At 41.4% G+C, this 72,089-nt stretch overlaps 1 protein-coding gene across 2 annotated transcripts; it reads left to right on the plus strand.

Moving 5' to 3' along the window:
- Positions 1 to 3,716: 3,716 nt before the first annotated feature.
- On the plus strand, positions 3,717 to 44,091 carry LOC110185980 (uncharacterized). 2 transcript variants are annotated; one of them, XM_020955003.2, is made up of 7 exons: positions 3,717 to 4,291; positions 26,959 to 27,230; positions 34,228 to 34,372; positions 38,579 to 38,689; positions 38,810 to 42,086; positions 42,164 to 42,190; positions 42,309 to 44,091. In XM_020955003.2, exons 2-7 carry the CDS (start codon positions 26,960 to 26,962, stop codon positions 42,489 to 42,491), a joined length of 4,014 nt encoding a protein of 1,337 aa, XP_020810662.2. In that variant the 5' UTR covers positions 3,717 to 4,291; position 26,959; the 3' UTR covers positions 42,492 to 44,091. The 2 variants fall into 2 exon arrangements, with proteins under 2 accessions (XP_020810662.2, XP_020810663.2); XM_020955004.2 differs by lacking the exon at positions 42,164 to 42,190.
- Positions 44,092 to 72,089: the final 27,998 nt, after the last annotated feature.

Below are 72,089 nucleotides of genomic sequence, written 5' to 3' on the forward strand. Positions count from 1 at the left end.
CTCTATAAAATTTTGAGACAAAGGAATACATGCTATAAAAACCCAGTTTTCTAATCCATTAAAAATATGTTTTTTCAATGTTTGCAACAAAATGTTAAACGTACAAAATGCGAAGTTAACGATATCCAAACTTGTAGCATACCTTTCAGCGCAATGTATACTCTCTTTGTAACCTCGTATACAATTGCGAACAAAATGATGTTCTTATTTTAATTAGTGTTCTGCTACCTAACCATAGCCCTGTGATTGGTATATAAAACAAAATTCTTAACAATTTTTTTTTTAAATCACAATTTTAAGCCAAAAATAGTTTAGTTCATACAACCCTCGCTTTTCTAGCGACTTGTTTTGAGTTGTTCGTATCCTGGTTTCTTTTTTTCTAAGGTCTGGTTAGAGGGTCCTGCTTATGTTTGGTTTATGTTTTTGCGGGCCCATTCTCAGTCTCGGACTTGGGCTTGCCCTCGAAAGATTTATGTGCGTAAATTTCATGCTGACGGCATCAGGTGATTTAACACTTTAGATAGCTTGGAACAGTTTATAGGCGGAGACGAGGAGCGAGGACAGGGACAGCAGTGGAGCGGATGGGTGGATGGGTTAGAAAGTTGTATTTTTATTATTTTATTTTATTGCATCTTACATCTTTAAACAAGTTTGCTTTGGCCGCCTCCGTATTGGGTGTGTATTGGGGTCCTTTTGTTCGGAGATCTGCCCTTTGGAATTGATGCGTCTTTTGGGGTCATAAAAATTACAAAAAAATTTCTTTTGCCTTTTTGGGCTGATTGCTGTGTGCGATTGAGCCTCGTTGGTCCTGGTCCCAGGTCCCCTAACGCTTCCTTTCGTCCCTTTTTAGCTTTGTTCCTTTCTACCAACTCCCTCTCTCTCTTTCTCTCTCTCCATGTTTGTTTGTTGTCCTGATAGGATATAAATTATATTGAGCGCTTTGAATTAGTTTTTTATGTGCCACACATGTAGTGAAAATGAAATTAGATACGTGTTGGGTACGAGTTAATTTGAAGGCAGAGATTCGCCCCCATTCCCGACAGGAGAAACTTTTTCTGATTTCTCTTCGATTGATAACTGCGCAGGGTCTCCCGTCCCGGGGATAGTTAAAGAGTTTACTTTAGTTGCACAATGCTCAACAATTGCGAGTTCCATGGGGAAAAGTTTCCCTGCAATCGCTGCTGAAGCACCAACAATGGCAAGCAATTACCAAAATACAAAAAATACTACAAGAGTGCAGACCAAAAAAGCAAAAAAGAAAACAATTGTAATACAAAAAATGAAAAGGAGATTGCGAAAATTTAACTCCAACACGAAAAGGGCAAGCGCGAAGAAGGAAACGTAAAAAAGCGAAAATAACATCGAATTGGTAAGGAACTGCAAACTGCAAATCCATTAAACCACAACAGGAACAAGATGGCGAAGGACGAGCAGGACCAAATCGAACTCTGAACTGCATCAACAGCTATTGAATCGAAGGAAGGGGGCAACCTTCACACAATTGACTGAAAATTGTTAGTTAAATGTACGGCACACTGTAGCGGACTTAACTCTAAACGTCAAGAAAGACATTTGCAGATGTATTTTTGTTTCCTGGATTAGCTGAGTCTTTGAATTGTGTTTATAAAAGAGACTAACTCCAATGACATTCATTAAAAAATAACATTTAACGAGGCTTCTGGAACTATTTATATCTCTTATTGATTTTATATCAATCTATACATTTGTAAAAGGCCATCAAAAAGATGGCCGAACACCAAATTGTTCAGTTCAAATATGTGGATTCAATACTAATTGTTAAAACTCAGGCAAACTAGCCACATCAGTCTGTCTATCTCTCAGTTAGTCGGGTTCTAGTATAGTTTACTATGTATGGCTTCTATTTCGACAAAACTTTAAAGTAAAACTCCTTATTTACTCTTTTATATGGCTGCTATGGGAGAAACAATATATTAGAAAATCAAGCATTACTTTTTTGTTATTATACCCTTGCAAAGTATAATAATGTTAGTCAGAAGCTTGTAACGCAATAAAGGAGTCATTTCCGACCCTATAAATCAAATATATTCGTGATCGGCATTAAAATCTGAATCGATCAAGCCTTTTTGGCGCAAAAATAAAATTTCACATTTTTTTTAATTTTTTCAAAATATGATAAGAGGTTACATCGTTAAAATGTTTAAAAAATTGGCAACATTTTTTATTTTCTTATATGTTAAATTGAGTATACAGATTATTAACCTAATAAAAAATAACATAAGAAAGCTTTCCGAATTTAAATTTATGCATTTTTTTATTAAGTTATGAGTTTTTTAAATTTTGATTATTCGACAAAAATTTTCAAATAAATATATCGATTTAAAGAACGCGAATTTTTCAAGCTTATTTTTTATAGATTTCCGATTCGGTTATATTCATAAAATGTACTTAATTAGTCTGAAAGAATACAAAGAGCTTGAGTATTAGCGATACCTCACTTCTGGTAAATCAAAGATTTCTACATGTGCCACATATATAGTACATACCACTTATTCGATTGACCCACAAGTTTCCATGGTCCTAAGTTCAGGATGGGACATCTGACACTGTGACATTATTGCATAATAAAATATTCCGTTCCAAGTTCTAATGTTTTTGTTTTTGTGTGCAACTGACTTAAAGTCAAACTGCAGACAAAGCCATCTTAACAATATCCAATTCCGGCAACAAAACTGCATCTATATTTCACTACGACACCCAAGGCCTTCCTACCTTTCTGCTTAATGTCTAATGTTCCTGGGTTTGACCAATGCCGACCACAAGGAGGCGAATAAGGAAACCCCAAGCCCCAGAAGTCAATCCCGAGCCAACGCAACCCAACCGAACAGAGCCACCCAGCTATGAAAAATTTAAACTTTGCATCCAAGCCATTTATTCATCCGCCTGGCATTCGCCATCATATCTTAGCATGCGGTTCTGCCTTCCTCCGCCACCTCCTTGCAATCTTCACAATCTCTAGTCTGTATCTTCAAGCATCTCTATCTGACACCGACGAGAGTTTTCCGGGGGGGTGGCAGTGGGGTGCACCTTAAAAATTAATTGAAACATCACTACCGGCTAATATTGTATATTAAAAACAGAGTGGACCTTGGTTCGGGATCGGGGGCCAGGGGACCGAAATGGGCCACAACAAGATGGGGGGCATATAAAACTTTTGGGGTTAGTTGAAAGCCGGTTTGCCGCTAGGATGTTGCAAATTGCCAGTGTGCGTTGCCATTTATCAGTCTTAGTTTGGGTTAGAGGCCGTACCTTCCCCAAGCCGAGATGGCGAGAAGAATGTTGAACAATAAATTCGAAGAACATTTTTGGTTGCTGCCGGAGTTTATTAGCTGGCAGCCGGAATGCTGCGGTCAAAGGGCAACCTGAACTTGAATCGAGCCGCCCATGATGCCACCCTGTCTCCACCGCCGCCCTCGTTCATCCATCTTCGTCCGTGGAGACATCAAATCAGTGTCCAGTCTCGGTCTCGAATTTCTTTGAACACTCCGCCTGATGGGGTTGGCATTGCCAGCTCAAAGTTAAATCCCATGGCCACCGCGCCTGCTCAGATGCTCCCAGATTTTTGGGGGACTCTGAGTGCTCGGGCACTCCAGCTCTCTGGTTACTCTGACTCCCATTATTGCTACGACACGAGCTTCCGTCCGGCTTCGTGAGGCGTCTGTTGCGCCTAGGACAACAATTTCCGTATTGCATGCCAATCGGGCGACATCGGCCTGCGGCTCTTCGCGTGATCTAAAAACGAAGCAAACTCTCGAGGTCGACCACCGTGCCATAAAATGCGCATAATGTGGCACGGATGTGCCAGTGCACGTTTGTTATTCGGCGCGTGAAGAGCGTCTTGCGAAGCGGAGGTCAGTGGATTATTGTGCTGATGTCGCCGGAGGTGCGCGGCCGGATAGCGGCGATATCTCGTACTTAGCCGGCCAGCGGAAAGCGTGAAATGGTGACAACAAACCAAACGAAGGCCCTAAGTGCCCAAAAAATAGCATAGCAAATAGTAAAAATCGTGGAAATCGTGGAAATCACAGAATTCGCTGAGTAGGAGCAGGAATTTCAGTGCTGCCTGGTGCCTGGGTAGCGTGGCAATCGCGCGGTGTGTTTGCCCAAGTGAAGCCCATAGTGAAGTGCTAATCAAACTTGAGTAGCTGCTAAAGTAAGCAAAAGTAACCGAAGCACATGCAACAACTGGATACGGATACGCTTTTTGAGCCTTGAACAGCCTCCGCCGACTCTCGAGCCACCCACAAGTCAAGTACGTAACAGATTGATGAGACTGCCGTCTTTGACCCCAGCCGCATTCCATCTCAGAGTGCCCGTCATCATCATCCACCATCCAGGGCACCCACTGGCCAGCCAGCCCACTTCACTAAAAGTTCAATTTCCTGCAAGATGCTTTAATTGAAGCGCACAGTAAACAAGACGAGCAGAAAACAGAGCGAGCAACTGAAGCGGCAAACGGCAGGCGGCAGGCGGCAAGCGACAAGAGGGCATGGGTCAGTCAGCGTCGCTTCGGGTACCTCGCTCTGGTCAGTCATTAGTCATTTGCTCATTTCCGGAAAACGCAGCCCGGATGTGCAGCACTTGTCAGCCAATAAACAACCTCGGTGGAGCGGTGGCTGCCCGGTGGGTTGGATGGGGTTTGGCGGCACGACTCGTGCTTCATACACACTTACAATTAAATATGGCAAACACATCAATGTCAATCAACGATGATGGTGATGGAGAGTTGGATACTCCTGCTTTTGTAGAGTCTTTTGCATCAGATAAACTCAATCCTTAAGTGCAAACGTAGCTTTGCATTATAGCAAGTACCTGAAGGCACTTTAAATGGGCCTTTAACTATTTGCGAACATCTGGAGAATGTTGTAATTACTGCGTGATTTTATCGCAATATATACACATTGCAAGAAGGTGTGTTAAAGATTAATATTTAATTTTCTGGGGCTTAAATTTAGAGTGAAGTTGCATAACAACAAAAAGTCCAAGTACTGGGAATGCAGTTGCTTGTAGGTTTTTATCTAAGTGAAGATTCTTGCTTAAATTTACCGAAACCCGAGTGTGCTTTTTCAGCAGAAAAAATTATACATATACGAAGGATGTTTTATTTTGTTCTGGTTTTTAAATTAAACATATCCCTCAAAGCATGTTTGTTTACTATATCCAATCAATTCTTTTGCATTTATTTTGGAGAATATATGGAAAATTGGGAAAAAATATTTGGCGTCTGCAAAGACTTTATATATATTTTATTATCTTTGTCATTATTATTATTTTTTTTGGCAAGCAAATATTTTTCTGTTCCATTTTCTAACAAAGACAGAGGGTAAAGTTAGGATATAGTCATATTTTTAAAATTATTATAATATTTGGATTTAATAAGTTGAGACTTGATTCATAAAGATCCCTTATTTGAAGGTCCCATATTATTCCGATCCTAAGTTAATTGAAAACTTTACTTTTCGTGATCCGATTTCAAAGGTTGCTAATTCTAAGAAACATCACCTACCGTGCCTTCAATATTTTCCATATGGCCTGACATTACAATTCCCAGATTTAAAGATGACATCAAGAAAAAGTGGAACGAGGCGTAACAATCGTGGGAGAATGGGCACAGCTGGGGTATGTGGAATAAGGGCTGGCCACTGTGTTTGTATATGTGTCACATATTCAGCTTCTTGGACAACAATAACCAAGGCGGACGAGAGCAGGACGCATCGCTCAGAAAGAGCAAAAACAGCGCATAGGTGCTAGAAAAAAAAGAAGGACGAAAAACAACAATGATATGGAGGCGTAGGAGGCAGGATCCTGGGAGAACAAGGGGGAAGTACCCAAGCTAACCCAGTTTTTTCGACTGCTGCTGCTGCTGGTGCTGCTTCTTCACGGCTCAGTTTTGTTTCTGGCCGCTTTTTCTGACGCTGCAGCGGTGGCACGAATATATTTCTTTTTATGGCTTTTACTGGCTGCCCGCAAAACGACGACAACGAACCTCAGTGACAGCAGGCGAAACAAAAATATTTCGCCCAAAAAACCGGCAGGCCCGGCCCTTACACCCACCCATTCTTTGATGAAACCTGTTTTGTAATTGTCGTTTTTTATTCTGTGTATGCGTGCTGTTGGGGAATTCTTTGGGCTTCCCTGGTCTCTCGGCACCGACTTCTTGCCCGGGCCATTGTCACGTAAATCTGTGACAGAAATTAGCCTCGTTGACAAAAATATGCCTGCTTACACATTATTTGTACAAACAAATAGACGGGCAACAGTTAATGGCGTGAAGAGTGTCGTCCTCCAAGGAGGGAATTGAGGCTCCTGTGGAAATTTGCATGGGAACTGCGCCAGTTGCTGCTGTTGTTTCTTGGTCGGCTTTGGTTTGTTTGAATCTCCTTCATAGTTCTGGCCCCATTCATAGCTCCTTTGCCTTGTTTTATTGATCTGTTTATGCTTTGCCAGCCCCAGCGCCCATCTCCCATTTGCAACCTCTGTCCAACCCTCATCATGGATAGACAAACAACAAAAAGTTTTATTTGTGGACTAATAAAAATGCAAAAAGAGGGAGACTGAACCGCAAATGTTGTTGCTGTTTTTTTTAGGCAAAGTTATTCTGAGGTTAATGACCAGACAGGCGTGAAAGTAATCATAAATAAGGTCCACTCTTTTCACCCACACTTCACACTCGGAGTTAATTTACCTTGACCCAGGGTCAGTCTAGGCTGTTTGTTTATTTCCCTGCTTCCCTGAAGGTCGATAGTCGAAATGTCCATTATAATACAGATTCTATAGAGTTGAAGTATTTTTGATTACAATCTGAAATCGTGACAGGATTAATTTCATATTTTGTGTTAGCTATACCCTTGGCTTAGATATTCTTGTTGTTCAATAAGTATTAAAAGTTTTCATGATAGTTTTAATATAATATAGTCAATATAAAAGTAATTTGCAATCAATCGGAGCTACTCAGTACATCCGGAATGTCAAAAAGGAAAAAGGAGTAGGAAAATAATGAAAAAGTTCAAGTTGAAAGTCAACTCCTGAGCAGTTCCTGATGTCTAACATTTTCAATCAACTCAGTCCCCTTAATTACTGAGACCAAATTTCAACCATGAAAGAATCCAGAGTCAATCTATCATGTTATGGGTGTTTTCCAGATTAACACGAAACTTTGGCCAGGCCGTGCAGTAAAATGATTGATGTCCACTACAAAATTTTTTAATGTATCGCCTTCACTGCCACACCCCCTTTGTTCGGCATATTCCCTGCCCTTACACGCCACAATCCCGTTTTGACGAGGGCCAAAAACCTTGACTAGACCAGCACGAGGCTTTTCTGTTTATCGAACCATTCAGTTTTATGTCACTGCGACTGATTGATTTTTAATTAAACGCCCAGCATTTCACTGATTGACGCTAATCATACGCTTGATGGGCTAAAGCCTGGCCACGCCCACACTTATGGTGAGGAGTAAAAGTGAACAATTTCCACATTAATTCGAGCCCAATTCGAATAAATTGACGAGGGAAATTAGATCTTTATTTTATGAGGCGTTGCCCCACCCAAGCCAATTCGAACCCGTGAAAATCGAATATCATATAGATAGCGACCAGATCCATTTACGCGACTTTGCTAAAAGGAAAAAGGGTGGAAAATCCGCTTCTAGTTCTTTTTATTGAATTGTCAGAGAGGGAGAGGAAAAACGGGTGGAGAAGACCTGGAACAGACCGACATAAATAAACCTCAACTAAGTCGTGTGTTTTGACATAGATTTAAATTGACATGGTTGTGTAAACAAGCCGGGGAGGAGCATACGAAGCCAGTAGACACAAACGCAGAAAACAGACGGAGCCTCGCTCACACACATTCCTCATTGAAAGCCGCACAAAAATTCCCAGCGTTCAAGGCATTCCCTGGAAATCCCAACCTCGCTTCCCTTACCAATACGGAGGAGGTCGAGAAAAAAATAAAATAAAAATGCAAAATAGTTTGTTATTTAACATATTTGACGGCTGCCCTGGCTGCCTGTCGCTGCCGGCTCGTAAATGTAAATTGGCCGGCAGATATGGAGATGATGACAAACAGGCCCAAAGCCCATAGCCCAATGCCCAAGGCCTCGCCGAGCCATGGCCAAAACCAGGACGCACAACCTGCCATAGATCCATAGAAAATTCTATTTTGCCATTTGAAACCCTTTGACAATTTTGTTGCTGGCCGCGCTTCGATGGCACTCGTTTGGTTTTCTCCGGGCCCCGGCAAAAATATTTTCCACGCAAATAGCTGGAAAAGTATTGCCCGATTATGTTTCTCTAACTGGGCACACACGCAGCAGTCAGCAAATTGAAAGGCAAACACGCACGCACCACAGTCGCAAAAAGATGAACAGGCCAAAACGATTTGAGAAGGGATCCACAAAAAAAGAGAAAAAATTGAATACATGGGGAAGAGTGGCAGGAAGAGTCGAGAACCGAGAACTGAGAACCTAGAAAGGAAGGCAGTCTCGTTGCTTTCTATGAATGTCAATTGGTTGGCCGGATGCTCGACGGGATGGGTCTGAGTGGGAATCTGGGGGCGAGGGGCCAATTTAAAAGGGCTTACTTTTTAATGAAGCGAGCTAAGGAGGATGATACCCAACCCGGATAGGAAGCTGAGAACGAACAAAGGACTCCAGCGACGACTATGACAAATGGATGGAGCATATGTGTGGGCAGGAGATAAGTGGGTGCTGGCCATCGACAAAACTGGCAGCTTATTGACGTAGAATAGTAGCGGGAATTGAAATGCTAGATGAGATGCAATTAGATAGCATAAGTGGGAGGAATGATACTCCAAAATGTTGGGGCTTCTATTGGGAAAGTGTGAAGTAATGCAGATGGGTGTGTGTAAGTACAGAGGAGTTGTACTAGCAATCTTTAGGTGTAAGTATCATCATGACAGATACATTTTGAAATGAGACTCGGAAGAGGTTTCTCCAGTTTTTGGTTGTGCCTTAAAGGAAAGAAGTCTCCATTGCTATTTGATACTTGGTAATTAACAAATTTACAGTTGAAATAGTTATTTATAACTATATGTAGAGTAAACATAAAGAGTAAAAGCATCTTGTAACCAAGTTTATTTGTCGAGTAGCTCTTTGGCGTTTAATAAATATGTCATGTAGTACCGCCTTAAGATAACTTTTAACTTTTTACAAACTAGTTTGCATTCCTTAAAGTACTACTTTTATAAGGACTCAAATGAAAGCTTCGTATGTGTAATTTATCGTTTGTTTTGATGCTGATATTAGCCCTCTCGATGCGCACTCTTTCATTGGGTTTGCCGCAGTTTGCCAGTAACCGCATTCTGACATATTGGAATGTCAGACTAATGAGGTTTCCAAACCAAAGCGTACTTACCCCATTTCCCCAGCTCTCCTCCACTGGGCCACAGAGGCAGAGGCCTGGCCTGGGGTAGAGGCATGGAAAGAGTAAGCGAAACCAAATCAAATCACATAACATGTCAGCCATGTTGGCCACCGCCCACCAGCCAGCCCAGCAAACGAACTGAAACCAGCTAAAACAATTCCCTCAGCTATGCTAATGACGCGCAGTTTCCTTTATTGTAAACTACCTTTTGCACTATTTCGACCTCCATCACTTCTCGTTTCCCATTTCCCCGACCAAAGCTGTCAGTTGTCCCTGCCCTCCGTCTCTGCCTCGTCGTCGAAAATGGAGGTTAAATGTATGTTCTGTTGTGGAGACTATGCTAATGTGGCCCGACAAGTGGGGGACCTGGGAAAGGTGAATATTTAAGATCTGCTTATGGTTTAATATCGGATGCAGTCAATATTTGTCCACGAACTCGGCTCGACTTGGTGCGGTATATTTATGAAGGCCTGTGGGTCGAGTTAAACAGGAAAACAAAGCAGTGATCGTGTTTTATGAGCTTACGAGCTTAGGAGTGTACCGTCTTACACAAAGATAATAAAATCAAAATGAGAATATATTTTAGGACTATATATTATCAAAGAAAAACTATTTTTATTTAATTTTTAACAAAAAGGAAAGCTATCTTCGGGAACCCGAAATGTATATTCCCTTGCAAAGAAAATCGTTCATAACTAAACCAAAAATGCATTAATTTCCAACTGAAAAGTTTTTCTATGCTTGTTTTTATTACGTTAAAACTAAGTCAACTAAGTGAATTTAAAATTTAAAAAATTTAACATTTTGTTAAAAATTTTGAAAATTTGAATGAACCCCTTACAAAATATTCAAAAAAATTATTAATTAATTTTTTTCTTCCGGACAATGCTAGTTCAACTCAGCAGTTAATGCTGATCAAGAGTATATATGATTTATAGGGTCGGAAATGACTCCTTCACGGCATTACAAGTTTCTGTTTAAATTATATTAGCCTGCAAGGATATGAAAATCAACTGGAATTAAGAATTTATCGCATTTTTGAGAATCCTGACAGTAAAAGATAGTTAATACCGTACTTTATTCAAAGGCGAAATGTAGAGCCAGTTCATGACTAGAAAAGTTCTTAAATTGAGTGCATAAAATGCTTCTCAATAAAATTGTTACGATTCCGAGTCGAACTTAGATTCATACTCTAATGAGTCTTAAAATAACTTGGGGTCTTAAATGTCACTCAAAGTTTGGTAAAAATAAAGAAAAAGAGCAATGCAGTTTTAATTGTAATCAATTTAATACTTAAACATTTTGGTTTGAGGATACGATCATAAGAATAATAGGAAAATGTTCTTTAATTTTTAATGCACAGTGTTTGACTCTCATTGTTAAATAAGCTATACTCAAAAGAGAAAAACAAATTAATCGAAGAATTCCAAGTAAATCCAAACTCAAAATATGATTCGTTTCTAAGAACGCAATCTCTGCATTTGGAAATGATTTATTTATTTTAATAATTTTTCTCTAAAAAGAAGCATTCTCAATAAGAAAAACAAAATATATACAAGTTCTTAAGAATTTTCAGGAGCAGTATTAAATGTTTTTCGATACTTCAATCTTATTACACAGATATTTTTAGGAAAAGATTTTTCATAAGAAATATGTATGTAAATGCTATTCGGAGAGTGGTTTCACCGTTTGTGAGTTGTTGTCGACAACGTCATTCGGTTTGTTGCGAAGGATTCGGCCGTCTTCCGTACTGTCGTCCCTGGCATGGCTGTCCTCGTCCAATATGTGTCAAATGCAAATTTAAATCTTATTGAAAAAGGGGATTATGTGACAGCAGCAGACGCTGCTCGAAGGGTAGAGCACAAAGGACGAAGGTAGTGCTGGAGGTTTGCCCCGCTCTCTCATCTTCGCTTTTCATTCATTTTGCGGGTTTTCCTGCTTTCGGTGCAACTAAAAGTGTCACTCCTTGCCTGTAATCGAAGCTGGAGTGATTGACTGACTCTGCACGGGAGTGTGTCCCTGGGAGAGTCGTGGTTGGGCAGGAGGACGGTTAACTTTTGAATGCGGAATGTGTAGGAGGAGGAGCAGCTGCACCAAGCGGGCCAGAACTTCTCGCTCCTCATTTGCATCTCATGCTGTCTGCCCGTTTTAAATGGTTTTCTTTTCTCTGAAATTCTCTGAATTTGAATGCTTTTCCCATCTTTTAGTTTTCAATTTCAATTCCGTTACTCTGCGGTTCTTCTGTCACTGCACTCATATCCCGTCACATGTCCCCCGCAAATATCATCGTGCCCAGGAGTAGAGGATATAATAGAAGCTCATCCTCCGCCCGGAGCCTAATCCCACGCCAACAAACCCGATGCATACATTTATAACCAATACAATGACATGACCATACAATATCGCTCCTTTCTGTTGGCCCAAAATGCTTGCTCGCTCTGTCATCTCCTTTGTGTGTGTGGCAGGGGATATTCAATATTTTGCAGCCATTGAAATCGAGGGGCAGGGACAGGATGGGACAGGAAGGAGTCGAGGTGGTGGCGCTTGTATATATTTCAAAGCTTTTGTTATCAATATGTCGCCTGCTTATTGAAAATAATACAATATTCGTGCGGGATAAGTGAGGATGCCTGGGCGTACGTAATATATCTTCCTTCGTTGTCTTCCTCATTGTGCAAAGTATCTTGTAGATACCCTCGTAAGTCTGCCTGTGTGAGCTTGTCACCTGTCGGGGCTTCGGCACTTTTGGGACATTGATTGCGAAATCATCATCGCTCGAATTGCAATCATCGGTGATTCATTCGAAAATATTAAATGAAATTGTTTTGATTAAACCACCGTCGTAAAATCCGTATGTCAATGCCCCCCAGGCTGTACACAAATGTTTGATTAAAATTATGTTTTTGCGACCATTCATTCTGTTTAACTATGTGCATTGTGTAGAAAGCAAAATGTTTTGTTAGGTTCTTTGCATGTTTACTGTTTGCTAGTTAGTTTTATTTACTTTCGCCCTTTGTTACGGCCAACCAATTCTCATAATGGTATGGGACGAGGCCGACTCGGATTCCGATTCCGATTCCTTTCGGTGCCATTAAATATGCATACTACAAATGCCATCGTACAGTTGGCATTTCTTCTAGAACGCCCGTTTAGGAGCAGGGCGGAGAGACACCTCTCCTCGACTGGCAAATGCCCTGCACGTAGCCACATAAATTTCAGGACTCGAGCTTGAAGCTCTTTCTTTATACATACATATATGTACATTAAACATTCCCTCCCAAAGCCGTGCCATTCATTCAATTCAATTCGATTCGATTCGAGTCGGCTCTGTTGGAGAATTTATGTAGCTGGAAGTCATCGTCCTTGGCGGCGGGGCGGCCTAATTGAAACATGCCCTCTAAATGTACTAAATCCCTGAATAGTACCAAAATAACGAAGCTGATTAATTCAATCAGTAGTAATGCGGCACGCCCCTTCTGTTCCGTTCAATGCCTGTACTTACTCCCCCACTGCAGTGCTCAGGTTTGTCTTTCACCATGTTAAGTAGTTTAACACGTTAATGTGATTAAGGCCTAATGCCGGAGGTCTTACCTCCGGAACATCCGGTGATAGATCAATGAGTTTAACGAACCAAGTGGCCCAAGTGTGGCCTATAAATGGATCAAATAAAGCTCTAACTGATATCATAATGCTTAATAATTCAATGAGAGATAGGTCACTACTTAGATAATGTATCTAACTTAGGTTATGGGCAATCTATTATCTATAATTTGTATTAATTATTAGACATCAAACCAGTTTTACAATCCACTGAAATAGTAGTTTAAAAACAGGAATTGAAATGTTTAAAGTACCAAGTTCCCTGTAAATGATCACGTTTGTTAAGGATTTCAAACCCATAGTAATTCATTTAGCAAACCGAACTCTGGTTTAAATTTCCCTTAGCAAAGCAATTAGTAAACAACCATTAAATATCAATAAATCATTGATAAAGTTATAGTAATTTAAAGAACAAGTTATTAAAACAAATGTTGTCATTCATTTGTGATTTAGTAATTTTGTTCTCAGATAGCTTAGAGTTAGATAAGTTTTCTTAACTTAAAGTGAAACTCATACAAAAGTGTTCTTGAATTGCAATGTTCACTATTTGAAACTATATACTTTTATAGCATATATAGTTTATGCAATACTTATTATTATATCGAGGTTGCTACATGTGACAAAGTTTTGTTGTACAAATTAATGACTTTCCCTTTGCTACTTTGTATTTATGTTCGACCTTGACTGTTTGGGAAATCCACTTCATATCTATCATGAAATCGCGTCGTTGATTCTCAGTCGCTGTCAAAAAAGTCAAAAGTTCAGTCTGCAATTTGAACATGACATTTGTCAGGAGACAAACAGAAAAAGACAGAAGGATGTGGGAATCAGGAGGGAAGCCGACATGGCGACATATCCACTGAACCTTAAATCAAGTTGTAAAGAGGCTGGGCCAAAGTGTTTGGAGATTCTCTCTGCTAGTAACACACAGGAAAAAATTATAAATATTAATTTTAAAACATTCAGTTTTCATAATTCAAATATTCAATTTCCAATAAATTCATTTACTGTCAATTTGTTTGGCATTCTTTATAGGATAATAATACATTCGCATTCACCAATTTATTATCAAAAGTAGGAGCTAAAAGTTTCACAAAAACTGAGGCATATTTCATAATAAACATTAAATTCCAAAAAATCAAATGGCGAAGCATCAAATAGGAGCTTCAAATTATACTTAATAACTGATGTTTCAGTTCTTTATTGGGTAGATTAACCCAAAGACCAAAAACAAACCCATAAACTATTAAGTGGAAAATAGCACATTCATAAATTAATAAAGGAATTTAACAGTATTCAAAATAAAATATATAAATTGAAATGAACATTTTCTCTCACTGTACTGTAGCAGCTGCTGATGAAACGACTGGCAGCAATATAAACACCAGCAGCAGCAACAACTAGAGCAGCACAACAGCATAAAAAAGTAAGCGGAGGGAAAATGGAAAACATACCGAAATGAAGATGGGCAGCTGCGAGGCATTTTCACGCACACACACACTTACCCATGCCCGCAGTCGCACTCTCACTTATTCACACACTCACACACACATGCGGCTATAAAAGTGACAAATGTTAAACGAAATGTAAAGAAAAACTGACAACAGGAAGACGCCACGTAATGATGCATAAAAAGGACATTTTTCAAGACGACTGCAAAAATATCCAGCAAGGACAGTAATAGATCAGAACGTTAAATATTATACGCGAAATAAAGTTATAGGAAAATGTATGTCAACTGGAAATTAATAAGAATTATACAAGTCTGGCAATTAAAATAATAATAAAATAGTCTGCCAATTATGATTTTGCTGCAATTCTATTCATAGCTGCAAGGAATTCTTTTCATGTCGCACTTATTGATAAATATTATCAAAGAGAGATATATTCAATGCACAAATAAATGTCAAGCTGTGAACGATTTATACAGACAGACCTGTTACGTGTGTCAAAGGAAAAAATAGCTTTCGTTTCAACAAACATAGTTGAGCTTCAGTATGCAAAAATTGGCTCAAAGGAAAAAGGCTGTCCAATGCATATTGTTATCTCCACATCATTAAAACTATTGTTATCTTTGTTAGGATAAAATATCGATTGGCTTCCCTTCTCTTTGTTTGTTTTCATTGAATTTAAAGACATCTCGGAAATTTTCATCTCTTTTAAATATATGTATATAAAATATGCAAAAGGCTTGCGGGTAATCGGATATGCATTTGTCGCCTTGCGTGGGCTCAGAATATTTATCGATGGAAAATGATATGCGCTAGATTTGAGCATTCATTCGCTCTGATTACATTTCCGTATGCATTGCGTGAATTACATATGTACATACATATGGCCTGGCCAGCCAAGCGGACGCAACCTCATCATCGTCAGACCAATCGGTGCGCTGAAATCATAGCATACCTTGCGGCGCCCGGCGGCGACTGACAATGAGTCCCGGCGAAAGGCAACGAAAACATTGTCAACGGCACCAACCCCGCCGAGTCCTTTGCCACCGAGCTCGACCTCGTCCTTGCGCCCTCCTCCTCGCATAATCGAAATTCATTTTCACGCTTGTAATCAATGCGACAACGCCCCAGCAAATGCCACGCCCAACTTATGCAAATCGGTGACTTCGTGCAGCCTTCACCGACTGACTACGAATCCGCACCAGACCCTCCTCCTCCTCCTCCTAGGAACGTAATTGCTAAAAAAAATTTCTGCGCTGCAGAGGGAAAACTTGGAGTGGGAACAAAATGAGAACGACAAACCGAATTTAATTTGTTTTTCGCTCGTTTTGTGCCAGCAACTTTTCCGTTTTCTTGTTGAATTCGTTTTCAATACCCACCAGACATATACATACATATATATAAGCTTTTTCCTTTTCTGTTGTTGTCTAGCTCTCGTAATATTTATTATCGAATTGTAACACTGGGTGCCCAAGGAGCAAGGAGCAAGAGTCCGGGCCGAAAGGGGAGAAGGCATGGCAACGCAGTGCGAGCGATTTTAAGACTTTTCCAAGTTGAACTCAGGGACCCGCCTCCGGCAGGAGTTGCAGTCGCGAGTTTAGTTTTCCTTTTACTTCTTCATACCCATGGCACAGGGTATTAGGGTCTGTCCCAAATGTGAGAAATCACTGAGCATGAAATTTTCATATTCGAATTTATAACTATATAAAGCAATCGAATTTGGAGATTTTCCAGAACAAAGCTATGTATGTTAGCTCCTTGCGATATACATTCATTGAATGCTATAATAGTGTTCCGCTTAGTTGAATCTTAACCTCAGCCAATTAGTTTTCATCAAGCTTAATTTTCACATGTTTAATCTAGCTTTTCAAAGAAAAACCCAAGGTATTGGGAACCTCCAGGGGGTCTCCTTTGCCCGAAGCAGCTCCTTCCGTTTTTTAGTTGTTGCCATGTTTGCTTCTGGTCTTGCTGGGTTCCCGTTCTGCTTCCTCGGGCTTAAAATGTTTGCAACGATTGCCCGGATTGCATTGCCCTGCCCCCGGTGCTGGTCCGCACCGGCCTTGCCTTGGGTTTTTTGGGTCGGGACATTGGTATGCACACGCGTGGACCTCGCATAGTTGTCCTCGACAGGAAGTCTAACCTAACCCGGGAGTATGCCCTGCACGTATTGCCCTTATAAATTGTTGCCAAATATATATATGTATATGTATGTATGCGAACGGACACATATTTATATGTGCCGAGGACTCTCCACCTCAATTCCTGTTAGCCATCCTCCGCAGTGGCCGTGTCCTGGAATTCGTGCGTATGACAGTTGCAATTCTCCACCGTCTGGGGTCCTTCGGCATGCACGGAGGACAATTGCAGAAGTCATTGCAACTTTTGCCAAGCCATGTTAACTGCCAGTCAATACACGAATTGCGAATGATATGGCTTATGTGTGTCCCATGGATGTTTTCGGTCTACCATCATCGTTTCCTGCCTCCTGCCCCATTGTAAACCCGAAGTCTTATGACTTATTCAACTGATGCTCGGTTTGAGGACTGCTCCTGCCCCACTGCTCCTCCTTATCCCCGGCTGAGCTCGGCGTCTCTCTGACTCACGTCATTAATTACACGCCACGTGTCGCAGTCGAGGCAATTAAATTTACGCATTTAATGAGAAAAGCGCCTTGCCACGTGACACGCTAACTTGCATATGGGAATGATTACAAGGGGAGAGGAGTTGCTCCTCAACTAACTAACTAACTGCATGGTCAATTTGCTTAAAGTTGCAACACAAGCTCACTGTCTGAGATTCATACTTTCGGGAAGAACTTTGTTAGAAATAATGAACTCAATTTAGTATCCATAGCATGGTCTTAGTTAATTAGTGGAATTTTGAATTAAGCTCCAATCCACTTTTAAATCCGCTGAGAAAAGTCCAGCGTTTGATAGATACTTACCACATCCTATATTTCATTCCTGTATTTATCATACTCTACTGTTTTTAATTATAATTATTCCTTTATAATATTTAATCGCAGTTTGCATAAAATTATATTTATAAGGCAAACTTTCCATCTCAACTTATTCTTCTTAAAATTGTACAACAAAATTTGTTTTTGTTCGAATTCAAAGTCTCCAGTGAGCTCTATAAACATCGAGGTTGTGACAATATTCGCCTCATCACACGTACCAAAGACAGTAAAAAGCTCGTAAAAACAGTAGTAGTAGAAGTTTGAGTGTTTATTCCATTTTTTGTATAACATTGCCAAGAATATAATGATATCTGTGAAATGTGTGCAACGCAGTAAAGCTAAAATTTGAAATCAACATCAGCAACAGTTAAGGCTTTCTTTTCTTTCTTCCTAATATAAATTCCTATATTTTATAAATGGCTGGATGAAAAAGGAAGCGAAACTTAACTTATATCATACAGCTGCCATAGGTAATATCGAACATCTTTTTATCCATAAACTATATCAATATCTTATAAATAGTTAACAACTATCGTATTATTACAATTTCCTCAAATTAGAACCTAATTTGCAAGCCGGAAAGAAACTATTGCTACTTAAGCTCCTTCTCCCCTCGTTTTGCATGAAATTCAGGTTGCAAACTCTTGCTGATGTGATCACATTCACGGGGCGTTCTGCAAATTTAATGCTTTCATTAGGCCTGTATAACGGCCCACTCGTACCGCATATCATCTGGGGCAATTCCTGGGCGACCCCTGAACCCGCGGGAGTCATTGACACACATTTCCATGGGATGACGGTGGCTGGCCGTCGAAGTGCCAGGAACAAATGAACGATGGGACTGCGGCCATTGGCGTCGTCCTTTGGGAATTAATTGGTGCCATGTATGGCTGGCCTGGCAGCCTGATGAGCTAAGCCCGGCCAGCCCCTCGTCCCATCGGTAGTCTCGTACAGTGGTGATTCCGGAGAAAGTTTGATACTTTGACCTTTTACCGGGCCCCTAAGTGGCGGTCAAGTGGCCAGCATAATCAGGCGACGATGGGCCCAGTCATTTAAATATTCCAAATCCCAAGTATTTGGCCTGTGCGTGTGCTCACAATTTCCAATTTAATTATACACCTGACCGAATTTGAATATGCCGCCACATACACACATATTTGGGCACATAACGTGTGCCATTCCCCCGGCCGGGACTCGTAAATTTAACGCATTAAGATATTTAAATAACGTTCCTTTCTTCTTTGGCGCTCGCAAGTGTGTATATGTAAAATAATTTTGGGTAATGGCATCAACGTGATTAGCTTGAATCATGCCAAAAATTCATAAATTTCAACTGGGACACGATTACAGCTCGCTTCGCTACATTGCCATGTCCTTGTCGCCTTGCTTTCTATATGAAGCCATTATATTTTAGCTGGATAATTGCATATATCTAGGTATAACGTTTAGAGAAGGGTTGGTTAAGAGAGCTCAGGTGGGAATTGATAACATAAATCTGATATTGATTGAAAATGAGTTTCATTTGGTTTGCCTTTATTTAATATTCATGCAATTACTAACCAGTTTTGTTGCCATTACTGCTTAATTTCCATTAATCCTCAGCTCTTGATTTCAGTTATTGCCGAAACACAGTCAGAGCCTTTCGTCCTTTCGAAATGAAAAGCTAAAATCTACCGAAAAAAGTAGTTTGCCTTCGCCTAACCATAGATATTACAAAAGACCACATTTCCCCTTTCAAATTGTTACTCAAAAAGTATCAATTTACGGCCAGGCCATAAGCCAAGCCTTGTCGTTTTATTTGAGTCCGTTTCTAGTTCTATTTCTGGTTTTCTGGTGAAATTCGGATTGCCAAAGATTCGGCAAAAGACCGGATAAATCTGCGTCGAGCTTTTATCGAGCTGAGAGCCCTTTCAGGCACAGATTTCAAACGCAACGCCACACAAACACACACACAAATCATACGTCAAAATCAAAATTAATCCGTTTTGTGTTATGTACAGCAATTGAAATTATGTGCTTAAAGGCTTAAACGCAGCCTAACAAACAGGCATATAAAAAAGGCAAACCAAAACACAAAAAAAAGCACATAAACCAAACAACAAACACACAACAACGAGTCGAAACCAGAAAATGTAACAATCCAGCAGCAATCCCCAAACGCAGCACAAATTGCGTATGTTTCCCCCGCCCAACTTCCAGTACACATTTCTCTTTTTATCCAACTGCCGCCATTATTTGTGTTTTTATTGCGCCATACATGAAACCAAAATAAAAAGCTGGAATGGGGACGGGAACGGGAACGGGGACAACAATCCGAGGGATGCGGATATTGGGCAAGGTAGCACAAATCGAGAGCAAAGAATGGCGGGTACCCGCCATTTGCAGCAACTGTGTCGGGCACTTGAGAGAATGGCATAAAACGTGGCTGACACAGCCAGCAGTGAAACTAAGTTGACCCAGAATGATCGATCTTAACATACCCCTTGAAAACATCTTGAATTGGAGTACAAAAACATATCTTGGTCACAGAAGTAGGTTACTTTGATCTATCAAAAAATCTATTAAAGATAGGAAAATGAAATTATCAAGCTTGTACTTGTTCGATCCTTCTTGAAGACTAAGCATATAGGAAATCAATTTCTGAGAAAAATAATTTGTAGTATAATAGATTGCATCTTCGATCGATCTAAGTATCCCTGCGCATACCCTGCGTATCGGTCATAACAGCAAACAATAACAGATTTATTGCATATCTCGCACTGGTAATTGAGATTAAACAGTTGGAAAAACAAGAATGAAAACAGCCGCTTGGCATTTCATAAACCCCGAGGTCGACATTCGCCACACACACACACATATTCAGCCATAAAAGCAACGCATAAATTTAAGAGTTCGTATATCGCAGGGGCTTCCCCCTTAGTCAATCCTTCGCCTCCCCAAATCGATCCTGGGGCCAATCATTTGCGCTGCCGATTGCCCCCTCTCGCATGTAATTCATTTTAATAATTGTCAAGTGCTCGACTTTATTTATGACAAACTTTTAATAATTTAATTGCTGGCCCAGCAAAGTCCTCATTGCTGCTGCCATTTTGCCATTTGTTGCTGTTGCTGTTTGCTGCTGCAGCTATTATTGTTGCAATTGCTGGATTTTGCTGCTGCGTTCGCATTTAATTGATAAATGTGCACCAGGCTCTGGGCCAGAGGGCGGCGGTGGCCCTGGGAATGGGACTCGGCAGGCAATCGAGCGAGTTGCCAGCTGTAATTATAGATGATTTGAATAATTCAATGCCCATGCCTGCCCAAACGTCGCGTTTTGTTTGCGCAATTAATTGTGCGGCTATGTTTCCCGGAGAACAACAGCAACAGCGTGTTACTGTGGCCTGAAAGTTTCATGAAATTGCAGCAGAAAGTTATAGAGTTTAAGATTACTCCAGAAGGAAAATATGTTTAAATGTCGTTATAGCTCATTATAGGGAAGAGCTCTGAAAACCACTCAAAACTTATATGATCAGTCCCAAGAATAAAAAAGCCATTTCTTGTTGCATTGAGTCCTGTGGCAATCTTTGGAGCTCTGTGTTATAAACGAAGATTTCCCTGTTTAAATTTATATCAATTTCACATTTCTTTAATTAATTTTGTATTTGTAATTTTATTTACATGTATAGATTTTTCTTTTACTATTTTCCGCAACTTTTTGCCACTGTGCCTATGCGATCGGGTTGCTTGGTCATCACTCGTTTGTCGTCCTCAACTTTCTGGAACTGGCGCTGGTTGTGCACTGTCATTTGCTTGATACGCATAGAATAGCTACAATACCTGCCAGAGACGAACACGCATCGGAACACCGACCACGCCCACCACACAACATGACACGCCCGAGGCCTTGGGCAACGCCCCAATGTCCCCACTCTTCCATGGCCTGGCATAGTTTGGCGCTTGTCGTTCATAAGCAATTCATGTGTTTTCCGTAAACACTTCAATTTAATTTTAGTGCCGCGGGCGCGAAATTGCTGTTGAATTATTAAGCCAAAGAAATATTAGAGCAACCGTTTTGAGAGTGTTCCCCCATGGGGGCGACAGCCAGGCAGGCAGTCAGGAGAGCATCGAGTCCCAAGTTCAGGTGCGACACTGACTGGAATTAAAGGAGGTGTCAGCATACGGTGCAGAATTGTCTACGTTTTTTTTCCGCGCTCCCTCGCCGGCTCCGTTTGGCACATAATTGCGGCGAGTCGAAGATAAATTACCCAAACTCAAAACTTTGACCTAAGCGCCGTTTCCGTGAGTAAGATTAATGATGCGGCAATTGCCAACAGCTCCAACAACCAACATAAAACGGCCAGTCGTAGTAGCACTATCACGGCAGCAACAACTCGACAACTTTATGGGATTGGAATCAAGGGTTGTACTCCACGGCGGACCTTCACCGGGAAAGTGGATAAGAGGATGGGTTTGGGGAGCAGCAACATAATAATTTCAACAGCAGGCTACTACTACTCAGTGGGGGAGGGAGGTGGGCGCCACATGTGGCACCCCTGCAGCGCCGCACTTAGGTGCGAATGGATGCATATTTATGGATACATATACACTGAGATACTCAGCAGAAAAGATACATTTATAGCTATGCCATAAACTTTGAGTAATAAATTTTATTTTTATTGTTCTGACTGACTCCGGTTGACTGAATGATTGGCTGGCTGGCTGGGAAGTCGAGTTTTTGGGGATTTCAGTTCGAGTACCGGGAATACATACCAAACCACCTTGCCGGGACAGATAGTGGGCGATGGGGCTCTGGGTTCGGGGGACGCTTTGCCAAATTGGCTTATTTATGGCCAAAAGCAGTTACACGGAAGGCGCTGCCAAAATAGCAAAAGCGATAAACGACACTTGAATGAACTGACTAAACTGTGCGAGTGTTGGTGAGAGTGTGTATGCGGACGGGTGTGATTTATATATGACCAGGCCGAAGAGCCGAACCCCATTTGAGGCAAGTCTCCTTTTTAAAATGCCTCGCAAGATGAATGTATCTTAAAGTTGGTGCCGTTCTGCTAATGGTTTCATAAAACCCAATCCGCTGCATATGTGCACGTCCAATTCGGAAGACGGATGGTCCTGCATCTGTCAAGGTGTGAGATATGGCCAAGAAGTAGTCTAAAATGGTTTCCCAGCAAATCTAAGCCAGTTGAATGGATGGCTGCCTGAGTGGAAAATGGGCATGAAAAGTTTTGCAAGTACCTATGTTACACCGAATGGGAAATCATGAACATTTGCATTGTTATTGTGACTAATTAATTGTTTAATAAGCACTTTACACAGCCACTGAACTCTGTTGAAATTAAACAAAACTTTATAATTATTTGAAACACTCACATGAACCTGTGTTCAAATCAAAAGGTCACAAACCGACCGACGTCTGTCACCCATTAAATATTTAAGTAACCATAACGGACCCACTTAATTAGGCCACTCTGTCTGACAAATAAAACAAAAAAAAATTACAAGTTAAACTTTGCCGTGCCCTTAATTGGCTTGACTCCGATTAACTGAAATGTATCTTGAGGATACAGTTTGCCGCTTGCAACGGCAGGATGAAAGAAGCGCACACCTTCTACACACACACACACCCAAGACCTTTTTCATGTTTGGCTGCGTTAAATACGCACTCACACTTGGTTAAGTTCACTTAAAGTTCTGATCCCCGTCTGAGCGTCGGCTTTAAAACATTTTCTTTTTCATTTTGTTGTTGTATATTTTGTACTTTTTTTGCGGAAAAGCTCCTGCAGTAGCATAAACCGGAGCAGCTTATAAGGCTAAATTTAAAACCGACATGCTTATATATGCAGCACAGCCAAAAAGCCCACACTCACACACACACTCGCACACACACACACAGATGCGCGGAGGGAAGCAACTTACATATGTTATTATCGCACAAACTCGCAAATTTTCGACAGAGATAGAGCGAGCGAGCGAGCGAACGAGGCGGCTGAGCTGTGGGCCAACGACTCCCAAATGTATGCTACGTTTTTCAGCATTTTTCCTGCTGCGCTGCCCGCCGCCAGCAGCGCAGTCAGCGTTTGCGCCAACTAGCAGGACAACATCCCCAACGGACGCTCTTCATATACATATATCCTGGTCCTCGACCAGAACCTTCTTGCCAGTGCTCCTGCTGCCAGTGCTGCTACTTTTGCTTCTGTTTGTTTTGCAGCTCGTTGACATTTCATGTCACTGTGTCACCGGCATAAAAAATTAAAAGTATAAAAATGATGCAGACCTCTGTGATCCGCCCTTAGTCAGTCGCCGCAGCAGCAGGACCCGCACTCCTTTGGGCAAATCGCTGGCATTATATGCGTAATAAAAACTTGCGGTCTGCCTGCCAGGCCCGGCAATCCAGTCAACCTGCCTCTTGTTGACCTTTTCGTGGCATTCGTCCTTCCCTTCAACGGAAGATGATGGTGGCAAAGGCAAATGGAGTGGGTGGCTTGCACATTGACACTTTAATATGTAGTTTGATCTTAACTATACTCTAAGATAATTTTTGAATATTTCCTGAAAGAGAAATAAGTTGATAAAATGTATGCATATATGCATAATTTTCTACAGTTGAATTGAAATCTAGATGATATTTAGATTGGAATAGTAATGGGAAATGTGCCACTTTTAATATTTTCATAGAGTATCTATGCTTCTGCTCACTGAACTCACATTTTTTTATACAACAATGTTGTTTGCTTGTTTTAAAAAGTTTTTTTTCAACTAAGTAGGGGTCAGATGGCAACCCGCATCTGCAAGGACCTTGGACAGAGGGGATGTTGTGCGTGACAGACGTTTGCTGTTGACTGTCTTTACCCTGGCCTGTCCTGTCTCCCCCATCTCAGAAGTGTCCCTAGCTGTGGCCCGCCCTGGGACCCCCCCTGTGTTCTTGGCCCAAGGCGTTGCCTGTTTGCCGCTTGTCTGTCAGCCAACAAGTTAGTCATTTTCTGAATCAAAAAATAAAACGCAAATAAAAAACTTTTACGACATATTTATCTTTTTCGTTTTGTCGTTTTGTCGTCTGCCGTCCAACATCCTGCCATCTTCGACTTTTGTCCCTGCTGAGATACCCCGTGTGTGTCTCTCTGTGTGTGTGTGTGTGCAAAGGAAGGTGCAAAAGGTTGATACTACTTATATATACGCACTCAACTGTGTGATGTATCATTTGTTTTACATCGTCCAGGCGAACGAAAATGACTTCGATTTGTCACCATCAGCATAATGAAAAACAATCAGCAAGAGTGCCGGGCGGCAAGCTGAAGCTTTCCTGATTGCTTTTCCTTCTCTCTCACGGTCTCTGGCCAGAATTTTATGTTAAGTGCATATGGCGAATGACAGTTGGGAGATTAAGTAAATATTTGACGATTTGACCAAAACAGATTTATTATTGAACTAAATTTATAACTTGGGGTTCTAGAACCTATGGAATAATTCAACTATCTTGAAATCAAAAGTACCAGTAAAATTCAATAAACTATTGAAATTGAAATCAATAAGTAAGAATACATGGTATAATGCTGGCTTAAACCAGAACCTATCAGTTGCCTTCTCTTTGCTTCTATAATATTATTTCAGATGTTATTCAAACTGGCTGCTGACATAAGTTTGTTTGCTTGAAAAATACATTCATTGTTTTCATATGACCAACTGCTAAGTTAATTTGTTTGCCTTCAAATATGATAACTATATAAAATTCACCAAATTTTAGTTTTCATTTTCCACCAATTATACGAATTATTCCATTTCCTTTATCATAACATCACATGCTTCGGGTTGCTTTTATGAACTTGCTTTTATATAGTATGTGTAAAATATATATTTTACTTAGCCGAAGCCTTGGGCTGACTCGGGATATAACTTACCGACTTAGACTTGGACTTGGTTGGGGCGGCATTGAATGCCAACCGGCTGGTTGACTCTCCGAGCTCTCCGGTCTCTCCGGCTCCACTTTTTGTCCCTAGTTTTATGGCTGGTCGTAATGTGCGCAGGTACCACATACTCGCACACTCAAGGCAAACCGTCGGGAGTCTTAAAGCTCAACAATCGTGCTAATGGCCCGTACTCGTCCTGGTTCTCGTCCTAGTCCGCGCCCTCGTCCTCGTCCTCGCCCTCGCCCTTGTCCCAGTGCCAGTGCTAGTCGTCTGGTATGGCAAGGTGATCCAAGGTAAAGCCGAAAGTTTTTATTTGTTATTATATACTTTGGCGTGTCAAATAAACATCACACATCTAGCGTACATGAAGCATGTTTTATATGCGACTTCTCTGTGGCTGTTGAGGCCTCTACGTGTTGTGGTTGCGCACTTTTCTCTGGCTTTCATCCACTCTGAGAAAACAAGGTATGGTAATTAAGGAATCTTTGATTGTATAATGTGATTATTTGTTCTGAAGAACTTCTAAAGATTGGGTTTAAATCGGAGAAATATTTCATCATGTTTTATAGATTTAAAAGTGGATAAAATATATTCAAGTCTTTAATGATTATGACGATATGATATTCACTTCTTCATTGTTCAATTTGTATTAAATTATTATCTTTATACGTTTGCAGGGTATTATAAATTAAAGCAGCAACTTGTTACGCTGTGAAGGAGTCGTTTCCGACCCTGTAAAGTATATTTATTCTTGATCAGCATATGAAAATATAGCTTGCAACTATTTCTAGCTCACTAATAACTAAATTCTTACTTCATCCTATATATCAATTCCAACTGCAAGGCTATATAAATTTCGGTGGCCCGAAGTTAGTTTCTCTTTTGATTTTTTAAATATATTTTTTCCCCAGTACATTTCCCTTTATAAGGCTAGGCGTTTTCATGTGTTTGAAAGATTGCATGGCCGTGGATGTAGGGTTTGGAGGGAGAATGTCACACGACTGCGGCTCATTTGCATGAGTTGTCGCAGGCTTTTAGTCGAAAACTTCCTCCGTTGTCGCGTGGGGAGGCAGAGGTTGCTTTAGCCAAAATATCAACATTGGTTCAAAAGTATCAAGAAAACAATTAACTTATTTAAATGAGATTTTTTTAGGATCACAAAATGTTGTCTTAAGTAATTTAATCAAAAATTGGTGTTTAATTTGCAGATTGCAACAATAAATCATGATATTCATTCTCTTAATGATACTTTATTTCTCCTTGAAAAGAATTTTTCCTAGAAAACCTTTTGGGTTATTTATCAACATGGTTTATTTTTAAAGTTTTTATTTTAATAATATTTTTAATTATAATTGTGTCAGTGTGCTTATTCTGCGCGTGTAGAGTAACGTTAATTTTATGCCATTTCATTTGCCTTCTCTTTCCAAACGTGTGATTTATGCAAAGCAACTCCGAATAAACAAATGCCGCGCGGGCAAGGTGTCTCCACACGGTGGATTTATGTGGGCCAACGTGACGGAATAAAAGCCGGCGAGTGAAGGCCACTGGATTTTAAGATTCCATCTATGCATTTGCAGTTTTCTCACCAGCATCCGCTTCTCCTTTCTTTTTCTTCGTTGCAGAATGCACCTGTATATGGTCCTGATCTCGTGCCTGGTGAGCTCCTCGCACTGCTGGCAGTTCGACGGCGGAGGCCAGCGAAGGACGAGGAACGCGGCTCGAGGACCTCCGCCCACGGGCGGCAGGGGATCCGCGGCCCTACTGGGCTCCCAGCAACAGGACATCCTCTACGCCTGTCCGCTCAACTCGATGTGCCAGTGTGCCGGCCTGCCCAACGAGACAAGCACCTTGATTGAGATTAATTGCAACGAGGTGGCCCTTTACAAGTTTCCAGGTAAGTGACACCGCCCCACCCCACCCCCATGTATCGCCCGTCAATATGTCCCCCACCCACCGTTGTCACGCCTTATTTATGTGGCAAATATTTTCATTGCCAGTGGGTCATAAATCGCCTTGACCACAGAGCAGGACACTGGCTCTCTGGCCTCACCCATTCTCTTGTGTTTGGATCCTTGTGCTCGTGTCACTGCCCCAGCTAAAGAAAAAGTTAATTTTTTAATGAAGTTTCAAACAGCTTTGTCAAGGCTCCACAAATAAAATGAAATTTTACATTTAAGTTTGCCAATTAGTTGTAAAAATAAAGTTGCATTTTGTTATATCTTGTTTCGTCCTTTTTCGGTGCCTCCTTTTCGGTTCCTTTATGCAAAAGTTTCGTAACGATTGCTGTGGCGAATTCGCAGCAACATTTTTTTGTAGTTTTCATCGAGTTATACTCAGAGGAGAGTAGGTTGTTTTGTGGCATTTAATAAGGTTATTATACCTAACCCATAAAGAAGGGTTGATTGGGATATATGTTTATTTATTAATTAGTTCTTTTAAGACACACTTTTTGAGTAAGAACTTTTTGAAAATTATAAAAGACTTTTATAGTAATCAGTGAAGAAAGAACCTCTTTAGGTTTCTTTATAAAATGCTTCTTTATGACAATTATTTTAGTTGGTATATTATAGTCGGGAGAAGCAACTAAAAGCATTCGTGGCTGTGCCTCCGCTTTTAAGTAATGAATGAATGGCAAGTTTCCATAGCTCCATTGTCATTTTCCACTTCCAATGTTGCCCATTGCTGTGGCTTTTCTCCCACCTCCCTCGCTCTTTGTGTGTGCGAGTCCTGTGCTGGAAATATTACCATTCCGGCACCCGCGCGCGCTCTCTTCTTCGTCGCTAACAACTGTGACACGCCCACAGAGTCGCCTTTTTTGGGCAAAAGTTGCCCCGCATAAAGTTCCAAAAAATGAAAATAAAAGAAACAAAATAATAAACAAAGTTGTTGACTGGCAAAACACACAAAAATTGGGCAGACATTGGCAGCAAACGGGAATAGAGATGGCTGAGAGGGTGGAGGAGGAGGAGGACTACTAGTACTATTGAAAAGTTTGTCTCTGGCTCGGTGGTTTCCCCCAAGGAGGAAGGGCCAAGAACCGGCAGAAGTGGCCACTCCGCATTGGCAATTTATCCTTCGTTTCTTATGCAAAACTTTCCAATTGCATCTGCAGTGGCTTTTGCTTTAATGAAAAACTTTAAGATATTACGACAAATCGAATTAAAGCGAATAACACGTCGGGAATCCGAATTTGTGTCCCAGACAAAGGACTCTCAAAAAAGATATTCCACAAATTCTTAAAGTCAAGAAGACACTTTACTTTATGTGTATATGTTTTTTAATTTAAATCAAGTTTATATAGATATGTGTGTTCATTTATATTGGACGACGATGTTGATGGTGATGTCAACGACAACGAATGCATTCGAGCAGCAGAAGAAATGTTGCAGTTGGGAAACTTTTGGCAATTAGCAATTCTAATGCAAACGGACGCAGAGGGAGCCAGGAACCAGGAGCAAGGAGGAGGAGGAGCTGAAAACACTTTGGGTGACAGCCTGGCTAATTGCGTGCCACGCCCCCGCTCCTTTTTCTATTTTCCAACGAATCGACTTCCTGGCTGGCATGTCACCATGTGGTCTAGGAATCCAACAAAAAAGTATATATTAGAACCAAAACTATGCACCTAGAAAAGCAGAGGCATGCCAGGAGGATGTGACAACTGCAACCGGGGACCCAGAGAGTAGTTGAGAATTCATTTAATCTGTTAAAATTTTCGGTGCGTCGTCTCTGGCGTGGACAATATGCCGCAGTGGAATATTTGGTCCTTTAGTGCTCCGAATATGACCGTAATTTAATGTTGAAATTCTATTGTGTGCTTCTGCTCCGTACACGAAATTGGGGCCACAAAAAATGCTGAGCTACAATTTGGATTTATTTTTAATGTCTCACTATCGGCCTGCCCTCTCTCGGTCGGAGGCATTTTTCGAGCAGCATTGGATGGCAGCATCCTTGCTTCGATTCGGCCGCAATTTTCATGCCCCAACTATTTAGGAGTAGCCGAAAAACGAAAATGAAGGACGACAGTTTGCCCACATGCCGCACGCTTCCTGGGCCCTGTTTCTGTTCTACTTATTTTTTGGCTATTGCCCAGTGCACGACACCAAGCCCAAACTATATGGATATAAATGGCAGCTTCCTGCCCTCACTCCCACTCGGAGGCTGGGAGTCTTTGGTTGCCTCTCCGAATGCCTGGACAAAACAATAACTTTTCAGCTGACGTAATCTTCATCAACACACGGACGCACACAGCAGCCACTACTGCCTGGAAGTTTCAGGGAGCCTTAGTTATAGGACAGAAATTGCTGAAATGGTTGACTTAAAGCCCAAAAATACAGAAACCCTTTTGTAATATTTCGTATCATTTTAAGTGACTTGGCACTTTGCATGTGTTTTTAGAAACTGTTTTGAATTTTCTATTTCATGTAAGGAAAACAAAAGCTATGCATAACATTTTAAAATAAGAAAGAGAGTTGACTTTTAAAAAGTCACAGTCTTGAAAAAAATAAGGGTGAGCTGGTAACAAAAATATATGTGTTCATCACAAAAAACCGACTTGAAGAAGCTTAGTTCATTAATTTTATAAAATAAAATACAAAACTATGGAGTCTTTGCAGACATTTGATGAATTTCCAACAAGTCCAAGACGATCTGGTGGTCTTGGTCGTATTAATTTTGCATCTGTGTGTGCTCCCCCCTGGCTTGTGCTTCCCCCAACTGACGCTTTGTTGTTGCCGTTATATTGTTTTTTCATATCAACGCTGGGGCAAGTTGAATAAACACTTGGAAAGTGACGCAAAACGAGACGAGAACGTTGAACGCTGAATGTTGAACGTGGACGAGCATATAAGCAGGGGAAGCAGGAGCAGACTTCGCTGGTCTGCCTCGCAGCAAAAGTAAATAAATAAATATGCTTGGCATTTTGTCAGAGAATTGACTTGAGGCCATAAAGTACAAGCCAAACGTATATGGGACGGAACTCCATCCAGGGTCCGCTGTGTCCGCTCCCCGAGTTCATTTCAGTTGTTGGCCCCTCAGGCACGGGTCTAGAAGTTTATTAACGCCATATGTGTTGTTGTCGTTCTTGGGTTGCTTGGTTTGTCCACTCATAACAAAACACTGGCAATAGCAGCTTAGATATGCACACGCCCCCTCTTACCCTCCTACGTACGTATATTTACGTACACACACTCTGTACGGTTAGTGGATATATACTATATAAGCCGGTCTGTCCTGCATGAGGAATGCGCTGGACTTGGACTTTGGCCATGTGCCTGCTGCTGCTCGGCCATGGGGAGGCACATTCGTGTCAACAGGGCGTATGATTAATATTGTATTAATATGCGATATGTAATTAAGATGTAAGCTGTTCCGTGCTTATATTACTGTTTGTAGGTGGGCGTACTACGCACGTGGCCATGTGACGGTGTCTATGGGTGAGCGCAATTCAAAGTATGTGTGCACACATTGACATTGGAATAAACAACCATCTAAACGTGTCAGCGATATGATCTTGATCAAACTCAATGTAACTTTATGCGTCTAAACTAACAATTTAATATGCGCAACAATGAGAATCAAACATGTACTGTACGTTATCGGTTGGATATGATAATAATTAAGTGCTCCGATTTCAATAAGCTATTTACTTGACTTTAAATGGTATCATAATGTATGGGAAATAAGTTTTCATCATCAAAGTTCCTTGAAGAAGTCCTTATTTTAAGTTTAAACTTAACTTAATAATTTCCCTTCGACTAAGATAGTAAAATTTTACCCTCGAACTGAATATTTTAAATTATTTTCTATCAAAATTAGCCTTCAATCGAAATTACCTATGTAACAATGCATTAGTTTGAGGATATTTTTATATTTTACCAACATTACTTTGACAACTATAAACCATTAATATCTATAAATAATATAGTTAAGTCCGATAAACAGTAACTTCATATCTTATAATATATCTTTTTAAATTAGTATTTTATTTGAGCAAAAATTTAATTGTTTGAAAAAATTGAATACATACTAGTTAATGTAAAAATTTGTCAATTTATTTAGCGGAAAATTAGAATTTTGAATCCGTTGAAGTGTTAGTTAGTTTCTTTGTAGCTAATTATACACGCTTTAAAATACTTTAATTACATATCCTCATTTATATACTAAGACAACAATTTTTGCTGCTCAACAATATTGGCTTCTTTTTCCAAAGAACTTATAATTTTGTTTACAAAAATTAAAAAAAAAAACCTTTACAGAATGTTTAAAAATGATGCACTGAAGCCCTTGTCAATCTATGTACATAGAGAACTTTAACTCAAACAGATTCTAGAACTACTTACTTTTAAAGTTAAGGCTAATTGAAGGTATAATTTTAATATTTGTTTAAAATAACAATTTCTTACCCGATATAAACATTAAACTGACAAATGTAAGAGAATATTATATATATTTTATCCAGCTGCGGTAGAATCGAAAAGCCTTGCGAATTTCAAGGCCGGACTCAAGTTTCTACATATAACCAATGATCATTGTTCTTCCCCTCCTTTTTGCAATGTCTCAACATTTTTGTGTGACTCAGAAGAGCCTTGGGGAGACATCAAAGCCGCAATTAAATTACGATTCGTTGAGCATGTGTTAATTAAACAGGAGCAACGTTTGGGGCCGGAGTCCTTGGAGTGCCCGGTGCGAGGGGACGCAGCTCTCAAAGGAATTGGTCACCCAAGGCGACTCCTCGCATGGAACTCGGTCTCATGGCATACACACACACGGGCGAGGGGGAAGCATTTGTTTTAGCCTGATTATGGTAACGGCTGCTGATGTTTCTGCAGACGACCAAAGGGAATTTCCATGTCATGCTTGTCAACTTAAATTATGGCCTGACCTTACCTTAAGCATTCAGCGAGCGAGTGTGTCGGAATGCCGCCTGCCACCGCCCACCACCCACCTCCCATCGACTGCCCCTCCTACTCAGCCCCTCCCACATCCTATACCCCGATCCATCTCATGTCAGGGAAAATATTTTTTGGTCGAGTGGCGGGTCTCTGCGAGTAACGCCGCAAAAGTGGAAGAGGAACTGACGTGCAACATGGAAATGCACTTTCCGCTTTTAATTGAAAAATTTCCTCCTTTTCGGTTCGGTTCGGTTCGCTGTTTTGTGTATTGTCATTTTGGGCTTTTTTAGACAGAAAGCGCAAAGTGAAGAAAGGAAACTATTTTTGTTCAGCCATTTTCCCATACATATGTGTTCTCTGTGCACAGATACCACGGCCGCATTAAAGTCAGTGCGAAATTCGCGACTAAGCCGGGATTGCCAGGGATTGACTCGACCATGAACGTTTTGGCAGGAGAGTGGAACAAAAAACATCAAGAACAAAAAATGTGGAACAAACTTGACTAGAGAGCGAAATAATTAAACATCAATTTGATGAGTTCAAAGCCAAAAAATTCAACAGCAAAAAGTAGAAAAAAATAAATTTCGAATGGGGTAAAAAATACCGCTCCAAACAGAAGCTGACCAACAATTGATTGTTTCTTATAAATATTCAATGCGCAAGAGAGTGCAAAAATCAATCGCTCTATGCAGCCAATTTTTTCGTGCTCCATGGATCGGAATATTTAATAAGTGAAAACGCACTGATTCCTGATGAAACTTTGTTGCGGTTTGACTGGCACAGATCAAACTCTGGAAAAAAAAACATGCAAAATGCATAAAAACGTTCAGTGAAGACTATTAAAAATTGTAAATAGCAAAGTTCTCTTGCTATTTGTTCTGCAAAAAAAAAGTGTGTTAAAAAGCTTTTTGTTTTAAGCATAATTGAATCAACTTTGACAGATTGCAGTTAAATCCTAAAAGCAGCTTTTAGTCGGAAAATAAATTAATAATTTACGAATAGACCTGCAGAAGAAATGCAGTCTTTAAGGACCAAAATCAACTATTCAAAATTGTTAATATTTAAACAGCTAGTAGTCTGAAAATATAAAAAATTATCCGCATATATCGAATGAAATCTATAAAGGAACACCAGTCTCAAAGAATCAAAAACTATTATCTAATAATGTTAATATTGGAACATACTAATTTCTGTGTTCTGATTTCAATTAAAACCTATTTAAACTCCGATTCCAAGCTAAAAGCATTATGTTTTACTAACCAATCGATTGGCAATTTTCCGGGAAAATTGTAATGGAAAAAGCAAATGAAATACGTTGCTATTCATTTTTATACTCGACCAAGATGTCACGGGCCTGTCTTGTCCATGGATGAAAATCGAAATTTGTTGTTCGTTTTTTCGGTTGCTGACTCCTGCAGGCATTGCTCGTTCGATGCCCGGATCCTGGACCCCATGGCTCGGCCGGAAAACGCGCACAAAAATCGAGAGCGTGGCCTCATCGCCAACGGGGAATCACCGCGGGCAATGGATTTCTCTAGGCCTGTGCTCCTCTGGTGGGTCGGTCCGGGTCGGTTCGGTTCGGGTCCATTGTCTGATGGCACGCTGATGACCCATTTGCCTTAACGCGCCGGCGATCAAAACTGCCAAAACAAAAGCCATCATCGTTAGACGAGGAATGGCATCGCATCTACAATGTATAGGGGATGGTCCGGGCATATTCCCTCGTTTATGGTAAACGCTTCGAATGCCGTTTAAAATCAATTTGAATGATGAACTGATGGCGGCCATTTCTCCGAGTATCTCACTTTGTGGCTCTGTTCCGGATGCTCGAGTCCATTCAACATCTATGTGTGTAGTAGGACATGGAGACAGTCAGTATAGTTGGTACCTCTAATGGCTGTATTAGATCTTAGGAACCTAGCCTTTAAGACCTGCATAATAATATAATATTCCTTTTTAGTCTGCTAATTCGTGGCTTTTTTTCCCTTATATTTTCCGCAGAGTTCATGCACAGCAGTGTGCGCTACATTGAGATGTCCAACACGCACCTGCAAAGCGTCGACGATGAGACCTTCCAGGGACTGCGTCTCAAGACGCTGAAGCTAATCGACAACGAACTGCAGGATATATCCGAGCGGAGCTTCAGGTGAGTGTCATGCGAGTGTGCGGCGTCATGATGGTGTCCTGGGCACAGCGCACCTGCCAGAGCCATGATGACAGGACAGTTGGCCGGCCTATTTGCATGACCCCTTTTTCCAGCTGGGCGGGAACGGGAGGATGTGTGTGTGTCTGTGAGTGCTTTGTATATTTTTACAACATAAACCTGCAAGTTGTAAAAAAGGCGTAAAATTAAGTTTAACAAAGCGAGGGCTTGGGGTGGGAAGCGCGACTGGGCGCGGTGTTTTCAGCGAAGCACTCAGGCTGAAAATGCAAGCGGGAAATGCAAACTCACACACGCAGCAGAAAAAATAAAAGTGGGTAAAAGGGAAAATGGGAAACTTTCAAGCGCTATTTGTTTGAGTGTAATTAATCACAAAAGCGGAGAAAGGGAGCAAGATGAGGAGAAAGAAAAAGGCAATTTTAAACGACTAACACCAAAAGGGGAAAAACTTTGCCAGAACAGGCATTTAAATCCAATAATAATGTAAATGTAAAATCAAATCACATTTTTTAATTGTAATTTAATCTACAGATACTAAAGTGTAAATGAATTTTAGTTTTAGAGGCGACAAAAAGAGTTTCTTTTAATTTCGATGTATCAATTTTTTCAGTTATTTTTATATAATTTAGTTTTTTATTTATAAAAATCAATTACTGGTAAAATAAATAAAGAATAAAAAAGAAATAATATTTTCCATGTCCCAGTCATTAAATTTTCAGTCAGTAGCTTGCGACACATAAAGGAATCGTTTCCGACCCTATAAATCATATATATTCTTGATCAGAATGAACAGACAAATCGATCTAAACATGTCTGGTTGAAAAATAACAATTCGAAATTTTGTCGAATTTTTCAAAATTTTAAAAGGGGTTACATCGTTAAATTTGTGAAAAATTGACAAAAAATTAATTTTTTTAAATTTAAGAACTTGGTATGCAGATTTGTTAGCACTATAAAAACTAGCACAGAAAAGTATTCTGAATTGAAATTAATGAATTTTTGGCTTAGTTATGACATATCAAGATCTTTGATTTTCCCAAAAAATTAGCATATAAAAATATCCATTTAATATATGAAGAATATTTATATTTTATGTTTTCGTATAGGGTATATATAGGTATATAAGTAAATAGTCAATGATATACTAAGGTCATATATAAGGCGAAAAAGTCAATAAAGAATAAAACATTTAAAAATAAAAATTGTATATAATATTTAACTGAGTTTTATTATCAATAAAACTGTCTAAAACTAATACAATTTGAAATTTTTGTAAACATTCAAGCCCAATATGATAATATTCCATTAAAAGACAATGCAAAAAAGCTTTCAAAATTGAGTTTAAGGCATCTTTGGCTTAGTTATAATCGATTTCACATTGGAAATCGTGATCATATTGAATACTGCTGATGGTGATGATGATGCTGATCTCTAGAAGAATTACCTCGTTTTTATACTTCGGAAATGGTTCCTAGCTGTCATCGTGAGAGAACTGTTGGTTGTATTAAGCACTTGATATTATTTCGTCAGTAATCGAACATTTCGAACATATTATTCGTCAGACATTTGACTGAGGATGCAACTTTTCTTTTTTTTTCCCATTCATTAAACTGTTTGGGGCTGTGTGTGTATGGGGCGGGAGACGACCGCATTTTTCAGCCTGCGCTGCTTTTTTATTGCTCTTCATCTTCTTATATGCTCTTTGTTGCCATGAAATGAAACGCGAAAATTTTTTAACGAGCACAAAGGATAACCAGAGTTGGGTTCACGCCCCTTAACCGCAGGCTCCCGCCTGCCGACACACTCGTTAAGCTGCTAAAGTTAAATGAATACCCACAGTTAACGGCCAACTGCACATGGCCAAGAAGAATGTGCGGGGAGGGAGGCAGCTAAAGATATACAGCTCACACACGATGACATTAAGAATTTAAATCAAACTAATTAATGCTCATAAAGCCGGTTAATGTGGTTAAAATCGGCCCCATTTCACATTTCCTTTATTTTTCAAATTTCCCATTTATACTCTTGCCTGAAAGAATCGTAATCGGAAAGGTTTATTTTGCATTTTGAGAATGAGGAAATGAACACTCCACTGAAGTGGCAAAAAATCTAAACTGTTTTAATTAAAATATTGCAATTTAAAACCTCAAATGAACTAAGGTATGGGTTTTACAGCTGGTAAAAAATACATTTGTTACATATAGGAAATGAGAAAATGTGTATTAATGAAATCTTGATGTTTCTCTGACAGAACTCTGCACAGAACTCAGTAAAATTCAGGGATATAGAGTTAAGTGCATTTTTAACTCATAATTATTTTGCCATATAACAAACAAATGTTCCTCTTGTTGTTTTCATATCTAGGCACAAAAATGGCATAAAAATGTCATGGTGCAAACCTCCTACAGATTCTGTATTACAGGACGAAATATATACATATTTTCGTAAAATGAAATCTCACGAAAAAGAACCCAAGTTCATATTGATTATGTACAGTTGTAATAAATATTGAAGTGCTTAGGCTATTAATAATTCATACTGTCACGTTGCTTAAATAAGGAGACATATTCTCTTGCCATTTTGCTTCGATTTGTTTGTTGTTCATTTCGTATTTGTTGTCCCTTTAAAGCTTGGTGGTCATGTATTTTATGAACAACTCACCTTGACATATATTCCCTAATGATTTCGTTAGCAGGTGAAAATTATGAAATAGTTGCGTGACTTGGAAAATTCACCAACAATTCTCCAAAGACAACAAAAACTATTTAAATAGTTCGATTGCAGTGTATAGATGCCATTGTGCATTTGTTCAAGTGTAATCAGTTGCGGTAGTCTTTTTGATGGCGTACACGTTTCCGCTTCCTTTGCCGTTCACAAGGAAAAGCGGCAACAACTACCGGTAAGTGGCAACCAAAAGAAACCGAAAGCCGTACAGAGAGGAGCGGAAATGAGCGTAAGGGAGCCACACGAATTCGGTTTGGCATTTGATTCTTCGTCGCAGAAACAACACAAGTCCGGTACCAAAACACAACACCAACTACATCAAGGACTACAAGGGAACACCGCTTTCCCCTGTAGTGGTCGCCGTTGTTGTTGTCAAGGGGCAGGGCGAAACTTGTGGTTTTCATAATTGAGGTCGCTGCCCCAAACTCTGGTTGGGTTTTCTCTTTGCAGTTTCCTAAATATGAACATTAGGGTGGACACTTTGGTGTCCCTTTCAGGAGACAAGAATAAAATTATATTCAACACTTTATTTGCAAAAGATAATTGACTTAGCTGACTTTATTTTATTATACTCAGGTTAAAGATTAAAAGATAAATAAATTACATATCTTAAGATTTAAGACAATATGAATTATTTAACATATGGCATAGTCCTAATCTAGATTTCTATCAACAAAACTTCACTGCATATACTTCTACTTAACTAAAATCTGTTATTTAAAAAGCATTATTTATCTCTGGTTACTTCTACGCTTTTAATAAGTTGCAATATCACTCTAATTTTGTATATATATCCTTCCAGGATATTATCTTTTTTAGCTTATTTATGAATGACATGAGTATACAAACTTGTTCTTCCGTAAGGCAGATACCTTTATAGTTTAATTTCACCTCCAACAAATATGAATAAGTTCTTAGTTAGACCTCTAAAAACCCCAAACAAGCCTGAAAGTTCTATACTAAACTAAGGTCCACTCTACACCATGTGTGTGTGTGTGTGTATTTGTGCGAGTTTGCGGTGCGGGTGTATAACTATTAATGGGGTCTAGAGAGGATGTGGAAACAGAAATACATGGGGAATGTGGCAGCGGGGGGAGGGAATGAAAGTGGAAAGTGGGAGTGAGGAGTGAGAAGGCGACTGGCAGCTGGGGTCGCCCGGGTCGCCGTTGCTACGCGTTAATTAAGTTTAAATATTTGTTTTCCGACTTGTGTGTAGGCCATGTCAAAAGGCAGGCAGCACGTCAATTTATATGAGCAGAGGAGCTGTCCCGGATGGTGGCGGGGGAAGGGGATCAGACCCAAGCGGAAACTGTTGATAGTTGCCGGCAAAAGTTTTAGTGAAAGTTTTAACCATTATATATTTTTGATAACTTGTCCCCCTACCGCTCGTGCGGAATGATTTAGATAATAATCGTAAAGGCATCTCTTTCACCATCGCCCTTCTCCTCTACTCTTGCTGCTCCACAGCACGATGACACACTCGCTAATGACACTGGATATATCAGGAAACAAGATGCAACAATTGCCACTGGAAGCGTTGCAGCGGTTACATTCCCTTTCAAGGCTTGTGGCTCAACGGTGAGTTAACCTATTTTATATAAATTTTAAGGATTTCCTGTTAGAAATTTTGTAAATTCAATTAAATACCTCTTCACTTTATTAACAAGAGACTTCAATTATTTTTCTGCACTCCCCTAGCAATCACATTACCACCTTGGATGGCAACTGGGATGCTCAGCTGGATACCCTCCGGTCACTGCATCTGTCGGACAACGACATCACGGAGGTGGCTCCAGGCGGCGGAGCTATCGAAGTTATCTCCCCGAATGACAACAGCTCTCAGCCCTCAAGCTTGGCGGCGGTACAGACGCGACTGGAGGCCAGCAATTCACTTTACCCACCATCACCCAGTTCCGGGGATCGCTCCTCCGGAGGCCGCCACTTTGAGCAGCTGCAGAAGCTACTCTGGCTGGATCTGTCGAATAATAGGATCTACCATGTGGCTGCCAACTATCTACCGAGATCCCTGGTGACCATGGATTTGTCTAGCAACCTCCTCACAGTGTTTCCCCAGCAATTGTTTGAGCAATTACCAGAGCTACGGATAGTCAGTCTGAGAGATAACTTGCTGCGGAGTGTGCAATGGAAAGAGCTTCAGGTGAAGCCATTGCGAATGCATCTTGAGCGGCTTGATCTCGGCCAGAACTGTATAGAGAGCCTGGAGTCTGATTACTTTCAGCACAACTATTCGGACGTGCACTTGAGGGCCCTGAACCTGGAGCAGAACTTTGTGACCCAGCTGCCGGAGGCAGTATTCAAGGCCACAGGTATAGCTCACCTGGTTTTATCCTTCAATGCGATTAGCCGCATACATCCAGCAGCCTTCGAAGGGCTAACCGAGACTCTGGAGTACTTGGACCTGGAGAGGAACCGTCTCACCACTGTGCCAGTGGCCATATCCGGGCTGCATCGACTGAAGTACCTCTACCTGACATCAAATCAGATCAGCCAACTCAGCAATCTTCCCTCGTATACGGAGAACTTGCGGGTGCTCAGTTTGAGTGGCAATAACTTCACCATGATCCCTGTTCTCGGCCTGAAGAACTACACCCAACTATCCTATTTGAATATGGGTTATAACTCCATTTCGGACATACCAGAGGGCATATTTGCAGTGGACTCGTGGGGCAGCAATTTGCAAACCATTTTGCTGCGCAATAATAAGATAACTCATCTCCACCTGGGATCATTTGCGGGACTGGACGAGATTCAGGAGATCAGCCTGAGTTTCAACGACATTACCATTCACCATCCTCTGGTGTTTGAGAATGTCTCGAGGACCCTGAAGATCTTAGAGCTCTCGTTTGCAGTATTTCCGGCTAGAAGCCTGGAGAGTCTCGACCCACTCGACGCCCTCTTGCCGCTCTCCCAGCTCATTTGGTTGGGACTGGATAACAACAATTTGAAGCAGGTCTCCAATGAGTCCTTTGCCCAGATGCGTGAACTGAGCTACATTAACCTGAGCTTCAACCAGCTAAAGACACTGCCTCGAGGACTCTTTCAGCCCGGTGTACACAGCCACCTGGTGGAAATCGATTTGTCTTACAATGCTTTAGAGCGCCTGGAGGCGCAAACATTTAACAACCTGGGGGACTTGCAAACACTGAACATTCAGTCTAACCGCCTGAGGACCATAGCCCGACATGCCTTTCACAATCTGGAGTTCCTGCGTTATCTGGACTTGTCCCACAACCGGCTGGTCAATATCTCCCATGGGGCCTTTACGGTGCTGCCCAATCTAGCCGCCTTGGACCTTATGCACAACCAGCTGTGTGCCCTGTCCCTGAAGTCCTTTCACTACGTTTCGAATACCACAACTCCTTTGCGCCTCAATGTGAGCCACAATCACATATCCAGCTTCGACGATGAACTGAGCAGCTACATGTACATCTACCAGCTGGACATCAGCCACAATCATGTGACGAAGTCAGACAGCTTTACGAACCTGGCCAACACGCTGCGGTTCCTGAACCTGGCCCATAACTTCCTAGGAGCTCTGCAGAGCCATGCCTTTGGGGACCTGGAGTTTCTGGAGATCCTTAACCTCGCCCACAACAATCTCACCTCGCTGAGGCGTCGCAGCTTCCAGGGACTGAACAGTTTGCAGGAACTAGACCTTAGCCACAACCAGCTGGACCAACTGCAAGTGGAGCAGTTCTCGAATCTGAGAAAGCTCCGGATTCTGCGAATCAATTCGAATCGCCTGAAGGCTCTGCCACGAGAGGTGTTCATGAACACCCGGCTGGAGTTCCTGGACATTGCCGACAATCAGTTGAGCGTGTGGCCAGTGCCAGCCTTCACGGACATCGGCTTCACCCTGCGCTCCATCCAGATGTCGCGCAACAATCTGGAGTACTTGGACGCCTCGATGTTCATCAACTCGCAGTTCCTGTACGATATCAGTCTGGCCCGCAATCGCATCACTATTCTGCCGGACAACACATTCAGCTTCCTGAACAATCTGACCAACCTGGACCTGTCACAGAATCCCCTGGTGACGACAAACCTGCGGGAGGTGTTCGTCCACACGCCCCGCCTCAGGAAGCTGTGCCTGCACCACATGGGCCTGTATGTGCTTCCGCCGCTAAAGCTCCCCCTCCTATCTTACCTGGACGTGAGTGGCAACTACCTGCAGGAGCTGTCGCCGCTTGGTTCACTGCGTCACCTGCGTCACGTCAATGTGTCGCACAACAAGCTGACGAATGCCAGCTGTGCGGCGGAGCACTTGCCGCCCTCCGTTCGAGTCCTGGACCTCGCCCACAACCCCCTGCGCCGCATAACCCTGCACGACCTGGCCAGTCTGCGACACCTGGCCGAGCTGAACATTCTGGACGTGAAAGTGGCAAACCCCCAGGCCTTCTCCAAGCTGCGATCGCTGCGTACCCTGCACGCCAGTTCCCATGCCAACCTTGGTGAAATCGTGTCCAGGATTCCAGGTCTGCAGCAGTTGAAAGTGCATTGCCTTGAGCCGAACATTGGGCCCCAGCTGCTGGCCAAGCTGGTGAACAACACCAAGCTCCGGCTGCTTGAGCTCTACGGCAGCAATGTGCAGACCATAGCTCCGGATGTATTCTCTGGACTCTCACATAACCTGCGCCTGCAGGTGAAGATCTCGCACACCCGCATCTCTGACCTGCCGCCGGGCATCTTCTACGACCTTCGCGAGGTACCGCATCTGTCCATCGACATCTCGCATAATCGCATCAACGCCCTGGCTGCAGATAGCTTCTATCCCAACAAGAGCTACTGGGATGCGGTGGGAACGCGCAGTATAATGGGCGGACTCATCACCTCGCACAATCCTTTAGAGTGTGAGTGCGGACTGGTCTGGTTCGGACACTGGCTGCGACGGTGGCTGCGGGAGTCCGCTCAGATCAAGGTCATCCAGAAGGATGACCTCAAGCGCATGGTTCAGGTGAGTTTAACCTCCTCTCTCTTACTGCACTTGAAACTCTTTAAAAATGTTTACAATCTTTGATTTCTCGGAAAAAGTTACCCCTATCGTTTGCCGATATGCGCGTAAGCTTTTATCAATTTTCATTTTTAAACTTTTCAACTTTCTGTCGTCCATTTCATTTTCTTTTCTATTCATATAACATTTCTTGGTAATAATCAGATCTTTTATAACATTTCTTAGCGCGCCCGTGCCAACACTTGCCACGACCCGACATCGGGTCGACACCTGCCCATCCTGGAGATCTTTCCGGAGGACCTCCTCTGCCAGGCGAGTGCGTTGAGCAGTTCGGGCCAACGGATCTTCCTGCTGTCCTTCGCCATGGCCCTGCTGTTGCCCATTCTGATGACCACGATGACCCTCTGATGTTGGCCCTGTTGGCCGGCAAAGTAAGTTGTGCTGGGAACTCAGCTCTGGGGCTAACTGCTGAAGATACTCAACTGCCTGTTTTTTGTATGATATGTACATATATAAATAATACCAACCTTACACTAATCGGTAGCTACGAATTTTTGGGATTTAGCTAATTGTGAGAGGCAGCCCCGTAACAATAAAGATAAAGTTAGTTGAAAGACAAGCAAATCGGTTTATGTCCACTCGTAACTTGTAAGTTTTATATAAATACATTAAATACATATACATATATATATTAAGTAGAGGGACAGGTCATGTCATGGGCAGGGATTTCCCTATCCATTCTGTTTATGATTTCATCGAAAACTCGCAAACTTCCAGCATGATGACAAATCTCCAAGTTCCCCTGTTCCATTGCATGACTGCATGTCTTGGCCAACATTTAAACGTAATTAATACAATTGATTACAAACACTGAACCATACACTCACCAGCGAACATATGATGATTCCTAATACACTCACACACACATTTAGAGCCTAGAAAACCAACACTTTCGCATATCCATAGATCAGCATAGAAAAGTAAGCTCTTAGTAATAATTTTTAAAAGGAAAAGTTGGCCAGCGAGACTATCGTTTTATTTTCCTTTAATTTTCCCACTTAGACAAGGCCAATAAGTACGTTAAATATAAATAAATATACCTATTGATAAATCCAGATATAAAGCGATATACACTAATAATATGAACAATTATGGGATAGTAATTAACAATTGGTTTTTAAACAAGAGTAGCGAAGAACATTGCACAACTAACAGCAAATCTAGGAAACAGTTCGTAACTTTGCGGGCACTCAATTTTTAAACAAACACACACACGCGCAGACATATATAAGTACATATCAGTTTGGCAAAAAATAAAAAATAAAAAAACGTAAAATAAAGAAAAACATAATCGTGTCATATGCAGAAGGGAGATGGAAGGATACACAACTCCAAGCAATTTAACTGAGAGGAATAAATTACACAATAAAAACGTCCCTGTTTTTTCGTTCATTACTCACCATTTTCCATTGGAATTTTTATATTTACCCTTTATATTCATTCGGTTACAACAATGACAATCGTGATACTAATTGTAGTTGTTTACACGACGATGATGCAAAATGCACAAGTAAAATAATAATAATAATGATATTGGATAAATAAACTATTCAATGAGACAAAGTGGGCAAATGAATTATGGCCACACAAACACAATGGAAAAGCTGCTGGTAATGCAACTTTTTTTTATCTAACCATTATTTCGTTTTATCCCATTAAAAAAAAAGAATAAACATACAAAAAAATATGGAAGCCCCAGATGGAATTTTTATCAAATATTATTGTATATATAGCAAATGGAATGGAATGGAATGTTCATTATGTTTATTCAAACCAGCCTTTGTTGTTGGTTTCTTTTTTTTATCGGTTTAATATACAGTGGCTAAAAAACAAAAAGAAATTAAAAAAGCCGGAGAAATTAAAGTAGTAAAAGAAAAATTGAAATGATTATCGAATACAAACGGAAAATTGAATATGAAATAAATATAAAAATGCTAGAAATATTAAACAATTGTGTTTGTGAATCGGTTTTATCTATCGCTTTAGATTAGATTTGACCACGGAGAGACCATATCCCTTCGCCCCGGACCCACGGGATTAGCCCCTCCATAAGGACTCGTTGTCAGGATGCCCCAGCTCCACATCCGGGGCCCCGCAGCTGTTGACCCTTTTACACATTTTAGTGTGAAACTTGACTCGGGGCAAAATAAGTTGCGGTAAATTATGGTAGGGAGACGCGCTTGCCTCAGGTGGCACATGCTCCCTCGGATCTTTCCCTTCCTGAATCTCTCCTCACCTGGCGCAATAAAAACAGAAGCAGAAGGGCCCGTGGACGAGGAAACCAGAGGAGTTGCAGGAGCTGCCCGGCCAGGCCATAATTGGATTATCGGCACTCCAAAGTGTTCCAATGAGTGCATTCTTTTGCAACCAGATCCAGTTTGTGCGGGCCAGAATGACGTGTTGCTTGGCAGCTGCAATCCGTGGATACTCTTTGTCCTTAATTGAATGAATATTTCAGTAGAGCACCGGAGGCCTTGGCATTTCTGTAGTTAGTACTTTGAGCTGACAAGCTTTTACGCGAAGTCGAAACATCGAAATAAACTCAATTGTAGGTACAAAACTAATTTTATTTCTCACTCGATAAATATTTATAAAATATTTTTTTATTTCAAGTAATTAAAGAAGTTTTTATACTGTGAAAAAATAATTAAAACCCTCATTAAGGGTTAGGTATACATTTATTGAACCATGTCCAAATATAAATGAATAAAAAGAAGAACCAATGAGATATGGTTATTGTAAAAAATACCTTTCAAATTAATTAAAGTCACAGCTGAAATATCTTGAATGCATATTCACACTGGCCGAGAAAAGTTCTTATAAATAATGCCAACTTTTGCTGCTCTTTTAAGGGTATTCTGAGGCTCGGCAAGCCGGATTCCCTTTTCAGCTTGTGTTCACATCCTTCTTGTGTGAGTGCGTGTCCTTTTTTTTAGGGGATAACTGAAACCTTTCAGCGCTTTTAAGGCTTTTCTCAGCGACCCCTACCTACCGGTGCAGGAGTGTGGTCGCGAATCCTGTCCGTGCGGTCGTACTTGTTGTTCCTGCGGAGTCCTTTATGCGGCCCGACTTCCCACGCCGGAGATTGCATGTCGATGCGACTTAATTGCATTTCAGACAGCCCTGCCGACGAGCTGTTTGCCCGTGGCCGGGTTTTGGAAATCCCCCCATCTCACATACGCCTTTCCCAGGTCCTTCTCCATTCCTTGTTCCTCATCCCTTTGCCGTTTTCCGTGTTGGGCGGAAGGAAACGGCACTAAGTACAAGTTGTCGGTGGGCCTGCAGCTACAGTTGCAACAGCCCCTGCCCCTAAAGGGAGCTCCAACAGTTGCGACACAACAAAAAAAATAAGAAGTAAAAGTAACTTCTCCAATTAATGAAGAAGTAAGTGAAGTCAGGTAAGTATTAATGTTTCTTACATACGCAGTAAATGGGTACTAAAAGAGCTTAAAAGAAAAGGTTTACTACTTTAAAACACATTTCAAATCTTGGAAATAGAAAATAATTTACATTTTGTACCCCTCTTATATATAATATTTTAAACTTATGTAGAATTTCAATAAAAGCTTTTCTTCTGGTGTTCACATACTGGTATACTGATGTTCCTAGTACCCTTAACCAGTATCGATATGGCTGCAGCCATACATCCGGCGAAAGTAAACGAAAGTGAGCAGCTCAGGGAGCGCCATTAGGAGTTTTGCTGCAATTTAATAGCCAACAAGGAGCTGGGGCCCCCAAAAACTAAACGTTACGTTTGCCTTGCAGGTATGTTGCCACACGTGGCAGACGAGAGCCAAGGGGGTTAGCTGGGCACTCCAGGCTGTCAAAGCCGGCGACGGGCAGGTAAATCCAAATCCACCAAACCAGCAATCCACCAATTTGCCTGGCCCTCGCCGCCACTCACCATTACTAATGCAGATATGCCAACTATCGGGGAGAGTGCCGAGGGGCAGGAGCAGGGGGTGTCCTAGATGGGATGGTAGTAATGGCAGAAACCGCCGACAAATCTGCTGCATTGCCCCACACACATACACACACACACACATAGTCCCCTTTCTCCTCCCCCGAACTTCAATCTAGTGGAGAACGCTTCCCGTCGCGCCAGCAGGCAAACTAACAGAGTGCTTATTTTAACGAAGTTACAACAACTTTTGCAATACAAACAGTAATGCCGGGGCAGATTCACACTCGGCACAACAGCCCTAGCAGCCAGGATACACAGATACCAATGCAGGACCAGGATCAGGAGCAGGAGCAAAGGCAAACGAAGATACACATCCGTGTGCATTTGCAGGGCAGCTAGCTGCTCCTGAAAGTATGCAACAGCATTGGAAATTGCAAACAACAAAATGAAAATGTTATTTAATTGACGAAATTCAGATACTCTTAAACAATAAGTTATTATTGTGAACAATAATTTATGTATCACATTTTATGATCAATTTAATGATAATTAAATATGTCATTTAATTATCTCTCTTTAAGGTAGCTTTTACTTTAATCTACGTTTGTAATGATTAAGCAAATAATAACTTTTTGTAGCTCTAGTCATTCTCGAGTATGAGTTCTGTTCTGTTTAAGGCAGTATATATAATAGTTTGAGTGCTGAAGGCCGAATGATATCGAAATTATCGGATGAGTTCCCGTGATTGTACGAAAAACCTCCTGCTCTTGTCTTATATGAGTGATCATAAATATATTGCAGTCTCGATTTATTAATATGACTAGACCTCAACTTGTCAAAAATTTTGATATAGAATTATGTGTAAGATAGTAATTAGCAGAAGTTCTATATTTCCTCTCCTCTTTTCTAATTTAAATTTTGTTTTAAATCCAAATTAAGCTGAAATTTGTCGATCTTGCAGCAAAAACAGCATGGAAAGTATAAAGCACTCTGAATTTACCCCCGATGCAAGGTATATAGCAACCCTTCAGACATTCAGGGAAATAAACCTGGAACTAGGACCGGGAAAGAGCATTTAAAAAATGAATCCAAAGTATGTTTTGCTCTATTCCAGTGCCGTTGGAGTGCTGGCTAGGGCCAAATGCAGCCATACTCTCATATACTGTGGAGAATGGGGCGGGGAATTGGCGCTGTGCACCACTAGAAACTTTACGACATGCAAAAATTGTGAGCAGAGAGCGGATATAATTGTCGGTCTTCTCGTAACTTTGCCGTGGGGAGCAGATTAGTTGATTTGTACACAGGCAGGCCCAGGCCCAGTAACAGGAACAGGAACAGACACAGACAGGGCGGGATAGCTTCCATATGCTGACTATGTGTGAGTGTGGACCGAACCGCACGGAAGAGTAAAACGAATCCTTTTAACCAAATGATATGCACTGAACAATTGTTCACTACTGCAGTTTTTTTTCCTCTTCCTCTCGGCGTATCTGTGTGTTTGGTGTATCTGGTGTTTAGGTGGCCCTATGTGTGTGTGTGTGTATAAGCGCTTGACCAAATGTGGGGCAGTAAGGAACAGTGTGTGTTGCTGCACTGGGCATTGCTCTAACTTTTCCACCACATCGCAATTTAATTTTATAGTCGAAAACACACAGAGCAGCGGTTGCGCTGGGCTTCCACAAGGATCCGCCGTCATCAGATGAACATCCCGCTCCCACACACTCTGATGTCCCTCGTCCGATTTATGGTTATTTGGGAGTGGAGGGAATCAAAACTAAATCATAAACGATTAGCTCGCTGCTCGACTACACTGATTAAAGCCAATGTGGATGGAGTCCAAGGAGTGCGGCCACCTCAACGATTCACCCGCTGGGACCTGGCCCTGGCCGATGGTTCTGGCTCAAATCAGTTGGCAGAGCATACATGACTGAGCAATGCAGATGAATCGAAGAGGGGCGCCGTGTGAGCCCGGCACAAAGAGATGAAAGGAGGCAAAAGTGGATGGGTTCCGAGATGGAAAGATGGTAGGAAGTGAAGAGCAGTACCTTGATGTTGATGTTGGCGGGGCCCGGAGCAAGGAGCAGCGGTCAGAGGTGACTCTGGGAAGACCAGAGAGCAATGATGTGATTTCTGAGTGGTAAATTCCGCCGTTGATTCAAAGAGGGGGCCATTTAAGGTGAAAATTAAATCACAGTTTCTGTGATGTGTGTGTGTGTGTGTTTCTGCTTCAGAGATTTATTAAAACACATATGGAAAGGAAATGTAAAGCCATCGAATGGGTCAGCCAAAGACCATATAATAATAAGATAAAAAACTCTGGAGCAAGCACGATTCTATTCAAAAAAGATACTTATAACTTCTTATAACTTAAGCTATAATTGTCATATATTTACTTTTTCATCCTTCTTTCCATTTTGACATCGATAATGTTTCCCAGACTCAATAATCACTGCAACTGCAACCTAAACACATCGGTGGCAACCAATCCCACAATCCCAACATCCGGATCCATGGCTCAATTTACAGGCCCATGAGCACTTGCCAATGCACGTTGCTTAGTTTAATTTCAGAGCTAATCAAGTACCTGGGCCAGATATGCATATGCCGGTGCACTTTCCCCTACATCCTGGTTATCCTGTGCCATCACGGTGGCAACGGTGCGACGAGCGCTTCCAATTTCGTGAGCCCTCCTCAGGTTCGGGTTTTGTGTGGCGCAAACAGCAATAATATCGACTGCTCCGAGAGTCCGATTCCCGACTCACACCTCATGTGCACTGGCAGACTATAGCCATCGGTCCTTCGGTGATTCGGTGCTTCCGAACCTCAGAGCGGTGCCCGCCCACGAAATGACCAACCAGCTTGCTGCTCATTGAAATGGAATCTAATCGGCTTTTGATTTTACAAGTCCTTTTCGCAAAGTTTGCCGGTGGCTGCCGGCTCTCCCTATCGATGTGTGTATTACTAACACATATACAAATGTATATGTATATGTATATATGCCTGCAGATATACTCACAGATGGTGGGGCAGTAGTATCTGGACTCCCCCTCCTGGCCTCCCCTTTGCGGGTTGCCATTTGCACTCGGCATAAGTATGCAATATCCGTTTCCGTTCGTTACGTTTGTTACCAAGGCTCGAACTTGAGCCCAGACGGATTGAGATGCCAGGAGGGGCGGGCAGGGTCGCGGCGAGTGGAGAGTCCTTCCAGTGGCATCCACTTTGACTTGGCAGGTGCCAACAAACCAGGCAACGGGGCTTATTGTAATAAGCATGAGTCAAAGTGCAATTTCTTTAGAAAGTTCTACAGCAACAAAAATACACGAAGCGAGGGCCACTCGACGGTTTGTCAAGTGCGGAGGAGCCTTCACATATCGTTACGCACATAAAGCAAAAGGTTCTTGGCAACACTCTTCGGGCCTTTGAGAATATTTTTAATATCCTAGAGGATTTATTTCATTTCTGGGAATGTTTAAATTTAGAATTTTGTAAAATATTTTCATTCATTTTAAGGCTTTTTTAGGAGCTTAAAATAGGTATAAAAAATTGATGATCAAAAATAATTCATTGAAAATTTGAAAATAAAACTACTTAGGGATATATTTATATAAAAAGTTATTGTGTTTAAAGTGTTAATTTTGAAGCTCATTTAAAGTCTGCTGAAGGTACCTATACTTTGATATATTAGACAGATAAATCAGACATTTTAGAGTTGCAGCAGATGGTACATATATGCTTTTAACAAACATTACTTTACAAATTTGTATTTTTTCCTACAATTTGTATACCCTTGAAGGGTATTATAATTTTAGTCAAAAGCAAGGAATGCAGTGAAGGAGTCATTTCCGACCCTATAAATTATATATATTTTTGATCAGCATCAATAGCCCAATCGATCTATGTCCGGTTGAACAAAAAAAAAAAGTAATTTTTTTCGATTTTTGCAAAAAACGATAAGGGGTTACATCATTAAAATTGTCAAAAATCGACAAAAATGTTAACTTTATTAACATTCTTAATCAAGTATGCAGTTTTATTGCCCTAATAAATACTAGCATAGGAAAGGTTTGCGAATTGAAATTAATTCATTTTTGGCTTACTTATGAATTTTTACAAATTTATTGATAAAATTGTCATATAAAATTGTTCCCATTAAATTGCGTGTACTCCGTGGTAGCATGGATTTATCTAGTAATATACATATCAATTATTTTAAAGGAAGCTCTTAAAAATTTATGTAATTAATACATTAAAATATTACACTACCTGCCGTTAGTCCCTGATCGCCGACTCACGTTTGGTTCCCACATGAAGAAAAAAATATAACAATCATTCTGGGCCCAATTCTTTTCTCTGAAGCAATAAACAGCTTAAAGTCCTTTAGAAATTCAAATAAGTAAATACTGATTGATGGTAGGTATATAATAAATGTAGGTATGTATAAAATTTTGATACCAACCCTTTACATTACCACAAATGCGAATAATTTTTCAAGCTACCCACATGACTCTCGCCCATCTATAGATGCAGACACACACAAATTGCATCTTTGAGATGCTTTGGCAGAGCTTAAGCCTTTTTTGGCCTATGGCACCAAATAATGTCCAGGAAGTGATAATATCAAGCTCTCGAAAGCACTCGAAATGCGCCCCAGCGAAGTCCTTTCCCTCCTGCTGCTGCTCGTCCTGCTGCCCCCTAACACTCGCACTTTTCTCGCTGTGCATTCAATTGGAAGCTCTAAAGCTCTCTTGATGTGCGAGGGGTGTGTGATGTGTGTGAGATGTGTGTGTGTAGGAGCATGGTGTCTGTGCCTTTGCCGCCTTTAAGCAGCTTCGTCCTCGCTTTATCGTACATCAGACATTTTATTATGCCACGACTGCTTCCCATTCATCCCACCGAAGGCTGACACCCATCCATGACCCCGGAGCAGCATTCCCCCTGCCGCTTGCCGGCATCGCAATGCCAATTGCAAAACGGAAATTGCCGTCTGTCTGGCTTGATTTGCTGACCTGCCTTCAGTTTATTACGCCAAGTGATTTGCTGATTGATTTGTCACCTCTTGACCCCGACCCGAGTTTGACTCGTGCAAGTGAAGTGCCACACAGAGAGGACTCTGAATTACGTTACTCTCAACCCCCTGCGGCAGCTGCAGGCATCACTCACTGCATAGTTTGGCGATGGCGGTGGGCCGCAAAACTAGTTAACGCAGTGCCAATTAATATTTAATTGCTTTGCCATATAATTACGTAAAAACATTAAAATATCTCTTATTTATTAGGGAAACGAGTCGCAGCAGCAGTAGCAGCATCAGTCGAGGGATCCGGAGCCAAAAGTTGAGCTTCAGCATCAGCTCCCTCTCGTTTCCCTCTGTTTTATTTTCGTTAAACAGTGGTAGCATTTCGGTGGCAGTTCCACACCGTCCCCAGTCCTGCCCTACGCTGCCTCCTGCCATCTGGTATGCATTATACATTAATTATTTAAAATGTCAGAGTAGCAGCTAGGCAGAAAGATGATGAGAATGGAACCAGAGTGGACCGGCGAGACGGAGCGGCAGTGGCAGTGGTGGAGAATAATATTAGTGGGCGAATGGCAGTTGGAATAACAAAGTGATGTTTCGGCTAAAATCTGAAAATGTTTCATCACAATTTGGTTTTATTTCAGCACAATTTATTTCAGTTTTATTTTATGTAAATATCTGTTTTCGTATGAATTTATATTGCGTGATATTTTCTGACATTTAAGCAGAATAAAGCTATTTATGAGGATGTTTTCACTTTTGCTATTTATTTAATTTTATAAATATACTATTTATTAGTTTATAGAGTAGTTTTATTCTTCATATTTATATATATTGTCATATGCTACACTTTAAATCACCAAAGAGACAGCTCTGACAACTCCAGTGCATGTGAGTTTTAACGCTAGCTGAAAATTAAGTTGGTGTAAACGGGGCTTGGAGGAGTCGTCGTCCTGCGATGAGGACCTGGAGTTTGCCAGCGACTGTATCAACTTTTCTAACTATATAAATATGCACATGGACTGACTGGCTAAGCTTTGGGGGGGAAGGGCCCAGCAGTTGACACCGGAACAATGACAAGGACGACAGGTATCGGATACATGTGGGCTTCCGCTTTCTCTGTCTTTCGGATGCTGGGATTCTGGGCTCGGGGCTGGGCTTACTCAGGTAAAGTCCAGACAATCTCTGGTGCTGGTGCTGGTGCTGGCTCTGGCTCTGGCCCTGCCTCTTCATAACCCGAACGAAATGAGGTTAATTAATGAATTGTTAATATCATTTGGACCGACCACACGTCGCCACATTCGCCGTAGCTCCCTGCTCCTCAGACTGTGCAAACAGTTTTCTGCAGCGATCCCACTCTGAGCCTTGCCTTGGCAGCTGCAACATAATATTATTATGAGGTGAACCTGCGAATGGGGATGGGGTCGGGTTTCGGAAAGGGGGCTGTTTTTTCTGCCTGAGCGCCAGCTGGTGCAATCCAATTTCCAGCTCGAACAATGTGAGTGTGTAGTGTGTGCGGCGGTGCTTTATTATTTTAGCAGCACATGTCTACACACACAGCGGCGTAGTCGTGTGCAGCTCATTATTATTAAAATTTGTAGAATTTTTGGGTTGCAACTAAGCTGCATATAAATTTAGCTGCTTGCCTTCCGCCGCACACCGAACCCGAGTTGTGTTAAAAGATGCCAGGACCAAGACCACCTCTACTCCCCCCGCTGCATAATTCAAAGGCGCAACCGCAACTTGACAATTTGCTTGCAGCATGTGGAAAGCGCCAAAGCAGGAAAAGGAAAAGCGGCAGCTGCTCCAGCTCCAGCTCCACCTCGAGCTCCTGCTCCTGCTCCTGCTCCTGCTCCTGCTCCAGGGAAAGTCGCTAAAGATTTTCGGTGCTTTTTCATACACATAACTCTGTGAAAAAGTTGGGCAAATTTTCCACCCCTCTTAAACGTGGTGACGTGGGTGGGAGCTGCCTGCCGAGTGGATTATGGTGGCAGCTCTGGTGCAAAACTTAATGGGCTGGCAATCTATTTTTAAGAAGCACATTGTTCCCCGAATATTGATACCGCAGAGAGTATGTTTTCTTAGGAGATTAGTTGAAGCCGAGTTGATGTGTTTCTTCCGAATTTCTCCGAAACTCGTTCTAAGGCGAAAACCAAACGAAAAACAGTTTCAAATCAAACAAAACTTGTTACTCGGTATATTGAAATTTGATCTGTATTAAAATGTTGGGGTTTTAATAGCAGAACCACACATACAAAATGGATTTTATCATATGGGAATGCACAATTGGAACTGCACTTGTCAGCGGCCTTTTTACTCGCATTTCAGTTAAACCAAAATTGCCGGGGGAATTCTTGCTGAAAATCTGCACAAATTTGTTAGCACATTTGTTTTATTATGTAGCTCCCAAAGCCATTAAATTGGTTCGAAATTGCAACGAGCAATGGTCGAAATCTGTTCAATTTTTGTTATTTGTTTATCAAACTGAAATTAAATATTAAAATTGTTCTCTCAACTGGTTTAAAGAGCTAATAATCGGGCACTGACACTAAAGCTTATTAAATATATATTTCAAAACGAGAATTTGTATTTTGGTTTAGTCGAGTTTTATCCTTCTCATAGCTAAAGTTATTAATAGCTTTATGACTTAAAAGTCTAACAATTTATACTTCTTTAATTTAACTGACGAAGAAAGTATAATAAAGTGTAAAGTTTTAATCACTGATTTGGGAAAGGACCCACAAAGCACTAGGGATGTATGACACTCAATGATATGCTTTGGAATATGAAATCCTCATTAATCGATATTTTCACAAAATATGTAAAAAATCTTGAATATTACAAGTATATAAATTTAGCTTCTTATAGCACATTATCTTCGGTTTCTCCAAGTTAGCGTAGATTAGATTATGTTCCTACAATGTCAATGACCTCAGAAAACATCCTGTTCAAAAGGGATAGATAAAGCTTTCCCTCTGTCTTAGCCATTTCTTTTGCCCAACTGCTATTAGCGTAATATCCTTTTGATGCGGATAGTTTTCAATGTGTGGTTGCTGCACACATGCTTGTACCGAGACACCATAAGTGTCTCGCGCTGGATGTTCGTGTGGAGCCACGATTAGCTGGACGTGATCGAAGGCTACCCATTTGAATTCACTAAAGAATGAAATTGAATTGAGTACGTGTGGTAATAGTCTTTGGACAGCTCCACTCTTAAAGCACCGTTCCGAGCTGGGGCACATGGGAAGGCGGCTGTGAGAGCATTTAAGGCGAATGCGGTGGCTCAGGATCTGAAACGGAGAATCCATCAACCATGAAATTCGCAGTCAAGCGTACAGAGAGCGAGCGGCTGCTGGGGCCTTAGCCCCAGCATTAACCCCCCGAAAGCCAGACCACTTCCGCCAACTGGGAACAAAGCACGCTCGCCTTAAGGCCATTAATCTTCAATGAAAGGCGTTTAATTTATTTGGTTTTAATTTAAATTTTGGCGCTACGATTTATAGGCCCAAGTTTGACGCTACCATACGAGGCGTCGCACTTGTCTGTATTGCAATTGCTCCTCCTGCCACCCAACTGGCGTTGTTCCTTGCCCCTGCTACTGGCCATCGTTGTTGGCTAATTATAAATGTGGGGCACGCAACCGACAGTTTCAGATTGTGCTGCGGGGAGTCGATTCCAGAGGTCTAGGCGATACTAATTGTTGACTGAGCATTAAATATGCTCTTGATAAGCCTATTTCTGGAGGAGATTATTAGCATAGATGCATCTGGCTATTTCTGGTATCCATTAATCATTTAGGCGCCTGGTAAAAAGATCGAGTATAACCGAGAGTAACTATATCTAAGAATTGATAAACCATCATAAGAAATAAGCAATTTGGAATAAATATGCGTTTAACTTTAATATGTATAAGAAAAGCCATTGTGTACTTGATATACTTAGAAAGAAGCTTTTTCTTGTGACTCTTTATCGATGTAAATAAATCATCAATGCTTTCTTAAAGCAAATCTTATTTCCGCTCAAGGAAAGCCTTCATTTTGCGGAATTCCAGTGAAGCTGAACCCAAACTTAAAAGCCTTAATTGATAGATTTCAAAGAAGCCATGACATTTAAGCTAAAGTTTTCTCACACTTGCAGAGTAATAGATTTCACAGCAAAAGTGTAATTTTAAATCAATCATTAACCAATTATATTCTCTATATTTTATGGTTAATGTGATTTCATTGTTCAATTATATCAATTAAGTATTCAATTTTGTCCCTTATACCCTTCTTAGCTTCTTATCCCTCAAGTACAAGTGTCAATGGCTAATAATATCCTTTTACGCTCTGTAAAGTATGTTTAATTCATATTATTTAGATACCTTCTGCTAACAAAAAATCCCCTCCTCAGTGCCTAAGGCAACTTCCGCCCTAACAGCAGGTTGTAATCACATCCTCTAGCATCTTTCCGCCTCCGGCTGACTTGCTTTCTGTTATCCAAAAATAGACAACAACTCAATTCAAGCATAGCAGGCCACAAAGGAGCAATGATATCGTTTCGGTGAGGCTGCCCAATCAATTGAAATCCACAACGTCATATAGCCACATTAAGCATACGCCCTGTGTGCCTCTATCTATCGGTGTGCCCTTGCCACGGCCTATGAACCGTCGGTGGCCTGGCTTATTGTTAGCTCTGGGTTAAATATATAAATATCAATTTCGCTCGGGTCGTTGAGGCGGAAAGAGAAATAAAGGGCCACAACTAACTGCCAGCCATGGCGATTGCCAGATCAATTGGCCAAATGAAACGATGCGCGGTAACTATGTGTTGGCCCCCCGGTAACCCCCCACCAAAATGGCCCGCCCACATTGCCACATCAGGCCACAACGCCCTCAAACAAAACAAGTGTAGAGCCGCGCTCATTCTGGCTCTGATTCAGACTCTGATTCAGCTCCCACGGCTGCTTATCTCCAGCTTCGATTCCCTGTCTGCTGGTGGGGCTTCCTGCCCTTTTGACACTGCTCCCGCTCCCGCTCCTGCTCCTTCTTCGCCCACATCGTTGTGGTTATAATTTTGTGGTCTTTTCCATTTTGCGGTCAACTCCAATTGGGATTTAATTTGTACTTCTTTGTTGTCGCTGGTTCGTATTTTATTGTATGCCAAACCAGCTAACAACAGCAGCACCAGCGCCCAACAATGCTCCTGTGGCATTCGCCTTCGACGCTTTCCCATCATTTTCCCTCCCTCCACCCCATGCCACTGGCCCCCCTTCCCCCATAATACGCGAGTTTCTGAGTTTGAGCCTCGAACCGAAAATTCAATTTTTGTTTGGGGGCTGTTCCGGTTTGTGTGCGAGTGTGCCAATGTGTGTGTGTGGAAATGCAAAACCGAGTTTATCCACTCGAACTGTTAATGGGCATTTTGTATTTTATTTAATGTGAAAAGTTTTGTGCTGGAAATATTTTCGGGCCCCGTCCTCGATTTCGAGGAGGACTCCTCCGTAACCATCCCTCTCGCATTTGTATTGTTATTGGGCCAAAAATCTGTTCTGGGAAGAAAAGTTTATATTGTAATATTTTAATATTGTTGGCTTGTAATTCAAGCGATTTAATTAGCCATTATGTGGCGATGGAGAACCGGCAGGGGGGGCAAGTCCACTTAGAAACAAATTAGAGCAATGCTCTCTGAGGACTGCAAAAAGGAGTGCCTTTTAAGCTGTACCAGGTAATAATGGAGGGGAAATGGGAAAATAATGTCAAATAAAGGAGAGCAATTACTAAATCTATTATAAAAAGATTTGAGCTCAAACTACAGTACTTTCTGAATAAAAATAATGCTTACAATTTAAATGTTTATGTATAGATCTTTCAAAGTATTTTATTTTCAATGCTCTCATAAGTTTTATGTAATTTATATACCTTAGATTTCATGCACATCATTAATAAACCCTAAGATAAATAATTATAATATTAACAATTGTAAAACCAATGCGATTTACTTATGAAAGTTTTCCCAAACAATTCAAACTCACTTAACTCAATAGTTTTTCCTAATTCTCCGAGGGAAATAGTTCCACTCTATGTGGCGACAACTGGTCGGGTTAACGAATTGAAAACTCCGAGATGAGAGGAGCTCTGAGAGCTGAAAATGCTGCCATGTGTGGCAGCCAGGTAAAAATCAAACACAAACTAGTTGTTGCCATGAGAGAGAGAGAAAGAGAAATCCCAAGGATCCAAGGATCCACACCTGGCCCCCACCTGCCGGTGACTTACAGGCAAATGAACACGTTGAAATTTTAATAAGCCAGCCTAAAAGCAGCCAACGACATTTGCCAGCCAATTTGCAACTGCAACAGCAGTGTGACAGCAGCGGCAGGCAGAGAGGTTGACGAAGACGAAAAGTGGCCCTGGAATATATATAGAGGCACAGGCAGTCCTGGATGGGGAAATATTGGGCAGAGGACACCAAAAGTTGCACACACACATAAAGAAAGGATCGGATAAGCTTTAATGATATATCTAAAAGAGAGCTAGAAATTGTAATTAATTAATGAAATTTAAAAGTTGCACTTCTAATAAATTTACGTGGCAAGAAGCTATTGATCCACTTCATCACAGTTTATTGAAGTTTAAGCTTGAAAGTTTAGGTGTCATAAAATCACAATCTAATCAGTGTGTTTCACGGATTAAAGCCTGTTTTCTTGCTGTGTAAAACTTCCTGTACTGTGTTGTCTGGCGAAGACTGAGGCTCAGGCTACTGGGCGCTTTTAATAAGGTGGCAGCCACAAATTTTCGCGACGACGTTGACGATGGCATTGCATGTTGTGCCAACGTCCAAATTAGAAAAGTCGCAAAGAAAAGCAATGCAAGCAGCAGCGGCGGGTTGGCTGAAGGGCGAGACAGGGGCGTGGTCGGAAAAGGGGGCAAACCAACTGCGCCGGAAATCAAGTGTCACGTGATACATGCAACAACCACGTGCGGCTATAAATTGCATGTGCCGAGGCTGCAGCAGCAGAGGAAGAGGAAGTGCACGAGGAGCCAGGAGCCAGCAGCCTGCCAGAACTGAAGGACTCTCCTTTCCAGCTCTCTCCCTCTCTATGTGTGTGTGTGTGTGTATGCGTGTGTGTTATGTTACTAATTATCTGACGGATTAGCTTAATTGGTAACAAGTGCACTTGCAGCCAACACACTTCACAAGCGAGACTCTGCGGCCAAACTACTCGAAAGTGGCATTAGCCTACTTTTTTTTCGGCAAGAGGAGGGTCTCTCCAAATTTTTGGCCTCCATGGGCACATGTGAGTGTGAGGGCACTGGGGCTTAGCCGGCGATGAGGACGTTTGTGGCAGTTCAGCAGTCAGCAGTCAGCAGTTGAAAGTCTGGGCTGGGCTGGGCAGTTATAATTTTCACAGCCAGAACTGGGCTTAAAAACTTTTGCGGTTCTCGGTAATGGCTCGAGTGGAGCAGGCTGAAGGGCGGAATGGAAATGGGGGCTAAACAAAAGCGGACAGGTCAACAAGCCGGCGAATTGGTCAGTGGTTTGCTGCAACCAGCTTCCAGTAGGGCGAGGGGATGAGCTGAATAATGCAAGGGCCCTGGGCTGGAATCGAGTTAAATGAAGAGCTTGAGGGCTGGGATCGGATTAGCAGGCAGTCACAGTTTTTGAATCCGATTTTGGGGAATGAGAAAGTTTGGTAATCGGTGGGAAAAAGTTTACCTCGTTTGGCATACAACATTTGGGGTTGCATTTAGTTTCGATCCAGATAGGGATTTAGTATGTACATATATATGAAAGTGCTGTAAAATTAATTTGAAGCTTTATAAACAGGTTTCAAGATACCATAGAATAAAATCCATTGAATAAAGTGTAAAGTTTACAGGTGAGAGAACAGAGAGCTAACCTGTCCACCAGATATCGTTCTTCGAGATAGATTAACTATTCTTATTAGTCTTCTTTAATTATCAACTCAAGCTGGGCGTCATTTTTAGAGCTTAACCTTTTCGCCGACGGCTGTCAATAATTTCACAAAAGCGAACTTATCAATTGTTCTCGTCCTTCTACATTTGCCAATTAAAACTTTGCTCATTGCACGTTGCACATAGTCCTGTAAATGCTCCTCTTACCTGCTCACTTTCGCCCTTAGCCCCTTAGTCTGTCTGTCGCTTTGACTACCAAATGAGAAACAGTTCGTAGGCAGATGTCCTTTGCCGCTGGACGTGCCCAGTGCAAGGACTTGAAGGTACTGCGACACCTTTGGTCCAAAGAGTTAATCAACTCTACCCCCCCAAACACACACACACTCACACACGGAGGTAACCAGGACAACGCGGTATGTGCTACTAGTTCCGGCAATGGATAGCCTATACATATGAGGCCCAGTTCTCCAGCATCTTTCTCTCAGTCTCCGGAACTCTTCTTTTTGTCAAAATTGTTTATTGACGCTGTGTTATGTGCTGCACATGACAGGCAAGAGTGTCCAGGACCCGGCAGTCTGGTGTTCCAGCTACTTCTGTTTCGGCTCTCCTCTTTCTCTGAGTTTTTTTGGGGACATTTTGCGAAACTGGCTGGAACACGAACCAGAATTAGAATCGAATCAATGCAATTGACTTGGACGTGCATGGGAAATTCGAATGCGGAGCTTCTGCCCCTTTTCCACTTCCGGTTATCTGGCTGTGCCGCAGGGCAAATTAATTGATTGCAATATGATTGATGACATTGCCAGGCTGCGTTTCGCAATCATTTATTAACGAATTTGCTCAAGCAGCTTAATGAAAGTTTGCCCAACGCCTCTCTCTGTTCGTTCCGTTTCCATCCTTGGACGTCCTTTCTCGTCCTTGCTTTACCGAGAAATTCCCGATACTCTCTAGCCCTGCATCCCGCATCCCTTTATGACTTTGAGCTAGGTTTTGCAGCGACGCGCTTTGATTTCTGTATTATTCATGCTGCCAGTCCGTGGCTCTGTTTCTTTGGCTCGGGCTTTTCATGTGCTTCGCTTTTCATTGTTTGCAGTTTTTCTTTTGCACACGCCACGGCTTAGCATGAATAGTAAATAGCCCCGGCTTTCACTCTTTGTTAAAACATGGAAAACTATACAGAAGTGTCTCGACTATAAAATATCTCGGACCGAAAGGATTATTTTGCAATGAATTATTTCAAGACGAGACATATTAAGCAAATAGTTGTAGAACCAGTAATTAAAACTAAGCAAAAATGGTTAATAAGATGTTTATTTCATTGTTTAATTTGTAATTTATAAGGACTTTAAATGTTTAATGGCTAATGTTACTGTAAAACCGAACCCAACTACTTTGAAAAACGTTCTGGAAACCCCTGTAATGAAACAAATATTTTCTCTGTTTTCCTATGGTTAGAAAACTATCATAATTTTTGTTCCTAACTGTAGGCACTTTTATTCAACGACTTTCCTGTGCTGGAAACCATATGTACATATTTATCATCACTTATAAACACAAAAAACTTTTCCAGCTCTTTATTTTCTCCCATGAATTTGGGTTTCTGGTATATAAATTTAAACAAATATTATACGACATTCCTAGAAAACAGTACGAGGTGCAAGAAAATAGTGGCAGAGAGGAAATTTTGTGAGGAGCCAGCGTCTGTGCAGTTTGAGCTTTCGCTGCGTCTTTCGCTTTGATAAAATATTGATTGCGGTCTGCCCAGCTTTCCTCCCCGTGGCATCCCCGACCACACTTGCCTTTCAACTCCTCGTCCTTCTAATGCTCAACATGCGTGTCAGGCTCCGAGCTCCTCACTGGCATCACCCACTGCAATGGATCAGCTTATTGTTTGCGGTTTTGTATTTCGAAACAGGGAACCACCAGTAGCAGCTGCGAAGCGTCAAATTCTACTCAAATTTCGATTGAAACAATCAGAAATTGTGCGATTAACCCCTGATGGGGCTGCCAAGACTACCAAGAATGTTAAATAAAAAGTTCAAACTTAGTAGAACCCAATTAAATCTTTACTTTTAAATCTCAAAATTATGTTAAATAAATTCAAACCAAAAAGGTAAATATCAAAACAATACCTATTTTTGTCTTAAGTTTGTTTATTCAAATTCATTTCCCCAGCTTAATTGTTATTTTCATTTAATATTTCCACCATTAGATTTTAAAATAAAAGGTAGCCCCCAGAGGTTAAACCAGCGCCTCTCCTCCTGCTTCTAGACCTTTTCGCTTCAAAACGCGTGCAGTTTCCCATTTCCCAATTGAAGTAAAGTCTCGTGGAAAAACAACGCCCCATGGATTTGATGTCGCTGTGATGTGGATGTCGATGCTGGTTCTGCTGCTGAAGCTGAAGCTGATGCTGATGCTGCAGTTGCTCCACAGAGCAGGCAGACAAGCTGGCAACAACGTCGACAACGTCGATTTCATACATATTCATACTCAAGTGAACTGCTGTGACGACTGGGCCTGGTATTGGGCCTGAGCTTGGGCTTGGTCCTGGGGCAGGACTTTTCCTGCGATTGCCGCCGCCGTCACTGCTGCTGCTGCTGCTGGGATTTTGCGGCAATTTCAAATACAAATTGCAGTGTTTTTATGGCTACAAATGCTTTTTGTCATTTTTTTTTTCTTTTAGACTCGGTTCGTTTCTCTGCTCCGTCTGTTTTTGGTGTTGTAAGCAGCGACAGTTTGAACAAGGACCTCAACGAGCAGCAGCAGCAGCAGCATACGAACGGATTTCGTTTTAACATTTTCAGCAACGTTAATCCCCAATACCCAAATGCAATCGCGTGTCTGTCGGTGGTTGTGCTCGTCCTGGTTCTGCCCCTGCTCATCCGCTCCTGGAGACGCAGCCCCAAAGGCCAGGGCCATGGGGCCAGGGATTTATGGGTAGTAAACCGATTTGCCCAGCCCCGAACACATGCAGCCCTACAACTGGCCCCGCGTCCTTTGTTTAAGCTGTGACGACGCCGGAAGGATAAGGCCAGAGGCAGACGAATAGTAAACCAAAGCCGCTAAAAACATACGGCAGCGCCCATGAAATAGATGGAAGGCATTGGGTCCACTCATAAAAATAGTTTGTCTAAGCAATGTATTAAAAATATCTTTTCTTAGACACAATCATTTGAGTATGCATTTATTAATAGTCGTTAAATTATATAAAATTAAATTAATATAATAGTTTAAAGAGACTGAATTGAACTGGGACCTGTGTATGTTCCCTACTTGTAAATACACAGTACAAAAGATTATCATGTACGATAAACATTTCATTTTTATATCGATCTGTAATTTATTATGCACCCTACCTTTATTTAACATTTATTTATTGTTTTAGCCATTATAAATATGGCCAATAGTTTTTGCAACAGTCAACACTTTAAGTAGTTTATGATCAAAAAATAAATCAATACAGCAAAACAATAATTTGTAGTTGTACTTATTTATTACACAAATTTCAATTAATTTTACTTAATTAGTCTAGTAATAATCTTAAAAAATTAGCAATCTACAATTGCAGCAAAAAAAAAAAAGAACACACAAATTTATATAATATATTTGGTCAAATCAAATTGTCGCCAAACTCAATCAGATTTTAATTGTACAATTTGTCGGTAATGTCGCCTCTATTTAATGATTAGTCAATGTGTTTGCTGTTTTAGTTAGTCTCGGTTGGCCGACACGTCAACAACAGCCGGAAGTCGGGCCGGAGAAAACCCAAATGGATGCTGCTGACCAACCAAGAGGAGTTTTCTCGGTTTTCAGTTTCTCGATTAAGACGACAAACGAACCACAGCAGCCAGTTATAAACCTTTGGCTTCGTGCGGATTTTGATGGAGGGGCCAGGGTCCTGGCCTTCCATTTATTTCCGTATCCTTGCCTTCCCTTTGCTCTGTCTGCTCCTTTCTGTGTGTGTGTGTCTGTGAGCTTGGTCCTGCAGCTCCTCTGAGCTGCCAACTATTTGTCCGGCTTGTCGTTTAAGGAGGAGAGAGGTCGATGAGATGCCGTCTGTCGATTGCTATGGCTGGTGATCATGATTATGGCGACGATGATGGGCCCTCCAACGACTGTGACTATGATTACGACAGCAACAATGGTCAATCTGTCGGCTAGAGATGAGTTAATGCGAACGATTATTCATAGGAATACAAAGGAATACTTTACAATTTAAAATATATTTTAATGTAATGTAAAAACATTAGATAAAGAGAAAGCATTAGAGTTGCAAGTGTGAGATTTTCTCAGGTGTTTTCTTATACTTTCCTTATATATTTACTTGTTATAAATACAAAATGTATCAAAGGTAAAAGAAACTATAATGAGGGGTACAGAAATCATTTTAATTTTAAAATCACTTGATGATAGGTGATTTCTGTATAGGCAATGTATGATATATATGATATATTTCGCTTTATTAAAAACATATATAGATACAGAACAGAAAGGGAACCTTGTTTAAAGACCCATTCCAATGAAAGGTAAATAATGTGTCATCCAATCCGTAAAGTCATCACAGTAGAGTAACTTTTGGGCTTCCATCACTGGTCGCCTCCCATCTCGAATGGCAGGATTCGTCCGCCTCTGGCCACTCGACTGCCATCACACAGTCACACACAGCGTGTGAATGTTGCTTGCATTTGCATATTCTCTAATTTGGCTAGTTTGGCAATTGCGGCCGATTTTGCAAAATGTTATTTGCCATTGGCGCCACCTCCTGACCGGGAGCCGCTTTCCCCGCCACCGAATGGCTTCACAAGTATTTAGTCTATGACGAGTTGAGTGGTTTGAAGTGTTCCCCGGCACTCCTGCCGTTTCCCCTCCCCATATTCGACCCTCGGGTTGTGTGCAATGTTTCGTGTCGTGTGAATTTGTTTAGTGGCAAGTGGATCAAAAGAGGGGGGTGGAGCTGTGTTGCAAAGAGCACAGCGAAGGAAAAGTTTTTCCAACTCACTCAAATGGGTGGCTGGCTGACTGGCCCCACCTGTTTTTCCGGCTGCTGCTGTGGCTATAAATTGCAAGATGTTCGACGCTTTTTCATCTTGATATATGGGTTTTTATTAAAATCCAACTGGGGCTAGGCTGGCCCAGCGAAGCCAATCACATTATGAAGGCAACCAATTTTAATTACGGCCATTACAAGACCAACAACAACAGCAACAAGGGGTAAAAGAAAGAAGAAATGGTTACAATAAATGGCAAGCCCAAGGCCTAATGCCTTCTGGCCAAAACTCATTTAGTCGCGTTAAAGTAATTACGATTTATAGGCCACAAAAATCCGTAACACAACATAAATCCGAATGAGCCGACATCGTCGTCTCCCCTCCCCCCTTGGCCCCATGGAGTTAAAAAATTTTAACCACACTCTCACACACACACACATAGAGAGAGGTAGAGGCGACACCTGACCCCTCTGCACCCCGATATCCTCTCGGCATCCCCAGCACATTTGTGTCTTTATTACACTGTCAAGGCAACGCGCGATAAATAAATGAATAAATGCCGCCTAACAAGCCGCAAGGTGGATCAGGGGCGTCGCGAGGCGGCTGGGGGGCATCAGCGATGGTAGTTAAGGGGAGTCAAGCGAAATTTGTTGCAATTCATTGACTTGGCGCAAAGGCGCAAACATAAATTTCTGCGCCACGGGCTGTAAAATATCGACAGCAGCCGCCGTGCACAGCAAAAATCGAGGAAAAATTAATGATGCCAACGAACACACAATACCCTTACCAAATGGCCATAATTACTGATCACAATACTAATTATCCTTGGCCCATTTCGGTTAATAAGTGGGCATAGTTCGACACATATTTCTCGCATCATTTAATTTATTTGAATTCATTGCGAATGGGTTTTTAATTAAGATTCAGCAGGGATTGCAAATTAAAACAACTTAGTTATAATTTTATCATGAGCAAAATTAACAAAAGCCTTCACATAACCCCAACACCCGCTCCACTCTGCTGGGGGAAAGAGTACAAAACAAACTTAAATGCCAGCATATTGTAAATTTATTGGATTGGGGACATCGTTGCGGAAGCCGCTGAGGGTGAACTGCGTTATAGGGCTTGGTGTCAGAGGCCAAGGGGGGGCATGGGAGTCTGGCCAGAGCCGGCTGGATGACATGTGGAAAGGGGGGGGGCAATCAGCAGATGGCGATGGGATGGTGAATTCCGATTACGATTGCGATGGTGATGGCGATGGCGATGTCGATAAGCTTAGCAGGGAAGCGGTAAAATGTGTAAAGTATTATATGTATGTTACAACAAATGTTGCCTACTTATGAGCGCACCTCCTGGGAAAGTTGTTGAAAGGAAAGAAACAATTAATAAATATATATTTAATGCCCTTTGAGGAATGCATTAAATCTACTAAGTTTTCCCTGTCGTTCAATGATGTCTAAATTCCCTTTCAACTCAATATTCTTCTCTAAATACATATCTTTTAATTAACTTACAGCAAAAATCCCATTTTAAAGATATTGTATCTGTGTGCTCATGCCTTCGTTTAAGCTTCAACCCGCAGCCCTCATCTTATTAGTCCTCTTCCAGGACACTAGCCCGCCCAAACATTTAGCTAATCTACCCTCTTCAGACACTTTATGGGCGCCGCCGCCGCCGCCGCCGAGTGAACTCAACTTGACAGCCACCCAAGGCTAAGCCTCACTCTGGTCCTTAGCTATTTGTCTGGTCAAGGGTGTGTCCTTTCTTTCAGCTCCCGGAGAGCTTTAAACGCTGAAATGCAAATCGTTCGGGAAAATCTATCAGCAATGCTGAGACAACGGGTTCTACTTCAAGAGCGTTTATTTCTGGTCTGCTGTTTTCACGCCCCGTTGCGGCAGCCGAGGTGGGAAATCCGTTCTGGGGGACATACCACCCGCTGGCCAGGAAAATGCCTTTCGCTGTTCCTAACGCTCGCAGTTGACAAGCCCAACAGCACGAGGACTAGTTTCTGGGGGGACAAAAATACTAAAAAAAAAAAAAAACTTTCTTACTCCCATTGTTCAAAGTTTTTACCAGCCAACCATCACTCACACCTCAGTTTCCCGCTGGTGCGGATTCCGAGATTAGTCTTCCACTTGGCCAAATCTGCAGCAATGCTTGGCGCCAAAGTTATGGCCTTCGAGGGTCGGGGGAAAATCGGCAAATACAGAGCGCGGCAGGCGACCAAGCGAGGCGATAGCAGCCATGGCTAACTCTTCCTTCCACCTGGCCAGAGGCAATTCCGTTCTCGTCCTTGCTCCCTGCTCCCTGTTCTGTCCTGTATTTGTGTCACTTTATTTGTATTAATGGCTCTTGTGCATCCTGCGGCGCGACTACAATAAGTAATTTGATCGAGTGGCTAGGACTCCCTCCGACTAGCAAACACCGACTGGTGACTAGCGACTGGAGACTGCAAAACTGCAAAACTGCTGGATGCCGACTGCCAACTACTTTTCCACTCTATAGCCCCATTTCCACTATGAGAAGCCTTCTCACTGGCGAAAGGAATTCTTAAAAGATGGCACAAAGGAATCAAAACTGGAGTCAAGAGCCGACCGAATGCTCTTGAGGACCTGCCGCTCACTGAACTGTGGCTGCATCAAGGAAAATTGGAAAGGAAAAACCGAAGAGAAGTTTTCTAGAGTTATGAAGGAATGAGATAAGTCAACTATTTTAAATAATTAAAATTGCATGACCCTTAAACTACTTGTCGGAGCTTTATTTTGGTGTATTTAAGTAACTTTTGAATATGTTACATATTTAATAATAGTAACAATTATTTGAAGTCATGCCATAACTCCTTTTTTCTGAGTGTAATGGCCTTTTGAGAGGTGAACTGAAGTGAGGCAATTGCTTGGGTTATTGAAAGAATGGATAAAAGAATACTTGAACTCATCTCAATAGTAATAGTTAATTGTTTGAGACATGCCCTGGATGCTAAATTAATTGCAATGACCCTGGGATTTTATTTATAAATAATCACTGTTAATAATATTAAGAGAAGTAAAAAAAATAATGGATAATCCTAAAAGGATATCGAGATCGTAAGTATAAGTGTACCAACTGATAGGGCAAAATGACTCCTCTTTAAATAATCTTTTGGAAGGAACTTACTATTTCTGTTTACTTTTATTTATAGTTATGAATAACTATGAGCCGATTTGGCAAAACCTTGCTGTTCATCTATTAAAAGTACCAAACATGGTTTGAAAAATTAATTTATTAAAAACTACAGCACTGTTTATTATGTATAAAACATAACTACTTACCCAATTATACTAAGGAACCTAAAAGACCTTTGCTGAATCTAACTAAAGATTCTTCCTCTGTCTTTTAGGCAAAATTTTATTCGATTTCATGAACTTTCTGGTAATCATATTTCTGGAATGGCCACCTAAAACTTGCAAGAAAAAAGCCCTAAAAGAACATTGCCATGTATTTGAAATTTTTCCCTTAAACGAAAACGGCCGAAACTGCCATCGAATTAGCTAGAAAAGAGGCAGTGAGAGGGGCAGTTTAATGCAGAATGCGGAAATTCTAAACCTCTAACAACGGCAGCCGAGTGCAAAGGATTAAACACTCTAGATTTTATTAGATAAAGCCCAGTGAGCAGCAAACGAATCGAAATTTTGCAGCGGCATCGTTTGTCGTCCCCTTGCTACTTAACCTTTCCCCTATCCTTGCAGTTTGCTCCCAGCATTTCTCCCAGTTTTCCCTTTGATCCTGCCTCCTCCTCCTCCTGGCAGGGCGCACACGGACATCATAAATTCTGTGACAAATGCAGGTACAAAGTGCCTCCCAGGGGCAAACTTTTGCTTGGCCAAGATAAGACCGAACGTCCACGCAGCACTACTCCTACTTGGTCTTGTCTGGCATAATTGCCGAACTTTAAGTTGTCTCCTAGTTCAGGTCCTGGTCCTGAGCTGAGCGGGAAATTTAATACCAATTGATTCAAGATACTTGCACAATATTTGCATTAGCCTGCATTAAGAAAGCCTATCACAGCCCTGATTAGCCATCACTGAGCACTTTACAAAAGTCTTGGGGGGAAGAGACAGTAAGAGGAGGCACTGGGGAAAGAGTCATTGGAGCGAAGAATTGTGGTCGCAGTTCTCAGTTTCCGCCTTGTTTTGTCTCCTGCATAATATTTTCAGTTTAGTGCGTCAGTTGTGGTAATAAGTGAGTCGAGCTGGTTTTGTTATTGAAATGAGCCACATACATACATATACTCGCATATACAACTGCAGATATCACACACCACCCTCTCTGCACAATGGACGGGCTTGTGGGGCTGGTGGGGCTGGTGGGGCTGGTGGGGCGGTGGGTGAGGTTGACACTCGCACGCATGCATAAGTAAACAAACATAAACATTTGCTCCAACACGCCAAGTATAAAATGGCATAACAAGCAGCCAACCACACAAAAGCAACGACATCCAGAGCTCGGTGGGTGAGTGAGTGGTGGGAGCGGTGGAGCACTGGCAAAGGAGCAGAGGGATACGAACACGGCTCCAAAGAAATGCGACGTCAATAGATCGAATTTAACGATACCCTATTAGGGTTTAGTGTGGGATAATTAGGAGTGGAGCACAAAGGAGCCAGTCTATTATGCCAGGAAATGAGCAAGCAGTCACTGTTTGGCGGGGGGTAAACTGGAACAGCGTTGTCTTTGAAGATAGAATTTCACATAATGAATTTAACAATGCCTTCAAATTTGAGGTCCTTAAACGAGTAGAAACAGCTGGAAACCATTTGATTATGAATACATCATGATTAAAGGTATGTACTAGGAATAAAATTGGGGGAAAAAATCCGATATAATATATACAAATATTTTCTTTTAAAAACCTATCAATCAATCTTAATATCACATTGAAAACATAGTAAATTTTGATATATGGAAAGTTTATGTATCAAAAAATATGCCAATCAACAAAATATAAAAAGTATCATAATGTATCGGAAAATATCCCATTTAATAATAAACAATCGATATTATCGAGAAATATAAATATAAATATAATTTATTGTTTTTCTGTTTCTCAAAAAATCAAAGTATACCGATTTATCCCACTTAGATTGCAATTTGAAAATATAGATTTAGTGTAAAATGTGGATGCAGTCTTCATATATTTATTCTTTTATTATCTGTAGTAAGTAAATATATAAGTGAAGATTAAATTAAAATACAAAATAATTAAAATTATTTTTCGAAAGGGTAATCCCAATCTTAGGAACTACTATCATTCATATAAGGCCATTTTAGCAATGACTATTTTATTTATTTAATTCATTTTACTGAAAAGCAGCACCTATCTTAGTACATTTCCCATAAAAGTAAAATATTATTAGTGTTTATCCTATATTTTTATGATCTGTTACGAATGAGTTATCTGCAAGAGAATACCTTTCCGGGTGATGAGAGTGCCAGAACCGCAGCGGGAACCGCAAATTCAGTTGCTCCGCATTTCTGATGCAACTTAACCTGCTCCTGCTCCTGCTCCTCCTCTTTCTCCTGCTCCTGCTCCTGCTCCTGCTACTACCCATGATGCAGCGCCAGTTGCCATTTCGGAGTTTAGAAAATGTCTGCGATGCTGGACGACTTATTATCGAAGCTCCTCCTTTTTTAAAAGTGACGGCTTGCAGCTTTTGCAAGACGCCTAACAAGCTGCATTGCCGCAGCCACTGAGGCGTAAGGGGGTAAAGGACCTTTTGGCAAACTTTGCAGAACTGGAGAATTCTCGTTACTGACTGGCCGTGCAATTAAATTGCACTGGCACCGCTTCCGACATCTAAGCCATTGACAGGTTGCACTTGATGACTGACGTGTCATATACACACTCACACAGAGACACATAGAGAGACACCCTTGCACACAGGCGAGTAAACATGCAATCAATTAAATTCGTTGTAAATTCAACGGCTTATCTGCCGTAATCAATCTTAATTTTCCACTTGACATGCATCGCCCTAGGAACGACAAGGAGCAGCAGTTTCACCTCAGCCTCCCACTCGTCCTGGCTCAACTCCCTCTGGTTGGATATATGCAAGAGCGAGAGCGAGTGGAATATAAAATGCCAAACTGGCGGAAGACAGTGTGGGACTGGGACCGCACATACGATGCAATCGGCTCACACTGCGTATACGCAACGTGGCCAGTGCTTTACGCATTTTAAATCAAAAATACATTTCCGGCTGCCCCACAAAGTATGCCACAATTTATAGGTAACAAGGAGTAGTGCACAAAGTGCAGGCATATGTATGTATACAAAAAAAAAATGCAATTAAAGAAGGACAGAGATACAAAGTGGACGAGGAGAGAATTGCAAGTATTGCAAGTAATTTTAATTTATTTGCTTCAACTTGAGTTTTACCTGTGCTATCGGAATGGGATCAATGGAAATGGGATATTGATAGTAAGAGAAGGATAGGGAATATATGATTTAATAGTTGTTATTTAAAAATGTGTCATAGATTTTATTAGTTTACTTAACAAGCAAGCCATTCAAAACTTGAAAACTATGCTACAGAAATTCATATTTGGAACATATTAAAATTCCTTGAACTAACAAACCTCTCACCCGGAGCTTGCCGCATCGCAAATGTTCGATTTGGTTATCTTCCAGATGGACAAAGATATCTTTGTCTCGCCAATGATATTTCGATCATCTCGTTTTGCAATTTGTCCAAGTGTGTGGCCCCCATCGATACCACATGACCCCAATTGCAATCGCCTCTCTGGCTGATATACGCACTGATAGACTAGTTACCGGGAGCATTACTTAATATGTGTAAATTGTGTGGCATCAACTGTGCATTGTCTGTTATCCCCGGCTATCACAACTCCCAGTCTCTGTCCCAGGCCCCCCTCCGCTCTCGGCTGAAACAATTTATCATTTGAGCATGACGCACGCACCGCCCACATGCATATATTCAGATGCATTAAACCATTGAGCTCATCAGGAGGAGCGAGTGAGGAGCGAGGAGGAGCGAGGAGGAGCTCTCCTCCACCGCATACCGCCTCTCCAGCCGGGCTTAGTCGTCCTCGAGGCAAAGGCATTTAACATGCAGTTTATGTTTGCCGCAAGATCTATTACAGGAAATTCACATATGTATGCCGATGTGCACAAATTGCTGTAAGTGGGCGTGGCAGACCAGACTTGCTCAGATGATGAGCTCAGAAAGCGGCTTGAGACTGGAACTGGGACTAAGGACGAGGATGAGGATGAGGTTTGCCGAGCTGGTCCCTGCGGTAAATCGCAATCGAGCGGCAAAACAAAACTTGATTATTTGGTGCGGTCTGTGTGCAAGGTTTTGCACAGTTGCCTCTATTCACTTTTGCCAGGATTTGCATTAAATATCCCTATTTAAACATGCATGTGTACATATTTTGCGAATTGAACTAAACAAACATTACGCCTACGCAATTATGCAAGAGCCCTTGCAAGGATATATATCTCTCTCCCCTTGCCGAATGTTTAATTTATTGATTAACTCTGCGACTTCACTTCAAATGTGCTTAAAATGCAATTCTAATAAGTTTAATTACTATTCAGAGGTGGGCGAGGAGGTGGAACGGAGGTGTCAACCGAATGAGTTTAGCTCAAGGGTTCCAGATTCGGGCTAAGAAAGTAGGTTGATATGTCTCCGTTTGATCCAATTATTTGGATATCTACCCAAATTGTTTTTGTTATGATGGGATCAAATTGTCAAATAATTTGCCCTTCTATTTTGTGAGAATTTACTGGTGAATATTCAATGCTTTCGATGGTATATATTGTGGGGATATGTGACAGGCATGTTTATGAATTTTGTGTAAAGATTTGACAGCATATGCGTTTTGACATGATTACATGAATATTTTGTTTGATTTTGGATTAATTATGAAACTAGATTTTAAATTTTTAAATCCCTAGATTTTCTCTGTCGTTAATTTTACAAAAAATTACGAAAGAAAGTTATTTGTTGCTTTTGAAACCTAAACCTTTTCGAGCCGTCAAAGAGGACAACTCTGTAAGGAATGTATAATATATATTTTGTTGTATTAGTAAAACCCTTAAAAACAACAAACTGTCCTTTACAACCCTCTCATTATTTTGCTTAAAAT

The sequence above is a fragment of the Drosophila serrata genome, unplaced genomic scaffold, assembly GCF_035046125.1.
Source record: "Drosophila serrata isolate PLE 108 unplaced genomic scaffold, ASM3504612v1 contig_100, whole genome shotgun sequence".
NCBI lineage: Eukaryota > Metazoa > Arthropoda > Insecta > Diptera > Drosophilidae > Drosophila > Drosophila serrata.

Bases quoted from the DNA above. Each gene is read 5' to 3' on its own strand.
- LOC110185980 (XM_020955003.2), top strand. From the start codon at position 26,960: ATGCACCTGTATATGGTCCTGATCTCGTGCCTGGTGAGCTCCTCGCAC. The intron at 34,373-38,578 runs GTGAGTGTCATG...GCTGCTCCACAG, and splicing joins ATATCCGAGCGGAGCTTCAG to CACGATGACACACTCGCTAA. The intron at 42,191-42,308 runs GTAAGCTTTTAT...AACATTTCTTAG, and splicing joins TATCGTTTGCCGATATGCGC to CGCGCCCGTGCCAACACTTG.